The sequence below is a fragment of the Pituophis catenifer genome, unplaced genomic scaffold (genome assembly GCF_029215685.1).
Source record: "Pituophis catenifer annectens isolate HBS135680 unplaced genomic scaffold, rPitCat1.0.hap2 SCAF_1, whole genome shotgun sequence".
NCBI classification, from domain to species: domain Eukaryota; kingdom Metazoa; phylum Chordata; class Lepidosauria; order Squamata; family Colubridae; genus Pituophis; species Pituophis catenifer.
In genome coordinates this window covers 62,512,421-62,573,368 of record NW_027256881.1, presented here as the reverse complement: position 1 = coordinate 62,573,368, position 60,948 = coordinate 62,512,421, and the positions used below count along the sequence as shown (strand labels likewise).

At 39.3% G+C, this 60,948-nt stretch overlaps 3 protein-coding genes across 3 annotated transcripts; 1 reads left to right on the top strand and 2 right to left on the bottom strand.

Moving 5' to 3' along the window:
- Nucleotides 1-219: 219 nt before the first annotated feature.
- On the bottom strand, nucleotides 220-16,673 carry LOC139321531 (sulfotransferase 6B1-like). Its single transcript, XM_070950270.1, has 7 exons — nucleotides 16,361-16,673; nucleotides 10,707-10,825; nucleotides 9,863-9,952; nucleotides 8,507-8,633; nucleotides 4,529-4,623; nucleotides 1,989-2,145; nucleotides 220-433 (listed from the first exon to the last, which is right to left on the bottom strand). Exons 1-7 carry the CDS (start codon nucleotides 16,560-16,562, stop codon nucleotides 303-305), a joined length of 921 nt encoding a protein of 306 aa, XP_070806371.1. The 5' UTR covers nucleotides 16,563-16,673; the 3' UTR covers nucleotides 220-302.
- Nucleotides 16,674-24,437: 7,764 nt separating this feature from the next.
- RNF212 (ring finger protein 212) lies at nucleotides 24,438-35,616 on the bottom strand. Its single transcript, XM_070950260.1, has 10 exons — nucleotides 35,505-35,616; nucleotides 33,133-33,194; nucleotides 32,157-32,231; nucleotides 30,620-30,676; nucleotides 29,817-29,884; nucleotides 29,204-29,249; nucleotides 27,453-27,516; nucleotides 26,212-26,284; nucleotides 25,543-25,742; nucleotides 24,438-24,475 (listed from the first exon to the last, which is right to left on the bottom strand). The coding sequence occupies exons 1-10, from the start codon at nucleotides 35,614-35,616 to the stop codon at nucleotides 24,438-24,440; spliced, it is 795 nt and encodes a 264-aa protein (XP_070806361.1).
- A 417-nt stretch (nucleotides 35,617-36,033) lies between these two features.
- NANP (N-acetylneuraminic acid phosphatase) lies at nucleotides 36,034-39,927 on the top strand. The gene is made up of 3 exons (XM_070950258.1): nucleotides 36,034-36,249; nucleotides 36,919-37,225; nucleotides 38,491-39,927. Exons 2-3 carry the CDS (start codon nucleotides 37,073-37,075, stop codon nucleotides 39,175-39,177), a joined length of 840 nt encoding a protein of 279 aa, XP_070806359.1. The 5' UTR covers nucleotides 36,034-36,249; nucleotides 36,919-37,072; the 3' UTR covers nucleotides 39,178-39,927.
- Nucleotides 39,928-60,948: the final 21,021 nt, after the last annotated feature.

The following is a 60,948-nucleotide window of genomic DNA, read 5'->3' as shown; positions in this document are numbered from 1 at the left end:
AAGTGTTTGTGAATTGCAATGTTGTTTCAAAAGGGATAGAATTGTTGTCTCTTTGAAATATGATGGTTATTAAAAATATGAAAGACAATTTCATAATAACACTTTCATAGCATTTACATGCTAATTCCTAAATCTTGTTTGAAAGTTAAAATTAGATTTAGAATATTTTCTAATCTAAAATTAGAATAAACAAAAAGCAAAACCAAACAGTAAAACATCTTGAAATATATATTATTTTTATTAGTTTATTAATTTAATTTCTTGTTTAGAAAAGCTATGTCTTTATTCCAAAAGTACAAATCTTAAAATTTGCAATATTTGTCATATTTTAGTTTTGCACCCAGTTTAGTCCCAGCTAAACATGCTTCAAATTTTGCATCCATTTCTTTGCTCTGAGCTTCAGTGAACAAAGTTCTCCAATCGCCCACTTCACCTGTACAGAATCAATGAAAAAAGAATTAGTTATGTCTTTATCTATAAAAGTTCAATAGTTTGAAACATCTTTGGAATGTGGAATCATGCATAATTTATATGCTTTTTAATGTATTCATATGCAATTCTACAGCTTTTTTTTTTTTTTTTTTTTTTTTGTATTCTTGAATACAGCTTATCTGTCTGGAACCCGCATTGCATATCGGACATTAATACAATCAAACGAGTCCAGAGATATTTCACAAAAAGAGTCCTCCACTCTTCTGCTCGCAACAAAATACCTTATGCCATCAGACTTGAAATTTTGAGCTTAGACAACTTAGAACTTGCCCTCTTTTGTCTGACCTAAGCATAGTACATAAAATCATCTGCTACAATGTCCTACCAGCCAATGAATATTTCAGCTTCAACCAAAACAATACAAAAGCACACAATAGATACAAACTCATGGTAAACCGATCCAAACCAGACTGCAGAAAATACAACTTCAGTAACAGAGTTGTCAATGCCTGGAATGCAGTACCTGATTCTGTGGTTTTTTTCCCCCAAACTTTAACCTTAGACTGTCTACTGTCTGCCCCATTCCTAAGAGGTCTTTAAGGGGTGTGCTTAAGCGCACCAGCGTGCCTACCATCCAGTAGTGGGTTTCAAATTTTTTTACTACCAGTTCTATGGGTTTGGCTTGTTGGGTGTGGCATGGCTTGGTGGGCGTGGCTTGGTGGGCGTGGCAGGTGAAGGATACTGTAAAATCTCTATTCCCACCCCACTCCAGGGGACGGATACTGTAAAATCTCCATTTTCACCCCACTCCAGGGAAAGATTACTGCAAAATCCCCATTTCCTCCCGATCAGCTGGCAGAGAATAGATGGGGGCGGGGCCAATCAGAATTTTTACTACCGGTTCTCCGAACTACTCAAAATTTCCACTACCAGTTCTCTAGAACTGGTCAGAACCTGCTGAAACCCACCTCTGCTACCGTCCCTGTCCTAATGTTTTCTTTTATTCATATCCTTTTCATGTATTTATAATTATGTTTACACTTGTATCTGTCATAAAATACATGCTTGACGAAAAATACAAAATAAAAATAAATAAATAAATAACACAGAAATAAGCCCTGTTGAATTTAATAGGTATTCCAGATAGTAAAGCTTTGTAGCCTAAAACACTTGGGAATAAACCAAATGAAGTGATAGGGGTAATTAACATCCAAAACATTTGGACAGTGGTAGGTTGCTTCTGTGGTGGCAGGATTCATGACTATATCTGTTTATTTAAAGAATGAAATACACATATTAGATCAGGTTTATATTTTACATGTGATGATAAAAATAAAAAGACATTTCAGTGTCTTTTAAAGGGTTTCTGTTCCTCTATTCTGCAATGCAGCAGAAAGACAAAACTTTGAAATAGACCCTCAAAGTACTGATACTATAGCAAATCATAAACCTTAGTTGTTGCTTTTAATATTAATTATCTCCACTAGAGGACATGTGTGTTCTTTGAAGAAACAACTTCTTAACACAGCAGTCTTGAGACCTAAGGGAAACAATACCTTTTCTGAAAATAACAGAAGCAAAGTGACCAAGAACTTCTGGAGATTTGCTGCTCATTGCTTGAAAGGTAGTCTTATCTGCAACAGACTTAATCATCTCATCAGACAGAGGGAGTTCATAAAAGTCAGCAATTCGTTTGACTCCTTCCAGAAGGTCCTGTAAAATAGGAGAATCAATTATTTCACCTCTAGAACCATTTAAAATAATACAGGTAGTCTTCATTTTACAACAACAATTGGAACCGGCAACTCGGTTTGCTAAGCAATTTGGCTGTTAAGGGAGATATCACATGACTGTGACTTGGGATTTTACTGTTGGCTTCTTCATTGACTGCTTGTTGGAAGAAGCCATGAAGCATATAAGAACTGATAACATAATCATGGGACTTTGTGAAGGTTGTAAATACCCTGCAGTTGCCAAGCGCCTGAATCTCAACGACGTGATCGTGGGGATGCTGTGATGGTCATAAGTATGAGGACCAGTTGTAAAGTTACATTTTCAGCACCGTAATCATTAATAGTTACCAAACGTGACAGTTGTTGAGTGAGGACTACCTCTACACTGTACACTGCTTTGACACCCAAGAATGGGATGAGTTAGAGTTAGTGTTTTCTCAACATTGATAAGCATGAACTTCAACTCCCAGAATTCCCCAACCAGGTTATAGAAAAGTACAGTATTATAGTGCATTAATGTCTTTATTAATGAGAGGAAGTAAATGATGTGCAGAGGTGAAAATTATTATGTTCAAGGTTTCAGGGTTTATAGTACAAAGCTTTAATTTCTGAGGATCACATGTACAACATTGTGCTGTTTATATTAAATATTTACATACATTTTTCATTTTTGCAAATCCAATTATAAATATGTATTTCAGCTTCGCTAGCATTTATAGACCCTGCATTAGGATTGTCCCCAGGGGTGGGTTCTAAATTTTTTTACTACCGGTTCTGTGGGCGTGGCTTATTTTGTGGGTGTGGCTTGGGGGGTCATGTGACTAGGTGGGCGTGGCTAGCTGGTCAGAGTCATTTCTGGAAGGTCCTCGCACTTACGACCTGACTCATTTGTTTGCTTTTAACACTGATCAGCTGTAGGACGGCCCTTTGAAGCCCCGCGGCAAGAGTTTAAACAGTTTTTTTCCCTCTAATCATCAGGTGGGACTCAAGAGGCAGCAATAGATTGGGGGTGGGACCAAATAAAAGGTAAGAATAACATGGGGGGTGGGGGGGGAGAACCAGTTCAGTGACGTCATAGCGTCACCGCTACCGGCTCAGCTGAACCGGGAGGAATCCACCACTGATTGTCCCTAACTGTAGAAAAACCATTTATATTTTCATTTAAAAATATTTAACCCAAATAACCTGGATATCAAGTAGATTAAGTAATGAAAATACACTCTATATTAATTATGAAGCTTTGCAACACAGAAAAGTCAGAGCATAGCACTGAGACCAAACACTAAAGAACAAGGCTAGATTTTTTTACACTGCACTGAAAGTAAGTTTATTTGTGGTTTAGGTATTGAATAATTCTAGCCACTGTGATTCATAAAGCATACTTTATGGATTATCATACTAACCAAGAAACCATGCTTACGCGAAAAGTGACAAAGAATGATATGTCAACTCAACCTAGCTCATTTCCCAGTCATCCTACGACACATAGGATAGAAGAATAAAAGTCTTTCTCACTTGTGCCCTGCACATTGATAGGTCCATGCCATTGACCTAATTGTGTCTCTGATCATACCTGAAGCAGCTTAAAGCTGTTGTCACTGTTCCCTTAAGCAGTCAACATGTTGTGCAGAGTCTGTCTAGACCAGTGGTTCTCAACCTGTGGGTCGGGACCCCTTTGGGGGTCGAATGACCCTTTCACAGGGGTCACCTAAGACCATCGGTAAACACATATTTTCAATGGTTTTAGGAATAATTTTATGGTTGGGGGTCACCACAACATGAGGAACTGTATTAAAGGGTCGCAGCATTAGGAAGGTTGAGAACCACTGGTCTAGACTCTGACACACTTCACCAACCATTCTATTAATGTTACAGGATCAGCCTAGCAACCAATTGGCCACTTCTGGCTGTTGGTGTCCTCCAGGGATATTCTATTTGGGAAGGCAGGAAATTTGGATCTTTTTATCTGGGTTCCCCCATTCATCTATCAGATCTCCAAGCCAATTTCAGTTCATAAATCTGGATCAGCCTGAAAAGCAATCCTGGGAGCTAAAGCAGGAATGTTCACCACTACTCATGATGGTGATGAAAAAATGGTCATGCGTGTATGATGATGTCATTGTACATACTCCATCCTTTCTTGCTTGTATCTTGATACTGGACACAAGTCATAGGATTTGCATCAAGCTATTATAATTCACTTTTTTATCACTAGTACCTTTCTTGCCCCTTCCCACAGATGCCTATCTGCACATATACAAGTTGCCCATATTGGGGAATGCTGGAGAAGGTTTTCTCCATTAGCTACAGGCTACAGAAAAATGAATGTATAATACAAATATTATAATTTCTAAAAGGCTTACTTCTTTCAGTTCTTCATAGGTGATTATCATTACATTTTCTTCATCCATATGTTTGTCCCAAGCAAGAGCATGTTCAAAGTAGGATTTCCACGCAACTGAAATGAAATGAACACAATCTCTTATTTCACCAGCTAATTAAGTTCTCTACACGAGACAAGGAAAATGTAACAATCCCAATCATATCAACTGGATTGGAACCAGGTTTATCATGGTTATTTTAATCTGATGTCATTGAGTCTATTGTAAGTACGAGATATCTGGGTAGGGTCCAATGTAATACTGGCTCCAGGCTGGGGAAACATTTTTATAATATGCAAATAAAATAAGCCAACTGGATTATGTGATGAAATTTAACTAAGTTTGTTCTCATTCCATTAGTGATAAATTATTATAATCCGAATCATAGCTTGTTAGAACAAGTCTGATACTACTTGCAGTGATATCATTCTAGAAAGTCTTCCTTTATTGGATCAGTTTTGTGCTATGTGAGAATTCTTTTATTGCATCAAGGAGAGGGAAAAAAGAATTTCTGATCCTCCAAAAAGTTCTGGAAAACTGTAATAATTTTGTAATGGTCAAGCATATCACATTTTTAGCTAAAAATTAATCTGAAGACTATGTTTAGTAATTCCCTTCATAAGTACGGTAGTTAGAAACATATGGGAAATATCTGTATTTTATTTTAAATTTCATATATTATTTCAATTTGTCTGTAATTCCATTTCTAGACTTGAGCTGCTGAAGTAATAAATGTTGAAGTAATAAATAAAGTACACTCATTTTTAAGTTGGGGGCTTCTTTAACTGCTCTTATTCAGTATTGCCTTCTGATCACAGGAAGAATTAGAAGGGCATCCCAAAATTTGGAGTCACCTCTTTTGTTGTCACCATATTGTTGAAAAAAAATGAGGATGCACTATGTATCATAAGCTGTGCCAAGATGTCTTTTCTACAATATTATTTATATTCGCTTTGTTGCGAAGGTTGTGGAGAGTGTGGTTGCGCGACAGCTCCCACAGTTCCTGGATGAAACCGTCTATCTAGATCCGTGCCAGTCCGGCTTCAGGCCTGGGTACAGCACGGAGACGGCATTGGTCGCATTGGTGGATGATCTCTGGAGGGCTCGGGACAGGGGTTGTTCCTCTGTTCTGGTCCTGTTAGACCTCTCAGCGGCTTTTGATACCATCGACCATGGTATCATGCTGCGCCGGCTGGAGGGACTGGGGGTGGGAGGCACCGTGTTGCGGTGGTTCTCCTCCTATCTCTCTGACCGGTCGCAGTCTGTGTTGGCAGGGGGGCAGAGGTCGACCTCGAGGCGCCTTGCTTGCGGGGTGCCGCAAGGGTCTGTCCTCTCGCCGCTCCTGTTCAACATTTATGTGAAGCCGCTGGGTGAGATCATCCGTGGTTTTGGGGTGCGATGCCATCTGTACGCTGATGACACTCAGCTGTACATTTCCACCCCAGACCACCCCAATGATGCCCTCGAAGTGATGTCCCAGTGTCTGGAGGCCGTGCGGGTCTGGATGGGGAGGAACAGGCTTCGGCTTAACCCTTCCAAGACCGAGTGGCTGTGGATGCCGGCGTCCCGGTATAGCCAGCTGGTGCCATCTCTGGCTATTGGGGGCGAGTCACTGACCCCCACAGAGGGGGCTCGCAACTTGGGCGTCCTCCTGGACACACGGCTGTCTTTAGAAGAGCATATGACGGCTGTGGCCAGGGGGGCTTTTTATCAGGTTCGCCTGATACGCCAGTTGCGCCCCTTTCTGGATCGGGACTCCTTGTGCACAGTCACTCATGCCTTGGTTACGTCACGCCTGGACTACTGTAACGCTCTCTACATGGGGCTCCCCCTGAGGAGCACCCGGAGGCTCCAGCTGGTGCAGAATGCGGCCGCGCGGGTGATTATGGGAGCGACGTGGCGCTCCCACATAACACCTCTCCTGCGCGAGCTGCATTGGCTCCCGGTGGTCTTCCGGGTGCGCTTTAAGGTGTTGGTTCTCATCTTTAAAGCGCTCCATGGCTTAGGGCCAGGGTATTTGCGAGACCGCCTGCTGCTACCGATAACCTCCCACTGGCCAATACGCTCTCACAGAGAGGGCCTCCTCGGGGTGCCGTCGGTCAGGCAATGTCGGCTGGCGGCCCCCAGGGGGCGAGCCTTCTCTGTGGGGGCACCCGCCCTGTGGAATGAGCTGCCTCCTGGAATACGATTGATCCCGGACCTCCGGACCTTCCGTAAAGCCCTGAAGACGTTTTTATTTCATCAAGCCGGCCTAGCCTAAATGGTTTTTAATTGGGATTTTAAATTTTATGGATTTGGGGTTTTAAATTTGGGTAGCCAATGATTTAATTCTTTTAATTATCTTAACTTTTGCATTTGTATGTTTTTTTAATTTTGGCTGTTCACCGCCCTGAGTCCCTTCTGAGAGAAGGGCGGTATACAAATTAAATTAATAAATAAATAAATTAATAAATATACAAATTATCCATTGCAAATATACTCATCCATAGTTTAACTTATGTAACAAGGATTGCTACAGCAAATAGCTTCTGATATAATATATGAATTAAACAAATTACCATTTAAAACTTGCTCATGCATGTAAGTTTTTACTACTGATATTAAAATGTATAGGAAGAACTAGTTTGAAATAAGAAATATGCTAAAAACATAAATAATGGACAGCTTTTTGAAGTTCAAGTTCCAATAAAATACTTCCTTTGTATGCCAGTACGCCAATTCCCTGCATTTATTTTTCTTCAGTATTTCTTCATACAATGAGTTAAAGAAAAAAAAATGTAAGCTTCTATGCCAGCGGTTACCAACTGGTGGTCCATGAGAAAATTTTGGTGGTCCGCAAAAAAAATATTTGCATTTTTTTATATTGCACTAAATCAGGGGTCCTCAAACTACGGCCCCTGGGCTGGATATGTGTAATGAACATGTGTGTTGCTGCAGAGGGCCGCCCCCTTCAGGGTCTTTCTGTGTGGGTTGGAGAGGGGCAGAAATTCCAACCGGGTCTGCTTCAGCCTCCTGGTGCAAGGCTTTGGGTGAAGGCTAGAGGGAAGTGCCGCTGGTGGCATGGACCCGGAGGGCCTTGTTCCAGTGGGATTGCATCATGGCCTGGAACTGGCTGACCATCTCAGCCCGCTGAGCCTCCAGGCGCCGGCCGTTGGCCTTGCACTTTATTTATTTATTTTTATTTTATATCCAATTTATATACCGCCCTTCTCCCTGAGGACTCAGGGCAATGTACAGCTGAATAAAAACATAAATTAGAAACATTAAAATAGTATTAAAAGAATATATATAAATTTGGCCCCGTAATTTAAGAACAATAACAAACCCATTTAAAACATTTAAAAAATTAACTCCTGCAGATCTTCCCTCTGCTTGGAAAGCTTATGCTCGTAGTCCTGAGTGAGGTGCTTCTGCTGAGCCTCCTTCTCTGTCAGATCCAATTTGAACTGAGCCAGCTATTTTGCCAACTCTTTCTCATGGTGGCTGCTTAGCTCCAACAATTGCTTCCTGTTGGGGCCCTATGGAGCCCGGGTGGGGAGGCGGGGAGTGGCTGGCAGGAGAGGGGTGAATAGAGGCCAGTGAGGCACCCCTTAATGTGAGTGACATCGAGTTGGCCACTGAATTGGCCACGGCCACCCGGTCACATGACCACCTAGCCACACCCACCCAGCCAGTCATTAGGCAGATCATATTAGTGGTCTGTGGGATTTAAAATTATGAATTTAGTGGTCCCTGAGGTCCGAAAGTTGGGGACCCCTGTTCTATGCAATCGCTTAGATAGGACCCAATTCCAATTTAATGGGAAACATTTTCAGGCTACCTTATATTTTAATCTTTGATTTTAATTTATTTATGTTTACATTTATGTTTAATGCCTTTTTTTTAAATGTAAGTCGCCCAGAATTATCTTATGGTAAGATGTCAGCCAATAAATTTTATAAACAAACAAAGATAACATACCTTCACCACTCATAAACTTTTGAAAGAAGTCATCCCAGGAACTGGCATTAGGGAGCAAAGGATTTTTGTTGTAAAAATGATAATAGGATGTAGCTGCATCTTTAGGATTTCGAAATACCACCAGCATCTGTTTAAACAGATAGATGATCATTAAATATGACTTAAAATAATTATAAACAGCCAATAGATGTTTGCAGTGTTTATATAATGAAACTAAGACATAAATCAGGGTTGTGGTTTCTATGCCAAAATTTGCATTTGGCCTTTGAATTATGGCATACTGAGAATCACACCCTAAAAAGTTATATATGAGGTCAAGACAAAAACATTTTATTTGCTGTCAATTGTAAATGTAGCTACATGTAAATGTAATCAAATGTTTTTGTCTTGGCATCAATTATTTTATTAAACTTCACAACTTTGTAGCAACATTTTAAGATCTCAGAGCAACAGGGCCTTGGGGCCTCAGGATAGGCAATTTGATGTAAATGCAAATTCAGAGTGGGAGGTTATTATATCATTATATGCAAGATTTCCACTCCTTTACTCCCAGTAAGATTGGAAAGGTATTTCTATATTGCAAGAAAGACAGGAAGGTGGGCAGCATATTGAATGAATGAATGAATGAATGAATGAATGAATGAATGAAGAGAGAGAGAGAGAGAGAGAGAACAATAATATAGGAGACATATGTTGAGTATATGTCTCAATAACATTCTTGGTTGGAGAGTTACTTGGATAACTATTCAGAATTTCAATTACTTTGGATAAATATTGAAGAAAAAGATATGATTATTATTATATACCATGGTTTAATTCATAGATCATAACAGAAACTTTGCTTGTAACTATGTTGAGGATATAAGGTAAAGGTAAAGGTAAAGGTTCCCCTTGCACAAATGTGCTAGTTGTTCCCGACTTTAGGGTGCGGTGCTCATCTCTGTTTCAAAGCCAAAGAGCCAGCACTGTCCAAAGACGTCTCCATGGTCAGGTGGCCGGCATGACTAAACACCAAAGGCACACGGAACGCTGTTACCTTCCCACCAAAGGTGGTCCCTATTTTTCTACTTGCATTTTTTATGTGCTTTCGAACTGTTAGGTTGGCAAAAGATGGGACAAGTAACAGGAGCTTACCCCATTATGTGGCACTAGGAATTCAAACCACTGAACTGTCGACCTTTCGATCGACAAGCTCAGTGTCTTAGCCACTGAGCCACCGCATCCCCTAAATTGAGGATATAAGGGGTCTAATTTTTTGTGACCTTCAGAAATATATAATATTCAGTATCTACATACTGAAATGCAACCAGGCAATTCTGTTGGACAATTGTATTTACAGTGAAACTGATTCCTTACCTTCACTTTGTTCTCCAGAAAGGATTTTGGAATGTTATCGTAGTGGAGATGAGTTATATAATAACGGGGAGATTGTTGCTCTTTCATTTTCTGAAATCAAACCAAAAGATGCTAAAATTCTGCTGATGAATTGTGGTCATAATTGAGGATTAGTTGTTCAGTTTGCTGCAAACCTATCTGCATTAGCAAGTCCACATTAGCCTCTTCATTATGTAGATGGTAATAATAATCATCCAGATCTCCTCTGTCTGTAACCCCAAGTCTGCCCCAAGACTGCCCTCTGCTCTGGAGAGGCAGCTCCACTTACATATTTCTTTTGCACATACAAAGCAATTCCACTAACAAACCAAAACATAAAACCAGACTGGAGATTAGGCTGGTTAGTTAGAAGTACATTCTCTCAAAACCCGTGGAATGGCTAAAAGTAAAATAACTTTGAAAGGCTTTTTTAAAAATTTGCATCTCAGTATCTGTTCTCAGTATCCTGCTCTAGAACAGGCTCATAAATCCAAAGTTTCGAACTCTATCAAAATAATGCAGTAATATATAAGAGCTGTAAGTACTATAGATTATAAAAGTAAAAATAAAACCATTTTCAAGTCTGAATTTACTTCCTGATGACTTATGTGAATGCCTACATGCAGCTTTTTCTGGCCCATGACAATTTGGCATTATCTTATACCAGAATATTTTTTCAAATCCTCAGTGCAGCTTACAAACCAGAATTCTAGGGCCCAATCAGTTAAGCTCAGCTCTGGTGCTGCCATCCCGCTGAAGCAGAGTAAATTATCCAGTATATTTAACCACTTATATTATTCTAGGCAAAGACTGAATTCATACTGACCAGAAATTTTTCTGGGCCTCCAAATTCAAGCATTAAAAGGGGTCTTTGTAGTGGTAACTCCTTATTACTTGAAATTGCAGTTACCATTTCCCTTAGAATTTGAAATACCCAGTTGGTACCTACAAGAGAAAACAGGTAAGCTACATTTAGATTAAAGATTGCATTAACTTTATAACCACGAGCATGAACACAAATGTGTTTTCTTGAACCAAGGAAAATTTCAGCATGCCAAGCACCATTAGACCATGAATGGAAAAAAATCGAGAAAATGTAGACTTCAGCTTGTATGTTTTGTGATGTGTTGACACTGGTTGGATATAATACCAATCTATGATCGCTAGAAAGTGAATAAGTAGAAAGTGAATCTCAGGTTTGCTGTTTCACCTAATCTACAAAGACTACATTTTCTCTGCAAGATCCAGGTGACAAGCAGGCAGTGATCCTGATTTACACAGCCCATTCTATCTAAGGTTCAACCGGCAGCAGTACTAGAGACTGAGTCAGGTGCCCTCTTAGGGTTTGTAGGCATCTGTGCTCTTGTAATTGCTCTGTCCACATAGCCATTTTGCTGCTATTCTATCGTCTCATTGCGTCATTGAGAGTTGGGCAGCATACAAGTTTAATAAAATTATTATTATTATGGTTGTCTGCACTGTCAGCCAGATGTTTAGGCTGGATTTGGCATTTGTATTCACCTATTGCCTTGATGGTGAACCTATGGCATGTGTGCCAGAGGTGGCACGCAGAGTCCTCTCTGTGGGCATGTGCACCGGCCAGCTGATCTTTGCACATGCTGGAGCCTCGGAAACCCAAAGACCAGCTGGCTGGCGCACATGCGCGTGCCGGAAACCAGAAGACCAGGCACAGCTGGTCTTTGAGTTTCTGGGGTTCCAGAGCATGCGTGTGCATGCACATTCTGGTTTGGGCACTCGTTGCCAAAAAGGCTCGCCATCACTGACCTATTGAATTCTTCCCAAGGTGACATCACCATCAGTATGTCCCGGTGCATTCAATATCTTCCTTACCTCTTTATGAAATGTCATCTTTACTCTTTTCTTCCTTCCCCTGTCTCTTTTCCATAGGTCCTTTAAGGTTCAGAGGTGGGAGAGCACCTCTGCTGATTCCTTTTTTAAGTATATGGTGCTGAATTTGGGAAAACCTCAAGTCACCAACTGGGATAAAATGTTCAAACAGCCTCAGTGCAAGATTGCAATAGAGTTGCAGATCATATTAAAAGATGTGTCAAAGGACCAGGGGTGAAATGCTTCCGGTTCGGACCAGCTCGGGCGAGTAGGTAGTGATGGCAGCGGGCAGTTCAGAGAACCGGTAGCAAAAATCCCTGCCCCCGCCCCCCGTGCCCAGCTGAGCTGCGCGATCATCAGCGCCTTTTTTTCCTTTTAAATGGCTCTGACGAGTTGCTAATCAGGCAACTCAGCTTGGATCGTCAGAGCCATGTAAAAAAAAAGTTTATTTTTTTTCTCCCCCCCCCCCACAGCCTCCAGCTTGCTTACCTTAGCTGCTGGTCGCAACGCTGTAATACCTGCAATCTATTGCATCAGCAAGCAACTGAATCTCCCTGCCTGCAATCAAGCTCATCGGTGAGCAGCTCTATCTGCAACTTTTAAGACTTGTGGACTTCAAATCCCAGGAAAGCTGGCTGAGGAATTCTGGGAGTTGAAGTCCACAAGCCTTAAAGTTGCCAAGGTTGGAAACCCCTGTTCTATTAGGTAAGTTTTTTTCCCCTTTGGGAGTTTTAAAAAAAATAGTTAATTGGGATTTTTTTTAGTTGTTCTTTTTTTAGTCCTAGCCATTTAAGGTTTAGGAAGTTTTAAATTTAGCTGCTTTTATATAAAAATAAAAATAAAATAATATAATATAATATTTGTGCAGCTTTCTGAGATTTAGTGTGTTTCTGTAGTGTTTCATTCTTAACTACACAAACACACAAAATCTCACAAAGCTGTATGTGGAATTTTGTGTGTATAAAGTGTAAAAGTTGTTTTTTTGGGCTTTTTGTGGCTGTGTGAGGTTCTTGCTTGTTGCAGGGACCATTTTGGGTCTAGCACAGCTGCTTTTACATTGTGGGTGAGCCTGTTGTGTTGTGTTGTGTTGTGTTGTGTGTGTGTAAAGTGTGAAAGTTGCTTTTTGGGGCTTTTGGGGGCTGTGTGAGGTTCTTGCTTGTTGCAGGGACCATTTTGGGTCTAGCACAGCTGCTTTTACATTGTGGGTGAGCCAGTTGTGTTGTGTTGTGTTTTGTAGGTTAAAAAAGGGCAAAGAAGTGACATTGACTTGGCCACGCCCACCAGTCACCTTATCACCAAGCCCCGCCCACTAATTAAGCCCCACCCACAGAACCGGTAGCAAAAAAAATTAGATTTCACCCCTGCAAAGGAGGTTATCTATAATAGCCTCTCCACACTATTTCTTCCACTTCCCAATCCATCAGTAACAACAGCAGCCTGAAGACAATCCACAACCATCCTTAAAACTGCCAACTTTAAAATGCTGAGAACAAAAGTAAAGAACCATTGCTTTAACTTGAGCTGCCACAAGTCTGCAGTAATAAAAATCCTTTTTACTTCATCCAAAAGAAAAACTGAATTGTTTGCATACAGGCCATCAAAGTGCCATCTTTTCTCTTCAAAGAAGAGAAAGGCAAAAATTCCTATAAATGTCAAAGTATTTCCTTGTATCACAAAGTACAACATGATTGAGTCTTAAAACAGCAATAAGGCGATTACAAAACAATGTACATTCAAATCCATCAAATTTAAATCACATTCTGCAAGAAAGGTGGAAGAAAAGAAAACAATTCTTCACTTTAACGTTTAAACACTATTAAGAGAAGAACCTCCCAGTGTAAAGATCTGCTCCAAAGACATGTTCCATCATAGAAAAGATTCTATCTGTACCTTTTGCCCTCCATAGCAGATGCAAAATTGGGGACAATTAGAGAAGGAACCTAACAGTAGTAGAGTGGATGAACAAGTACTCCTGAAATTGCTGCATTCAAAAATCCCACAATTTTGGAAAAGAAGTTTAGGAATCTTTAGGAAGAGCATGAAGCCAGAGCGAGAACATACTAATTCAGTACTCCTCCATAGTGCTTGCAGAATGTTATCTAGTAACTGCATTTTGCCATCTTTGGAAGTTGTTTATCATTCACAGTGGTAGTTCCACTTTGTTGGACTGTGGCCAATGACCAAAGTCTGAATTACTGTGGCCAGGCTGTCCCTGTTTTGCACTATTCATAGTGACAGGGACAACTAAGAATACTTTGGCTTCCTAGAGTGCCAGTGGCAAGGAGCAATTAAGGAGTACTCTCAGTATGAATTCCTGCCTTTTCAAGGCACATGCATCTCAACTCAACATAAGTCATTCATCCAGTTCCAGGAGTTAGGGCCCAACACGTACAAGCCTGTGTTATTTTTCCTTTATTTTCTACACTGTCTTCTTGCATATGACTCTTGGCTCCTTCATTACAATCTCATTGCAATCTCAGCAGGCTCAAGGTTGACTCAGCCTTCCATCCTTTCAAGGTAGATAAAATGAGGACCCGGATTGTGGGGGCAATAAGCTGACTTTGTATAAAAAAGAACACCGCTTAGGGGGGCCCGAAAGCCCTACTAAGCAGGTATATACAAAAGTATGAAGGCTATTGTTTAACACATTATAAGCCCTGAGTCTCCGGAGAAGGGCGGCATATAAATAAAACAAACAAATAAACAAACAAACAAACAAATAAATAAATAACCAACCAACCAACCAACCAACCAACAGAAAAATGTCCTTTCTTGATATAACAAGGCTAGGAATATTTGTTCAATTATTTCCTGTTAAATAATCTTTTTCTAAAAATTAAATTTTGCATTCAGTTAGGTGTAGTTAAAATGTCTAGCTTCAAACCAAATATATTTTTAAAAGGTTTGGGGCAGTGGTGAAATCCTCCGTGGTTTGTCACCAGTTCGCTGCCCACGCATGCGTGGTGTGTGCCAAACACACACACTGTGTGTGCGCATGCACTGTCCACCAAATGCACTCTGCATGTGCGTGCGCAACGTCCACCAAACATCCGCTTCGCATGGAAAAAGGACACTTAAAAAGGTAAGTAGAACAGTGAGGGGGGGAACAGCTGTGCCACACTATTTAGATTAGATAGAAAACAAAATTTCCGGCTTTCTAACTAATATAAATCATGCGGCACAGCTGAACATCGGAAATACCGGTTTGGACCAACCGGTAGCATTTTTTTACGACCAGTTTGCCGAACCGATAGATTTTATCACTACTGGTTCGCTCGAACCGGTGCAAACTGATAGGATTTCATCACTGGGTTAGAGCCAGCCTGTCTGAAGCCATTCTTAAAAATATATATATAATAAAAATCTGTGTACACATAGTCCTAACTAACAATTACAACTGAGACCAGAATTTCTGTTGCCAAACAAGGTGATTGTTAACAGAATAACAGAGTTGGAAGGGGCCTTGGAGGTCTTTTAGTCCAACCCCGTTAAGTGAGATATGTGATTTTACAACCGTTTTTTGCCAGTTATTAAGTGAATTACACTAGTTAAAATATACTGCAGTGTATATAACATGGTTGATGAGGGAATCCAACTTCCCCCACTGACTTTGCATGTCACAAATTGCAATCACATGATCCCAGAATGTTGCAATTGTAATTACATGCATATTGCCAAGCATCAGAACTTTGATAATGTGACGGGGGATGCTGTAAAGGTCATACGTATGAGGACCAGTTGTAAGTCACTATTTTCTGTTCTGTTATAACTGTGAACAGTTAGTAATGAATGTTTGCAAATCAAGGACTGCCTCTATTCTTAGCCAAAAATATATATCAAATGATCAGCTAACAGGGTAAGACATCTCACCATAGGATCTAAATCTTTAAAATGCCTTCCTCAAGCCTAATTACATTACTTTTGAGGAATGCATACAAAAAATAAAAGTATTTTATTTCTAACAGAATATAACAGGCAGTTTATGCAAATTATTGATGACTTCTAGGATCATAAAAAGCTGAGCAGTTTCACTTGGTGCCCAGCCATTGTCCAGCCTTCCCCAAACACATCCCTTCTAGATTGTTTTTGGGGTTGACAAATGCTATCCTCCCACCATATAGCTGAGAGTGATGACAACTGAAACTCAAGGTATTTTCAGGATGTCATTTTGTAATATATTGCAAATAAACTTGAGATAAACTTGTAAGAGCCTTGGTGGCGCAGCAGACTAAAGCACTGTTAAGTAACACCAGCTGCCTGCAATTACTGCAAGTTCAAATCTCACCAGGCTCAAGGTTGACTCAGCCTTCCATCCTTTCAAGGTAGGTAAAATGAGGACCTGGTTTGTGGGGGCGTTGAGCTTACTTTGTATAAAAAAGAACACCGCTTAGGGGGCCCCCGAAAGCCCTACTAAGCAGGTATATACAAAAGTATGAAGGCTATTGCTTAACGCATTGTAAGCCACCCTGAGTCTCCGAAAAAGGGCAGCATATAAATCGAACCAATAAATAAATAAATGATAAATTATCCCAGAGGCAGCAAAATGAAAAAGTGACGAAAAAGCCACAGTATAATGTTCCTCTTTCCTTTGCAAAAAAAAAAGAAAAAAAAGAAAGAAGAGTAGATACTCACCACATTTGGGATAAGCAATTACCAGCATATCATCCTTTCTTGCTTCAAAAGTTTCCAGTGCTTCAAAAGTTTCTGCACTACAAAGGCGGTTAGGATACAAAACTCCTTTGAAAGTAAAAAAAAGCTCTTCGTTCTGGTTGTCTTTATTCTCATCAAATATCTTATTCATTTGTTTCACAACACTGTCATTTTCTTCAGCCATTGTTTCCTCTTGTTGGCAGCCTCAGCCTCTGCCTTGCCATGAACCCTTTCAAAAGGCAGCTCTAGTTTTATGCAGTCAGATTCTTAGAGACCTCCTTTCTCTTGCTCAATAAAGAAAAAAGTGCCGAGGCAGAGTCATGAATCACTAGTCTTCGCACGCTACATCCTGGTGTGGGCTGATTACATAACAGCTTTGGGAGTACAAATTACTTAACCTGTGGTAGAAGAGCAGAACTTTCTTCCAAGAAGAAAACAAATCATTTGGTGCCAGAATGCAAAGTAAACAGCCTCAAACTGTATCGATTGGTTAAAATAAAAGGTTTCTTCTTTCATTAATGGGAGGACTATATGGAACATTTGTTTTATGTCAACTCAGTAACATGAATGTTAAAATTCCGGATCTGCTTTTGAAATTGAGTACATAACACAAAATGAAAAACACAGTGAGTTTAGACTGATGAGGGGGTGTGTGTATAGATGAGTTTGTAGCACCAACCTCTACATGTTTATTTGATGGTAAACCAGTGTTCAGTGAACTTTGTGCCCCATAATTTAGCAGACCGGTATTTTCCTGAAAATATATGCATTTGGGTGGGGGGACCAAGCCTAATTATGTTGAGCTGAAGTCAAAGATATACTGTAATGAGGGTGAAGGTTCATTTTCCGAGCTTGTGGGTTGGTTTCCGAACGTTTCATCACCAGGCTAGGTAACATCTTCAAAGGAGTTTAGGGGAGTGAACTGAAAATGTTACTTAGCTTGGTGACAAAACATTAGAAATCAACCCACAAGCTTGGAGAATGAACCTTCACTGGGGTGAAATCCAGCAGGTTCTGACAGGTTCTGGAGAACCGGTAGCGGAAATTTTGAGTAGTTTGGAGAGCCGGCATATACCACCTCTGGCTGGCCCCAGAGTGGGGTGGGAATGGAGATTTTGCAATATCCTTCTCCTGGAGTGGAGTGGGAATGAAGATTTTGCAGTATCCTTCCCCTGCCACACCCAAGTCACACCCACCAAGCCATACCCACAGAACTGGTAGTAAAAATTTTTGGATTTCACCACTGACCTTCATCCTCATCCTACACCCAAGCTATGGATATTTGCCACTAATATTGTAATATCTCTGAAATACATTTTAAAAAACCACCTTATTTAGAATTACAGCTACAGTATGAATGTCAATAATATCACCCAACCATATAATCTTTTTTTAAAAAAAAAAAACTATAAATATTGTCTCAGAATTTGCATCTGTGAATAAGAATTAGAGCTATAGTTGCACAGTCAGGTAGTGCGCGTCTTAAAGACTGGTCACTTAGCAACATTCAAAGTTACAGAGGATCTCCCCCAAATCTACTTAATGATCTGGTTCCAAAATTACAGCCGCTGCAATGCTCCCATGGTTGTTTGTCCTTTCCAACCACAGGGATACTGTCAGACTCCCCTCCCATCTCTATCCCATCACCCCCACCAGATCGCCAACAGCCTCAGGCCTGCTTCCTACCTCACCAGGCCCTGCACCCTCCTCCTCACATACCTTTCAAAGATCTCCAGAGCTCGGCTTAAGGAAGCAAAATGGATTGCTTTGTGATGCAGCTGCGTGGTACAATTCTGGAAGCAGCCGCCATATTCTGAGCGGCTACTTTGAATTGTTGTCACTTGGAAAATGATGACTGCTTCTGGAATCACACTGCATGGCCAAGCAAATAAGCAATCCATTCTGCTTCCCTAATGTAGTCTCAGCAATGCTACGGAAAGTTCTGGAGATCTTCAAAAGACAAGTGTGTGATGGGTGATGTAGGGTGGGGAGGAAGCCCAATCTCTTTGGGGAACCAGTGGGGGAGAAAAAGGCCCCAAAACTGTGGAGACCCCTGAAGTGGAGCATGGGGTGTCTTAGGGATGGGGGACAACTTAGAAGGCATGGGGCAGGCAGGCCTGGGGCTGCGCTAGGTCTTCCAGGGTTTCCTGCACTCATGTAGCATCCTGTGCTCTGCTTAATGAGGCATGTAATTGTTCCACGACCACATCAGACACAGCAGGGAGTGGGATTCATTAAGCTAGGCCCTCTCATTTAATGGCTGTCACCACTTGCAACCATAATGGGCAAGCTCAGTGGAGCTTCTTTCCAGGTAATTTGTTTTTAAAAAGTGGTAGCAATATAAATCTAGAATAAAACTTATCTCTGACAACAGTTGCAAACTAATGTGAGTGCTTTGTCTTATAGTTGCTGATTTGGATTGTATTTCCCATTTTCTTTATATTGCATCATTCAGATTAACAGTAAATGTCGTAGAGATTCAATCTTAGTTCTGATGCAAATTGCACTCAGCCTAAGGCAGGTCAAAGAAACACTTTAATCACGGCCTAATATTCCTCAACCAGCTATTTAGAAATATTATTTATTTATTAATTTATTAATTTAATTTGTATACCACCCTTCTCCCAGAAGGGACTCAGGGCGGTGAACAGCCAAAATTAAAAAACATACAAATGCAAAAGTTAAGATAATTAAAAGAATTAAATCACTGGCTACCCAATTTAAAACCCCAAATCCATAAAATTTAAAATCCCAATTAAAACCATTTAGGCTAGGCCAGCTTGATGAAATAAAAACGTCTTCAGGGCTTTACGGAAGGGAGGAAGAAGGTCCAGCAACAGCAGTCCCGATGATAGTTTGCGTGCTACAAAACAGCAAAGGCAAGCATCCGTGGGAGTCTCTCTGTAACGACGTCTGGAGTCCTTATCTGCATTCTTCTCCCATCTGCGGCGTTGCACCAAGCTTCCTGCAGGAGCTGTGCATTTAGGCCTAGAAGACTAGGCCCGAGTAGCAAGCAATATGTAATGACTGAAAAGTTAGAGCATAATTACACCATCATGAAATAATTTCTCCACTGTACAAATTGAAGTATATAAGAAATATTTGGAGTAACTATGTTATCAGTATTTTATCATTTTCTGTTACCTTCTTTTTATAGCTATGAAAATAAATGAATTCTTTCAAGCACCAGCCAGACAGCAAAACGAAACACTGTTGCTGTTGTTTTGACAGAGTCACTCATATACATTGATGCTGATGAAGGCCTCCATCTCAATTGCATTGAAAAGGACCGAGTAAAATAATAGCTTGCATATGATTTTTAAGAAAATGAAAATAGTGGGATAACAAGAGTTTCATCTTTATCCCAATTCTAAGTGACTTTCTTCTGAATTACATAAACCTTACTGGCCTCAAGGAACTTTATTCCCAGGCAGGAACTGTAATCATCTTACATATAAACTGTTGCTTCTCAAAGAAATTAAAATATACTGTATGTCACTCTTAGCAAGAGGGGAAGTCCCTTATATCCCTCCCCTCAATCTGTTCTAAAGGTCAGCAAAGCTTGTTTTAACTAGTAGTCTTTTATCATTAAATCACACTTGTATGTTCAGTTCTCTTTAGAACTATTGAGTACAGAAAAAACCTTTAATGAGGAATGCAAGCCTCTTTCAGGGAAAATAAATTACTATAATGGGAATGGCAAAACATAGGAGAAAAGAGACTCAAGGTAACTTTGCCTTGATTCTGTTTGGTATAAGGGGAGACAGAGGAAATGGAGAAAATTAGGGCATTAAGACAATTTGGCAGTAACATGTTTTTAACAGAAGTCAAAGCCTGACATTCAAGGTTTCCTAAAAAACCTTAGTAGAAGATGAATTAATATGTTTTATATTAAATAGATGTTTGTATCAGTAGGTTCATTTCTTTCTAAATTCTGTATTCATTAGGAAGAAAATTCAAATAAACATCAAGATTACATTTACTTCATAAATTTGTTTAATAAAAGACACGCTTTGGCAAATCATGGCAGAATTGAAACCCAAGTAAATACAAGCAGCAATCTGTGTGTCTTGCCTTTAGAAATCATGCCGATTTTGAATATTGCCTCATAACATATCAATCTGATTTCTGAATTTGAAGTGAGGGAGAAACTATAAGATTGCGCTGTATCTATGATAGATTGTGGGAAAGCAGGTAATGAAGTTTTGAAGATTTATCTCAGTAGAGGCATCTCAATCCAATTACTAAGAGATATGAGAAAAACCATTTCAAAGAGACGTTTTGCCTGAATAGCTTTCTCTAAGGATGAACACTTCCTCTTAAATTTTTCAAGATCTCGTATTTTCCCCAGACTAACATTAAAATTACCTTCCTGAAATCCAGTTGTTCTTGTTTCCTTGATCTTATCAGCCACATGGGAGTGACGGTAAAGTACCAGCAGGTTCATCTTTTCATTTCCCCTTTGAAGTCAATGGAAATACTACACTTTTCTTCAAATGATAAAGGAATTCAGACATGATAGTATTTGTGTCATGTATATTTTATGTGCCTCTTGTTTCTCTTAGAAATTACTCCCAATAGTTTGATGCTTTTGGTCTGCCCCTCTTTCCACACCCTAAAAAACCACTGAACTAAAACAGGGGATATCATATCCCAGTCCATCTCCAGCCAGGGAAACTCATGAAGTGATGTTGGACCAATTGTTTCCCCCCCCCACCCCACACACACACCAATCTTTCCCACATAGTTGTTGTGATAACATAAAAAGAGTCATCTCAAATTCCCAGAGGGAAAAAGGGATATAAATCATTATTCATCATCAAAAAATTCTGATATTATTGCAATATGGACTGCGGCTGACCACCTGAGAAATACATTGTAAGGCTCCACCCTATAAAATACATAATTAGTAATAAAACCAATTGAACTTGATGGGATTTACATTCAGTAACAATAACAGGATTATGCTGCAAAATTACAGAATTCTATTAAATTAATAAGACTCTTTTGGGTGTTAATTAGTCAGGGCAAAGAAATGCATTATCAAACTAGTAAAACATCTTAAAATTCCAGAAAAATTGTTTTAATTTTCAACTGTCATTCTCAAACCACCAAGGAGCTTTCAAATAATATAGAATTTATAGTAGATTATGGAAGTAATTGGAGGAAGTTAGGCAATCTTTACATCAGCTTAGCTGATGTAAATCAGAAAATCAGGGAGTGAATAAGCAACTTCACTTTGCCCCACTTTGGCTCTCCAGTGTAAGAAGAGGGGAGAGAAAAACTTTGCCAGGCTTTCAAGAATATTATTTTGAAATTATTATAACCATAAATTATGGTTATTTATCTAAAATTATAGAGTTTCACTCATTCTCACAGGGTCTATTCACCACAGGGTCTACCTTGAAAGGTTGACAAGATGAATGAACATCGGGTTATAAAAAGATTCCTTAAAAAGACAATATTCCTCTAAAACTGCTAAGATTATCCATTTCATCCATCTTATTTTTATGATAAATCCATTTTAGTATTTATTTACGTAACTTTTTTTGTCTTCTTTTAATATTTTGTCAGCATTCGAGTAGAAAGGTGGAAGATCAACAAAAAGCACGCACTTTTATTTTTATTTTAATTATCACATAGGGCTACAGGCTTGTCCAATCCAAAGAAACTCTGAATGATGTACAATTCCCACTGAGATAAAAGCAAAAGACAATATACAGTCATGCAAACAAATTAATAAAATTGCCTATATAAAACCTAGGCATTAAAATATCATCAAAAAACATAACAAATAACTTCCAATCGCTTGAGGGGAAAAACAATTATTCAGACCTCAGGGTCTGTTTAAATAATCAGGTTTTAATTGACGTCCTAAATGCTAAAAAGACGGGACCATTGAACATTTGGGTAATGGTATTCCAGAGAAGAGGGGCAGTGATAAAAAGGCATTTTTCACTGCCCCTTCTTAATCAAGGGGACATGAAGAAAGCTCATTTCTTTGATGTATGGGCAGATATTCAGGGAAAGTGGTCCCAGATATCCAGACCCTGAAACATGAAGGGCTTTAAAAGGGACAAGCAGCACATTGAACTATACCCAGAAGCCAATGCAGGTCCTGTTTTAACACACACACCCTTTCTGTTCTTGCAGAGAAAGTAAGATTGAAGATAAGGTAACTTTACAACTCTGTGTACTTTTCCATTTCCATTGCACATTTATTACCACTTAACGGTGAATGAGCAAACAGATTGGTTTTGTTCCTGCGTATCTGCAGATGATAACATGCGTGTTTTGACCTTAACAAACATTCTTTGGGCTGTGAATTTATATCCTGTCACACCATCAGAGCAGGTGAGAGTGTCTTGCATATTTCATTAATATAGAGAAATACGCATTTGCAATGGAGAGTCATTTTGGTATAGTGGTTAAGGCACCAGGCTAGTACCAGGAGACCATGAATTCTAGTTCTGCATTAGGCATGAAGCCAGCTCAGTGATCTTGGGCCATTCATTCTCTCAGCTTAGGAAGAAGACAAGAGCCAACTAGTTTGAGCATTTGGCAAGAGAAAATCTTGCCAAATACTCAACTAGTCTAGGCAGTCATCAGATTCAAAAGCGGGCTGATTCAAAAGCGGACACATACATACACACACACACACACACGCACTTGTGATGAATGTTTTAACTGCATGACTCAGCTGCCTGATGCAGTGCTTTCCAATATTATTCATTTTACAAGCAAGATTTAAGTGAAAATTCAAATTCAAGAGCATAAAATGCTCTTGACAAATTCTATCTATTCCATGGACAGGACAAGGTAGATTTGAGCACTATGGCTTCTACCATCTACAAGCCTTTCCACTAACAGGCAATACCCACCTCCTTCACATCATCAGGAAGCCATTTTACATTTAACTGAAAAATAGTGCCTGACATTTTCTTGAATAGAAAAAAAAACCTCACAAAATATGAAATACATGAACCTGACAATGCTTACTTGATGTAGCTTAGTTGTAGATGCTTTTATTCTAATAGTTTATAATCAATTGATAATTCTGCGACATAAGTGGTAAATGACACAGAATATACTGTAATTCAGCCAGTGAACAAGGAGTAAGTGAACTGCAGTCTAAATATAATTCCATTAAATTCCAGCACTTGAAGTGCTGATTTAACTTCTGCTTGCAATCAAAGCTGCAAACCTTTTTGAGCAAATTGCACAACTCAGTACAAAACTTTTATGGACTTTGGCCTTTTTCATATTACTCTTTGAGACTAAACAAACTGCATCTCTCTGTTAATGAATTGCATTTCTGTTAAATGATAAACGAATTGAATTTCTCTGTTCTAATGGGTAGATGGAGCTGCTTTACTACACTGGTGAAGAGGTGAAGTTTTCAAAGGTTAATTGAACGCATCTGTGAAAAAAAGTTGAATTCAAGAGCAGATGTGTCAAAGAGTAGAATTTAAAACAGAATGTCTTTTTCACCTTCCCAATACTGGTAAATTAGCACATTTTGCTTGATATTTTTTAATCTGTCCCAAAAGGGCAGAGTCAAAAAATTGGATCTCTGAAGTTGGATAGCACCAAATTGTAGGCCTGTTGAGGCAGCTTGAATTTGACTAAGCAAGATGCTTTGCATTGTGAAAAGATGCAATTTGTTTCAGAAGGTATTTCGGGTTGCCTCAAATCCTTCAAAGATAGTTGACTTGGGCTTAAATAGAAGCCAGAAACACTGGACAGTAGAAGGCAATCCAAACAGGCAAAATGAAACAATATAATCACTTTTGGTGACTTGTAGAGGGTGCCATATTGCTTCACAAAGCAGTTCTGTATGACGTGTTGATCAATGTGAAGTCACAAAGAATTCATAGTTATGGGAGGGAAGATCACCCAGGGAAAAAAGTATAATAAATAGAAACAACAAAAAAGGTTTATCTCAAACAGTGTTTAATCAAACCAGATTAAGTATTACAATCGTAATGTACATTTCTATAAAAAAAAATATATATAGAATAGATGAGTTCTTCAGGTCAAATGGAGGTTGCAGATAATTTTATTTTTGTAATGAGTGTCCGGGAACATTAGTAGATCCTATAAAAGGGAAATTAAAACTAGAATCTTTATTTCTCAAATGAAATATTGAATTGTTAATTGTAATCAAACTGCCTTGATACAGTAATGACAAAAATCAAATAAAAATGGCAGGCATTTAACTACAAATGCTTAAAGAACCACATTTATCATAAAACCATTTAATTTATAAAGCATATGTAAAGTATTATAGCAGGAGCATAGTTTAGCTATAATAAAATATCTGTTTCTATTTATTAGTCAGGTACAAAATAATTTGTGTATTTCTGTGAACCAGACTCTATGACAACCATATAGTTCTAAGATCTTACATAATGTAATTATTTCCGTTTATATGAATAATTGATTTATAGAACAATCATAACTGTTGAATGAAGGTAAATATATGTGTCACAGGATAATGTTGCAGGATCCAATCTAGTCGGTCACTGGGACCAGAGGTTTGTTTTTCCAAGCTTTCAGACTGATGGTGCTGGTGCCCATCCTCAGGGAATTTCTCAATCTCCAGGAACAAACCTCTGGTCCGGTGACCAACTCGGTTTGGATCCTGCAATCATAGCTGTAAATCTTTACTATATGGCAGCTTTGATTTTTTTTTTTTAACTTGGGTACATAACAATAAATATTACTTAGCATCTTGGCTGGTAAAGCAAAGCCATGTCTGCCTAAATATAAGACAGGTTAGCTGCAGAAGCAGTAGATGATTCAAGTTTGCATCTACAGAAGGAAGACAAACAAACATCGTTGGCAGAATGGGTATCCCCTATGTCCTCTCCTCCCAATCTGTTCCAAAAAATTAGAACACCTTTCAAAGTAGATTTGGAGGAAGTGTAATGGTTGCCGAATGGGGATGAAAAGAGGAAAACAATATCTCACTGGACAAACAAGGGCCATATATATAATATGATGCTGCTGAAGCCCAGAGAAATATCCAGTATGTTTAAACAAAGACATAATCATTTGTTAATATCAGAGACTATTACCACTGTCCCAAAGATTAAATTTTATACAAAACAATGAGTTAATGTAGCTAGGATTATTTCTACTTCTTTATAGAATTCACTTACCTAAATGCTGCCTCTGTAAAAGGTTAACAAGAGTGATTGGGTGTTTGATCCCAGATGAGAGCGAAGATGCACTGGTGGACTGATAATGCTGAGTAGATTTCTGTCCAAAAGTACTTGGGATATGATTTCTACAGTTTTGTGATGATGCAAATGGCGATATGTAAGAATTTCCACCGTTGAGCATTTTTAATGGAGATGATCTAGTAATAAAATTACCAAGAACACTGCATAACAGTGAAAGCAGAATATACATTTTGACTAAAATAGCGGTGAACTTGTTCCATTATTTCAAACTGAATAACTGAAAAATGTCATTATTCAGTGGGAACAGTCCTGTTAGAGGATATAGTGATTCTAAAACATTGTTTCTTCTAAGCAGCAGACTTACTGCTATAAATTCAAATAAGCCAAAAGAAAGATGCTAATAGTCGAAGGAAAGATTCTATTTAATTCAGTAACGGTATTTAATTCAGTAATTATAAAAGAAAAATACAGGTAGAACTTGTTTTCATAAAACTCATTGCCTAAAATTTCACAGTATACTAGTTGTGTCAAAAAATCTTAATAAACCAAAGTTAAACCATCTGCTCTGGGCAGCAGAAATAAGCATTAAACACAAAAATGAGAAAAAATACCCTTTTTTGAATCCCACTGCAAAGTTTATTTTACCTTATAGATCCTGCTGGGTTTCTCTGAAATGATGTCATTCCAGATAACTGAGAACTTCTGCATGTAACACTACCTATAAATAATATTCCAGATTAAATTACGTTATACTTTATATAATCCATTATCTGAAAATACATTTCCAGAAATACATTGCACACTTCACAAATTATTTGGAATAGGGGCTTCAGATCTCATTTAGCACAGACCTTCCCATAATCATTAAAGGTTCCCATTCTTTTTTGGGCTTCTATGTTTTATGGGCTCCAATAAGGACTTTTCAATACAAGATGTATGTATTCATTTAATAGATTTATACTGCCGGCCAACTCAAATAGTGTGATTTTGGGCAGCATACAATAGACAAACAAATAATAAATCAAAACTCCTTCTCATAACATTAAAACTTACCCAATATATAAAATATAAAATGGTGACCAAACACAATAATGAAAATACATTATTATGCATATACATAATACGTAGTCCTGGGTTTATGACAGCAATTGGAATTGGAATGGCAATGTGACATGGCTATAAAGTGCAACATCAAAAATCATGTTGCTTAGCGTCAGCAGTTCCGGTAGTCCCAAATGCCATTGTTTAAATGAGGACTACACAGATCATTAAGTAAGGACCTCACATGACCACAATTTCCAACTTACTGCTAGCTTCGCTATTGACTTAGCTTGTGGGAACCAGGAAGAGAATATCAGAAACTGTAATATGCAAATTGCAAATGCAGAAAACAACTTATATCTGCTCTTTAACTTCTCTATCACAATTAAGGTTCTTTTTTAGGGCCAGATTCAATAACCTGGCCCTGGGACTCCTATATGGGAACTTAAATGAAGTTCCTAGGGCTATTAAGATTTAGGTTTATATAGTCAAATTATTTTATTGTAACTTGAATATTTGCTTCCCCCTTTAGACTGGGACACAAATTTTATCCAACAATTTGGATAAATAATAATAGTGTGCCGTTATAGCACTTATATCATTCTATTTAGTCACTGTTATATAACTTTTTATTCTATTTTCATTCTATTTATCGTATTTGTACACTTGATCTTAGCTGTACTTTTTCTTTTTTTTAACCCCGATCATTAAACAAAATTAGAAATATCCATCCATCCTTCACCAAATTACATGGAGCAGACAGAATATGCAACATATAGAAAAAAACAACTGTTATGAAATGCTAAACCCAAACATATCAACAAATAAACAATATTTACTCTTACCCATATGTCCATTCTGCGGTGGACTTATCAGTGATATTCTTGTTGGACCAGCTACTGTTTCAGTCTATGTATAATTCAGAAATATTTACAATATAATAAACTAAAAATATAGAGTAATAATAAGTAATTATTTCATTTTATTAAGTATTTCTTGCTTTCTTGCTACTGAACTTAGGACTTTTAAATTTATCAGAAATGTACTGCTTTTTTAAGAAAAAAGGTTAGGTTGTATTACTTAAAAGAAATTTTGGTTCAGCCTATGATAAATCACAAGAACAGAGCTGGATTTTTAATGGGCTCAACAATAAATTATTTCCTCCCTCTGCTATAAATATCTTCTAACAAGAATCTGTAACAGTCAAAGTCTAAACATTTGGTATGCAGCTTATGTTTCCTAGTTGGTGGACTACAGGCAACAAAATATAGGCTTGCAAGGTACTTTCCCTATATTGCTAAAGCATAAAACTGTATGTGAAAGCTTCAATTGACTAAAGCCTTGATAGGTGGAAGAATTAATATCACTGGACCCATCTGAAGATGTCCTTGACATATGGAAGATTACAACTTAGAAAGTAAGAGGAGCAAGGGGGAGAAGTCAATGCATGTGCGCTTTTGTATACAAGTAGTCCTTGACCTACGACCACAATCAAGCCCAAATTTTTTGTTGCTAAGTGAGAGAGTTGATAAGTCAGTTGTCTCATTTTACGACCTCTCTTGCTGTTAAATGCATCTTAACGGTTGTTAAGTGAATCTGGCTTCCCCATTGACTTTGCTTGTCAGAAGGTCACAAAAAGGGATCACATGACTGTCATAAATATGACTCAGTTGCCAAGTGTCTGAATGTTGATCATGTGAACATGGTGATGCCGCAATGGTGGTGAGAGTGAAAAACGGTCATAGGTCACTTTTTTCATTGCTTTTATAACTTTGAATGGTCACTAAATGAACTGTTGTAAGACGAGGACTACCTGTACAGACAATGAGGGGAAGACTGAAAAAATCATGATCGGTTGGAGTAGATGAGAGGCTAAAAAATTTAATAGCCTCATCTGAACTATTTTGGATGCAATAAACATGCCCATTATTCCAGAGAGATACCCAAGCAAAACCTGGATCCTTTGCATCCAGTCTGCTAAATAAGGGTCAGTTAAATAAACGTTAATTACACTTTTTCTCCTTCTTATCTCAAGCCTCTGTTTCTTTTGCTTACCCTTACAATGTTTCTGTATTTTGCACAGTACCGTTTACCCCCAAACAAGGTAGCATGATATATATATATAGTATATTCATGTCAAAGTCTATCAGCTGAAACTTTTCCAGTTTGCAGACAAAAGCAGGAAACCATTACTTGCAAGTTTCTTTCCATGAAATCATTTCATGTAGCATAGGCAATTTTTAAAAACTAAATATAAGTGAACAGATCAGAATGAACCATACATTCATTTCAATTGCAGCACTCTGTTACCAAATACTAGTTTTCTAGGTAAATTCAAGCAACCGATTATAGAAAAAAAGAAAATGCAATAGCTATCAATTTTATAGTCACATCTTATACTTCATATGTAATTTGAGCATCATTGCTTTTCAAACAATTAGCGATCACCTCAGCGTGTATGCCTTTAAGAAGTAAAAATAGGAAGTATCCTAAATAACAGATAACCTTTTCCACAAAGCTGATCTAACATTTAACAGTAGAATGATAACTGGAACTATTTGTATCTTGGTATATAAAGAAGGAAGAAAAAACTTACTTTCCTTACTGAAGGTGGCACTTCTACCTCCTTTGATGAATTCCGACTGATAAAAGATGTTGAATATTTAAATAATTGAATAAAGTAAAAAAATATTACGCTTGGGTCAAATATTTAAGTTTTTTTTTTTAAGTTTATATGTTATAAACATTATATACACAAACACATACATACCAATTTTAAATTTCAAATAATGGAATAATTGAAGCATAATATAAGGCAATATGCTATTTTCCTTAATCACGATGGGTTTCAGCATTGTTAAACTCATTTAGGATAAACTAGGTAATTATTTATTTCTTTGTCACCAATAATATAGTTTTTCTTAAGGCAGCTTGAAGTATTAAAACATATAAAGGCAGACAATTTATAAAAATATAATTAAGTTTAAATGGTACTGCGTCCTTTAGATATATATGACACACTACCAAATACAACACCTGAAAAGTATATTCCACTGAGTTTAGGGGAATCTATTCTAATGTCCACATGTATGTTTTCAAGTAAAAGTTCATGGAAAGTAAATTATTCTAATGGATTATGCTTATTTGAAAATACAAAATATCTTTGAAATTATTCAAAATTCAATGATGTTAATAATTAAAATACTCACTGTTGCAATTGTTGTATATGCTGAATTTGTTGTGATGCTCTCTTAAGATATGCTTCCAGTTTTGCAATCTGAATGGAATAATCTATTTCAGTAATTTAAATTCTGTATTATTTCTTGTCATTCATTTCTTGTCGTTTAATGGTCAACAGTTGTTTAATGGAAATATTCCAGACTAAGAGATCAGTACTCAGTCAAAATATTTTAACTGCTAGATGAGGTACCAAAAAGCTTAGTACAGTACATTATTTGATCCAATACATTTTATTTATACATATCACATCAGGAATATACCCTAGAAAGAGTGCAGAGAAGAGCAACAAAGATGATTAGGGGACTGGAGGCTAAAACATATGAAGAATGGTTGCAGGAACTAGGTATGTCTAGTTTAATGAAAAGAAGGACTAGGGGAGACATGATAGCAGTGTTCCAATATCTCAGGGGCTGCCACAAAGAAGAGGGAGTCAAGCTATTCTCCAAAGCACCCGAGGGTAGGACAAGAAGCAATGGATGGAAACTAATCAAGGAGAGAAGCAATTTAGAACTAAGGAGAAATTTCCTGACAGTTGGAACAATTGATCAGTGGAACAACTTGCCTGCAGAAGTTGTGAATGTTCCAACACTGGAAATTTTTAAGATGTTGGATAACCATTTGTCTGAAGTGGTGTAGGGATCCCTGCCTAGGCAGGGGTTGGACTAGAAGACCTCCAAGGTCCCTTCCAACTCTGTTATTCTATTCTATTCTAATGTGACGTTATCAAGATTCAGTATACTACAGTATTCAATTCAACATGAATCCAAAGTACCTTTTCTCTGTAATGTGTTAATAGACGTCTTCTGTGTTTTTCCTGAAACTGGGCAATCTAACAATTAAGAAAGCATAGGAACAATTATTGGTATTGTTAAACAGTGTTATAATATTTATACGAAAGCAATACAAATCTAACAGAAATTAAATACCTAAGTCTATATTTAACTCCTAAGCACCATATTGATGTGGGGAGTGCAGCAAACATTAAAGATTCTTTTTTCTTCAAACTTTCAGAAATGTTTCATCCTAAACTGCATACCGTATGCAAACATAATACTGTACTTTACCAACATGAATGTAATGAACTGATCATCTGAAGATAAAATGGATACTCAAAAGTACACATTATGCTAAGGTATTATGTTATTGCATAAACCATAATATTTCTAATTCATATATGCTAAGCCATAATATACTGAACAAGTTACATGTTAAACTAAAACTACATTAAGGCTTAGTATAAAATGTGAGTTTAACCAGAGTGCAAACATTCCTAAAAACATGAAATGCCATAAAAGTTTGGTGTGAGTGCTTTATTTCCCATGAAAAAAGAAAAAACCCTCAAGGCTCCTTAAGTAATTTCTGAAGGAATGTGGCTCTGCACTGTTTCTTCCCTCCACTCCCTTTGATGGGGAACTTCTTAATCTGTAGACACATTTCAACATGAATAATAATGAATCCTGTTTTTTTTATTACTACAATATAATCCTTATATGCCAAATGATGTTGATTTAGCAAGGGATTTATCATTTTATTTTTTAAAAAACTATTTCTTCTTTTTAAGGCCACAGCATTTAAATTTAAATTTCCCACAGCAAGCATGGGAAATAATGTTCAACTAATTTTCCTTACCACTGGGCACAGCTAGACCATATTTCAGCTTGGATCACCTAATTCCCTGATTTTCTCAAAACCTTTACTTGTAGCATTATCCAATTTTTGCTGAAGGAATTTTGACTGCTAAGAGTGACTGCAGCCAGGAAATTCTTACTACGTATAATTTCATACTTTGTGAGATATTGTGTATTTAATAGTACAATTTTATAGTTTTATTTCATTTAAACATTACACAGGATGGATAAAACATGCCTAGATTTCCATTTATGTACTCTTTCAATACTACATGTCAAAATTATATTTTATCTTCTATTAGTGTTACATGAAAGGTAACACTAATCATAACTATTTGATGCAACTTAATCTTATTACAAACCAACACTAAATCCAATTTCTTGCTGGGAGTCAGTTTGGTGATGAAGATTATAATGTAGCACCATAGTACTGAAACCATGAGAACTCATAGTGAACTCATAGAGAATCACAGAATATTTTAATTTTTTTAGGGAAACCTATCACACATGAATTAAACTCTGTGAGTTCATTGTGGTATCCCAGCTTGGGAACCACAAGGTATTGTGGAAAAAGTTATTGAGAAATTAAGGACACCATGAACTAGTAAAGTTTGGGAATTTCTGTTCTAGCATATAGTATTCATAGTGAAAAATATTCAAAATAATTCACAGATCACTCACTTGTGTGATTTCTTTGGAATATTTTCTGCATAACCCATCTAATCCCATAAAGAGTGACTGGATATCTGAATTCACCTGTACCAAATAAATAAATACATACAACTTAAGTATTTAAATGTTAAAAAATAAGCAACTCTGCTCAGTAATACAAGTACTGATTTCTTTAGAGATATATTTATGAAGCTACTGAAAGGTTATTTATAGGTCTAGTATGCAGCATCACACAAAAAGAAAACATTCCAAGTGCTATCATAGCATCACACTATGTTAGGGTTAGGGTCAGGGTGCCAAAGGAGACTACCAAAAGTATCACTATAAACGAAACTATATTCCACCAGCGTATATTTACATACTTGGCTACAGCTCCATGATCATAAGAATACACTTATTTAAAATGCTGTACCACTGGCATCAATATTTAATCTGTTTTCCTTCTAGGATCTCAAAGTCATGTGCATAGCATTCCTCCTCCAAATCATGAAGATCAAAACTATAAATGTAATGAAATGTAAATGTTGTTATATTTCATTACATTATGTTATAATAGAAACCTGCAAGTCTGATGGTATTTTTCTTCCCTTCCCTCTTGTAGCCCAATTGGTCAGGGAGGAGTCAACCTGATTCTCTTCTTAATACTTCTTCCCAGAATTTAAGGAATGCTTCTGTCCTTTTTGTTTACATAAAGATTTCTGGATACTTGCTTCAAGGCTACCTCCCTGGCTGTCTACCCCATGTAAAGTAGTTTGGCCTGAGGGAGAGTGACAGGATCCAAATCATTCAATAAGCTTCTATAATTGAAAGTGGTCTTGAACTTGGGTTTCCCTATCCTAGTACAACACTTTAATCATTATTGCATATTACATTGTATGTATTTCTGTAATGTCTGTGAAAATATGTATTTTACTTTATACATTATAATACTTAATGATTTTGCAATTACTGAATGAAATGTAGCTATTTGTAACTTTTTCTATACCTTTTTTGAAAGGACTATTGTACGACACGGAACTCTGCAAATCATACATTCATCTTTTTTACCTATAAAATCAACATAAATGCATGCTGTACTATATATTATTTTACTGACAAATAAATTGTAAGATCTAATAAATTGCATTCTATATTGTGTCATTCATAATTATGACAGCATATCCATTGTTTTTTTAAATATAATTGCAATATAGATGTTTACACAAGGCCTTAATACTTGTAGGAAAATTTATTAAACAAAGTATTTGGATTTGCCCAGAAATGGGACTCTCCCAGTAATGCAAGGACTATTTCAACTATCTTATTAGGTGTGTACCTCAAGGTTGAACTGTAGACTTCTTGGTGCTTTCTGAGCTAGTTTTTTTGTTTGCAGATTTTTGATTACCCAACTAGGAAACATTAATGTGAATTGCATTGATGATGCTATCTAGTTGGGTAATGAAACATTACCCAACTAGATGAAACATCAGACAGCAATTAAGAACTCCATGTTTCAATTAGATAGCTTTTCTAAAATAATTTTCACCCATTGTTTCTACCCATCCTATCCATGCTCCAGATCTCATCTTTAAACCAGTGTCATCTGATGAGACCCAGGTACTCTGTCACAATAGATCCCGTACAGTATGCAACAATTTAGCCTTGGCAATCTGAGTTGCTCTAATCCTGCTGATCTTCAAGTCTGTGAAAACCTAGTTCATTCCCCAGGTATTGGGTTAGAAAACACATTTGTGAATATTTTATTAATATGTTGGATGATTTAAAAAGAAACATGACCAAATGTGAAGCTGTTGGCTTTTATTTATGGGACTTTATACTATTTCACTCACAATGAATTCTTAAGGTTATAGTTGAAAAATACCCAAGGTAAAAATCAGTAATATAAAAACAATGTAAGTCATTTCATTATATTATTATTACAGTAATAAGACAATGTCAGCCTCATTCACTGTTCATTCACAGCACTCTTATCACTTCTTAATGGTATAGCTTTGGACGGACCTTGAGAAAAACACTGGGTTAGCAAGATTCTGGAATATTGAAAGAGCAAATTGGGTCATTGTTGCCACCCAGGACAAACTGTTCTATAGAGGGAATACTCCATGAAATGGCCCTTTTTGTCACTTTTCTGTATGTGGGGAGCCTCAGCAGTCATCTTATCTGCACCAAATGGACCAATCTCCTTGGAATGGGCAGTCTTGAAAATATCTGGATCTCAACCCACTTTTATATTTATATATAAAAACATTTGAGTTTATTCTGTACATTATTATTCTTGGTGCCAACTATTAACAGGTAAGGTAGTAGTTGCAGCATTATCAGAGAATTTTAAATTAAAATGTGAACCTGGTATCTGGAGAAAACATTTTTTTAAGAGAAAAAAGATAGGAAGTTCCCTTTCATTGCAGTAAACATGGAGTAAAGATTTATTTCCCAAGGTAAATGGATGGCCGCTTCTCACTAGCAGCATCACTTTTAGGGTGATGAAAAAGACAATATTCTAAACAATAAATACCAAAATAAGAAATCTGGAACCCCTTCTACTAGCAGATGAGCAAAAGCATGAAATTGATGTGGAACTTGGCAGCAGTGTTTTTTCCAAGTCTCTATCTGCCTCAGAATTTCTGGTCTGCAGGGATTTTGCTTAGGCTGAAATTGGGTTTTTTAGTCCTTTTTTGCCTCTTTGTATCAATATTCTTTATTCAAACATAAGAAGTCTATGATTTGGATGAGGGGATTCAACTTTCATTCCCAATCTTAAAATTTCAGGACTATGTCCTTTGGTGACTTACACTATTGAGAAGATCTGAATAAGGGCAAGAGAACGTCCTAAGTGCTAACTAATCTTCTGTCTTTTATAAATCACTATTCTTGGTTTTGAACTATTGATTACTAGGAATCAATATCAACACTAGATGTAATCTAACTTTTCTTTTTAAAAATTAATATGCACCTAACCTTAGATATCCTAATATGTATGCGTTTAAAACATTTATGAAGCTGCCCATCTTATACCCATCTCTGATGGCTCTCCATCAAAAAATTTTAAAAAATATCATTAACAAAATAAAAAATCATATTAAAGCTATAAATATGTTTGAATAGTAATTTGAAGATCGCCACCCGTGTTATTGCCAGAAATGCCCTCAAGACAACTTAATGACTTGTGATAAGTCAGTGTAGCTTAATCAAGCAGTTTAATAAACCGCAGTTAACCAGGTTCAACCCAAGCAATCATACCATGGCTTAACGCCTTAACCCAATGTGTGAACCCAGCCAATGGGAAGAGCAGACTCCAGTGAATATCACTTGGCTATCAACAGGCTACCAGGTCCTGCCACCCCTGGGGCAGGTTACCTTTCTGGAGACACTGCCCACAGATAACATGGCCACAGTTGGTCAGGCTGAAATTTAGAGCGGCTCCTTGGGGCTTCTGGAAACATACATTGCAGTGTATCATACAAGCCATTATCAGACCATATATATTATATATTTCTCTTCTTCTCTTGCTCTAGCTACAATCAGGCACCTGGGCCCCAGGAATATACTTATGCTGCCGCCCCTTTGGACTCAAGTGGCCACCAGCCACTGATCCGCAGCGCAAAAGACAGCGCACTCGCCCTGCGAACGAAAGAAACAGTGAACCTGAGGGAGGCTGAGGCCGCGTTCGTCAGTGCCGCGCATGCGCTCTTCTCCTCCACCTAGCGGGGGGGGGGAATCTGGGCAGGGAGAATGCCGATTCGAATTCACGTTCTGTTTAGCCTCTTCCCCCCCCTCCTCTTCCCCCCCCTCCCGGTCTCTAGCGAGAAAAGTACGTACGGTACGTAAAAAGCGGAGCGTGCCAATCTCTTTTGCTGATCTTTTTAGTTCCGGGATGAGGATTTGACAACGTTGAACACAGTATATAGAGTGGCAGCTATCCGTAGAAACGAATGGAAAAGGTGTAAGGCTTTGGTTGTTTTAACGAAACGGCGATAAATGCGGCACAGACGAGCTCGGTGATTCCGCAGACTTTAATTTATTTACTTATTTAATTTTAATTTATTTATTTATTTTTTAGGCAATAGAAAGTCCGAAGAACGTGGCTGGCCGATGTTTTCTGGTGAGATATTTTTTTTCAGCTTCCCATTTGAATCATGAATCCCGGTGGCCTTCCATCCACGTATTAACCAGGACGGACCCTGCTTAATTCTTCAATGGCAATTAATAGGAGGTTCATATCGGCAAAGAACACTCTGTTGGGCCCCTTTGTCTTGCGTTAGCAAACTACTGAAAACTCCAAGCATCGACATGTTCATATGAACATCCTTATGTTCATGAGCCTGGTGGTGCAGTGGACTAAACTACTGTTAAAGTAGTATTTAGCTGCCAGCTGCCTGCAATTACTGCAAGTTCAAATCTCACCAGGCTCAAGGTTGACTCAGCCTTCCATCCTTCCGTGGTAGGTAAAAATGAGGACCCGGTTTGTGGGGGCAATAAGCTGACTTTGTATAAAATAGAACACCACTTGGGGGGGGGGGCAAAAGCCCTACTAAGCAGGTATATACAAAAGTATGAAGGCTATTGCTTAAAAGCATTGTAAGCCACCCTGAGTCTCCGGAGAAGGGCGGCATATCAATCAAACTAATAAATAAATAAATAATGAAACCAGAACTCAAAAAGGAGCAAGTCCTGAATATGTGAATGATGAATAAGGTGTGGGAGAGAGGACCAGAAAGCGATGTGTCAAAGGCAAAAACTAAATACGAGCTTTCTCTATTGGTTTTCACAGGCGTCCCCAAATCGGGGGGGGGGAGGGAAGCAACCTGACATACATTTGCACGAATGAGTGTGCAAATCTAATGCGCACGAACAGCGGAACACGCCACGGCAACAGCCACTAAGGTCCGGTTGAATTCGGATGTCTACGCCAACCAAGCAAGCAAATGAGCCAATCAGCTTCAGAGTTTACAGATCGGGATCTGGCGGGCGCCGGACAAAGCTGCCACTATGGGCTGCACGGGATCAAAGCCCTTTTCTTTGACTTGGACAACACCTTGATCGACACCGCCTCTGCAAGCAGGAGAGCCATTGCAGAGGTACTTGCCATTCGCACGTCTTCCTTCCTCACTTAAACAAGAAAGGGAAGTACATAAGTAGAGGTTGGAAGAGGCTGATTAGCAGACGGGTTCACCCTGCGTTGATTTTAGCTCTTGAAAGCCTTTTGAATTTAAATTGGGGCTCCCCATCTCATTCTGGTGCATCAGTAGAACAAAAGGGTAATAATAGTCATATATTGCAGGAAGTGTTCCACATGCTTTGCTATCTTTCAGAAAGAGGATCTGCTGTAGTTCAAACTGCTGTTGATCAGGGTCTTTTCATGGTCAAGTTAATTTCCCATGCAGGAAAAATTGAACATTTTCAATAGCACCAGCTAGAGAAAGCCACTTGACATGTGTGAGCTTAGCCATTAAAAAAAACAAAAACTTCTCTGTGCTCAGGTGTCTACAGTGGGAGGGGAAGCTCTTTACAATATATAACGCCTCCAAGTTAATACTGTACCTGACTGGGAGACTTAGATCAACTTAAACCTGCTGCTTCATGGAACCCACACACATACAGTTGGTAACATTTCTAAAGCATGTTTTCCACATTTCCACAATATGTGTATGGGAGGGGTGTTATGTAACTTTAGCATTCTTCTGGAGGAAGAATCTTAAAGGATCTTAAAGCAGAGCTCTCTGCCTCTGCGTCTGTCTCTGTCTCTGTCTCTGTCTCTGTCTCTGTCTCTCTCTCTCTCTCTCTCTCTTCCCTTCCTCCTCCCTCCCTCCCATCCCACATGCCATTTTCTACACGTGGGGTATGTTTATGTGAAAATTATGGGAGAAAATACAATTAGAATTCTAATTGTTTATTAGCTTTACTGACATTTTTCCAAAACATGTTTGTACAGGTTTTCTTCTGGATAGAATTATTGTATATTGTTTAAAATGTTATACATTCATACAAATATACAAAACCACAACATTTTATTTTCCCCTATTTTTTCTGCAATTCATTGCTAAACAATCTGTCAAAGAGAAAATGGTGAATACTGACATTTGACTCTACAGCAATGCCTCCCAACCTTAGCAACGTCTAGCTGGGAATTCTATAAACTGAACTCCACATGCATAAGAAACAGTCAAGCCTCGGGAACACTGCTCTAACTTTATTAAATTACAATTTCCAAACTTCCTAGCCAGCATGCATGTATGTTGGCTAGGAATTCTGGAAGCTAGATTCCAGCATTTCTGGAAGGCATCAAATTGGAGAAGTAACTATCAGCCAATCTAACATTGTTCTGATTTCTCTGTTTTCATAGGTAATCAGAATTTTACAATATGAGTATCACTACACTGAAAGAGAAGCTGATATGGTGTGTGATAAGTTCCAAGCCAGGCTGTCCAAAGAATGCTTTGATCCATCTGAAATATCTATTACTAATCTAAGGATCCAACATTGGGAAGGAGCTATACAAGAAGTAAAGGGAGGAACAGCCAATCAGAAGTTGGCTGGAGAATGTTATTTTCTTTGGAAAACCACCCGCCTGAAGCACTTGACTTTGACAGAGGAAACACGCAAGATCCTCAGGGACCTCAAAAAAGTTGTCCCTTTGCTTTTGCTAACAAATGGAGACACTGAGACACAAAGAGAAAAGATCGAAGCTTGTGCCTGTCAGGAATTCTTTGATGCAATTGTTGTAGGAGGAGAGCAGAAAGAAGAGAAGCCATCGCCATCCATTTTCCTTCACTGTTGTGAACTTCTAGGAGTCCAGCCGGAGGACTGTGTGATGATTGGAGACTCTTTAGACACAGACATCCAAGGAGGATTGAATGCAGGTTTAAAGGCAACCATTTGGATAAATAAAACTGGAATAGTTCCCACAGAAACATCTCCTGTTCCTCATTATACTATTTCTTCTCTTCTTGACCTTCCTGGACTTTTAGTAAAACAACATTTTGAAATGAGTCAGATGTCAGATAATGTACATGACAGTCTCACCAAGTAATTTAAGAGTTTAGCCTCTTCGGTTTACAGTTAAAGGACATTTCTATCTATGAGGTTTACATGGATTTACTTAAAGTGCTCTGTTCTATCTTTTTTTAAAAAAATACATCCTGTGCCATGTTGAACATATTTGAGTCTTTTACATGCTGTTCATGTTATGTCAAAGTGTGGACTATACAGAGGACTGTAAAGAAGTGGCCATTTTTGCTGCTCCAAATCTTGCAAACTCACTAAATTCTCACAAGAGTCCAGCAATATCATTTTATTTGTTATGGGAGGGAATCAGGATATCTAAGACAAGAAATTAGTAACTGAAACTGAGTTGTAGTTTCTGTCTTAAAATAACACCCCACTCAACCAGCTTCTGTAATGATATCAGAAATAAATATATTTCTTGGTTACTGCTATTCAAAGAAAGCAAATGAGCGGACAATTCATCATTGCATCCCCCCCCCCCCATGGTAAGCCACATTAAAGTACAGTTAGGCTGTGAGTCTCAATACTGTTGGACAGTGTTTCTCAACCTTGGCAATTTTCATATACATGGACTTCAACTCCCAGAATTCCTCAGCTAGCAAGGTGATCCAGGGTGATATCTGAAAGTTGCCAAGGATGAGAAACACTGCTGTAGGATGAAACCAGTCATGTAGTGCCTCCTGGTGGTCAGTATAACATGTTGCAAATGTGAAAAATAGAGGCTATATTGTAAAGTATATTCAGTTCAAAAAAAATCAGTATAACTGTCTCAAAGTTCAGGGTGTATATTTTTTTCTGAAAGTATACGACATTATCTTTACTGTAATTTTAGACATAGTTTTTAGATTCTTTGGAATCAATGCAGAATTAAACGCTACACTGCAAATGTGTCTTTTTCAGTTTTGTTCTTGCAATGTAATTGCATGGGTTAGTATTTGAAGATGAGAATCAACTGAGAGGATGGGAAAACACTTAAATCTCATTCTTAATCAATGGTTTCTCCCTTGTTAAAGTCTTATATTTATTTTATCTTACCTGACAAATACAGTTAAGATAATACACATACTCCCCTCAAAAGACAAAAAATATCAATGCTGTTTAGATTGATAAACTTCAATGAAGGCTACAGATTATTAGTATCTTTTGAGCGGGAGAAATTTAGACACAAAACAAGTATAAAGTATGCTGTTGAAGAATCAAATTTATTGTTTTAAAAAAATCTGAACATGTAGAATTGATACCTTAGCATCTAAATTCTTGTAATTCTAAAATCTTATAAACATATACCAGTACTGATTTTAATGCCAGTATTTTACCACTGTATAGTACTGATATTTTTTATGTATAGTATAATTTGCCAAAGGTTTTTCACATTATTCTTTGAATATCAGGTCATTCTAAATATTGTAATAGCTATAGAGTTGCTACTGTGGCCATTTTCACTTTTTTTTTTTTTTTTTTTGCTTTCATTTATATGCCGCCCCTCTCCGGAGACTCAGGGCGGCTTACAATGCATTAAGCAATAGCCTTCATACTCTTGTATATTTATACAAAGTCAGCTTATTGCCCCCACAATCTGGGTCCTCATTTTACCTACTTTAGAAAGGATGGAAGGCTGAGTCAACCTTGAGCCTGGTGAGATTTGAACTTGCAGTAATTGCAAGCATCAGATGTTAATAACAGTGCTTTAGTCCACTGTACTACAGGCTCTTGACTTAACATTTTACATACACATGACTATCTAGCTGGCACATCTGCACATCACCCATATCAGTAAACAAATACACAAATGACACATACAAATATTTCAAACAGAAACATATTGGTTACAGATACTTACATAAAGAAACCTCCATCCAACCTGTCTGTTACTTAACTAACTGTACTGCAGAGTTAGGCAACAGGATTGGGTCCAGAAGTGCCAGTCGCTCGCTGTTCTGCAGAGTCACTGTTTGTGGAACTGAACTGTATAAGCAAATTGTGATTCACTCAAGCAGGCAAATAACCTCAAAACTGAGGCTCAAAATCTAAAAGACACTCCAGTAAGATATTAGAAAAAGATATAATAGCCTTTTAACAATATCCAAATACTCCATTTATCTGACCAAAGAGTAAAGCTGGACCTTCCACTTGTTCAGAAAAAAGAGCAGCAGAGGGCTGCTTTTGTTCAATAGGCATAACCCAGCCCCATATTTCTGCTATAGGTGCTATTGGATCCATAGGTAGCAAGGAGATCAGTCAATGAACAGACTTGTGGAAAATAATAGAGTTCTCCAATTCTGATGTCCTAATCCACAGGCTCTCCTTCATGGATTACTGCCTTGTCATGGCAAAGGGGTTTGAATAGCTCAATGAAGCTATGAGCTATGCCGTGCAGGGCCACCCAAGACAGACAGGTCATAGCAGAGAGCTCTGACAAAACGTGATCCACTGGAGAAGGAAATGGCAACCCACTCCAGAATCTTTGCCATGAAAACCCTATGGACAGTACCAAAAGGCAAAAAGATAATGATGCTGGATGATGAGCCCCTTTGGTCAGAAGGTGTCCAATATGCTATTGGGGAAGAGCAGAGGGATAGTACTAGTAGTGGCTAATGGGTTTTATTTTTATGTTATTTAAAAGAAAGTTTAATGCTATTTTCAAAACTAAAAAGGCAAAGTAGTTTACAATCCAGCAATTTTAAGCAATAACAAAACTTCAGATTATTCTATTCCAAAAAGCCTTTGGTAGAGTTGTTGCACAGAAAAAGTCCAAGGAATCAGGCACATTACAACCACTCCTCGTTTAGCAATTATTATTATTTTTTAATTTGATTTATATGCCGCCTTTCTCCGGAGACTCAGGGCGGCTTACAATGTGCTAAGCAATAGCCTTCATCATTTTGTATATTTATACAAAGTCAGCTTATTGCCCCCACAACTGGGTCCTCAATTTACCTACCTTAGAAAGGATGGAAGGCTGAGTCAACCTTGAGCCTGGCGAGATTCGAACCTGCAGTAATTGCAGGCAGCTGGTTTTATTTATTTATTTATTTATTTATTTATTTATTTATTTATTTATTTATTTATTTATTTATTTATTCAATTTATATACCGCCCTTCTCCTAGTGGACTCAGGGCGGTGCACAGCCAAAAGTAAAATACATAACAATACAAAATTTAAAATTAATTAAAAGAATTATATACTTTGGCCCGAATTAAAACAGTGTGAATTAAAACCCATTAACAAATTAAAACTAAACAATTAATAACCATTAAAAACTAAAAAAGTGGGGTGGGGTTCACGCCAGCCCTGCTTGCTGGAAAAGAAGAGTTTTCAGGGCTCGGCGAAAGACCCGAAGATCCGATATCCTTCTTATCTCCGGGGGCAGATCGTTCCAGAGGGCGGGGGCTGCCACAGAGAAGGCCCTCCCCCTGGGGGTCGCCAGCCGACATTGCCTGGCCGACGGCACCCTGAGGAGTCCCTCTCTGTGGGAGCGTACTGGACGGTGGGAGGCTATCGGCGGCAGAAGGCGGTCCCGCAAGTACCCAGGTCCTATGCCATGGAGCGCTTTAAAGGTGGTAACCAACACCTTGAAGCGCACCCGGAAGACCACTGGAAGCCAATGCAGCTCACGCAGGAGAGGTGTCACATGGGAGCGACCCCTCGCTCCCATAATCCCCCGCGCGGCCGCATTCTGCACCAGTTGGAGCCTCCGGGTACTCCTCAAGGGGAGCCCCATGTAGAGAGCATTACAGTAGTCCAGGTGGGAAGTGACGAGTGCCTGAGTGACTGTGCGTAAGGAATCCCGATCCAGAAAGGGACGCAACTGGCGAATCAGGCGGACCTGATAAAAAGCCCCCCTGGCCACGGCCGTCATATGCTCTTCTAAAGACAGCCGTGCATCCAGGAGGACGCCCAAGTTGCGAGCCCTATCCGTGGGGGCCAATAACTCGCCCCCAATAGCCAGCGATGGTACCAGCTGGCTATATCGGGACGCCGGAAGCCACAGCCACTTGGTCTTGGAAGGGTTGAGTCGGAGCCTGTTACTCCCCATCCAGATCTGCACGGCCTCCAGGCACTGGGACATCACTTCAAGGGCATCGTTGGGATGGCCCGGGGTGGAGATGTACAGCTGAGTATCATCAGCGTACTGATGGAACTCCACCCCAAAGCCACGGATGATCTCACCCAGCGGCTTCACATAAATGTTGAACAGAAGGGGCGAGAGGACCGACCCCTGAGGCACCCCACAATCAAGGCGCCTCGGGGTCGACCTCTGCCCCCCTGCCAACACCGACTGCGACCGGTCAGAGAGATAGGAGGAGAACCACTGCAAAACAGTGCCCCCCACTCCCAACCCCTCCAACCGGCGCAGCAGGATACCATGGTCGATGGTATCAAAAGCCGCTGAGAGATCTAACAGGACCAGGACAGAGGAACAACCCCTATCCCGAGCCCTCCAGAGATCATCCACCAACGCGACCAATGCCGTTTCTGTGCTGTGCCCAGGCCTGAAGCCGGACTGGAGCGGATCCAGATAGACAGCTTCATCCAGGTACCCAGGAAGCTGTTGCACCACCACACTCTCAACAACCTTCGCCAAGAAGGGAAGGTTGGAGACCGGATGATAGTTAGCCAAAACAGCCGGATCCAGAGCAGGCTTCTTGAGGAGGGGCCTCACCACCGCCTCTTTCAAGGCGGACGGCAAGACACCCTCGCTCAAGGAAGCGTTGATAATACCCTGGAGCCAGCCTCGCGTAACCTCCCGGGAGGCCAGCACCAACCAGGAGGGACACGGGTCCAATAAACATGTGGTCGCGTTCAGCCGCCCCAGTATCCTGTCCATGTCCTCGGGAGCAACAGGGTCGAACTCCTCCCAGATGGCAGTCTCAAGACCAACACCCATCATCCCGCCTGTACCTACCCAGTCAGAGACCAAGCCTTCCCGAATCTGAGTGATTTTATCGTGCAGATACTGGACAAAATCCTCGGCACGACCCTGCAAGGGATCCTCCCGCGCTCCCAGATGAAGGAGGGAACGGGTCACCCTAAACAGGGCGGCCGGGCGATTATCTGCCGATGCGATAAGAGCGGAAAAATAGTTACATTTTGCCACTTTTATCGCCACTAGGTAAGTCTTAATATGAGATCTTACCAGTGTTCGGTCGGATTCGGAGCGACTAGATCTCCAACTGCTCTCTAGGCGTCTTTTCTGGCGCTTCATCCCCCTCAGCTCCTCGGAGAACCAAGGAGCCAGGTAGACTCGGTGACAGGTCAGAGGCCGCACAGGCACGACTCGGTCCAAAGCATCAGCGGCCGCCCTATCCCAGGCGGCCACCAGATCCTCAGCCGAGCCATGAGTCAGAGTCTCAGGAAATGGCCCAAGCTCCGTCTGGAACCTATCAGGATCCATCAGGCGCCTGGGGCGGAACCATCTGGTCTGTTCCGCCTCCCTGCGGCGGGGTGTGGCGGTTAGAAAGTCAAGCCTAAGAAGGGAATGATCCGACCATGACAAGGGCTTAATCACTATCTCCCCTATCTCGAGATCATTCTTCCACTGCCCAGAGACAAAAATCAGATCCAGAGTGTGTCCTCCTATGTGCGTGGGTCCACAAATTAATTGGGTCAGGTCCATGGCCGTCATGGAAGCCATGAACTCCCGAGCCGCCTCAGACGCTTCACCGACAGACGGCAGATTAAAGTCCCCCATGACCATAAGCCTGGGGGTCTCCACCGCCACCTCGGCAATCACGTTGAGGAGCTCGGGCAGGGCCGCCGACACGTGGCAGGGAGCCAGGTACGTAATCAGCAAGCCCATCTGCCTCCCTTGTCCCCACTTCACAAAGAGGGACTCACATCCGGCTATCTGAGGTACAGTGGCCTCCCTTGGGGCGAGACCTTCCTTTACTAGAACCGCCACCCCCCCCACCCCTCCCCTGGGACCTCGGCTGATGGAATGCATAGAAACCTGGAGGGCACATCTCAACGAGGGGGACCCCCCCTCCTGGCCCAACCAGGTCTCCGTAATCCCTACCAGGTCCGCACCCCCCTCCTGAACCAGATCACAAATGAGGGGGGCTTTATTTACCACAGACCTGGCATTGCACAACATCAACCGAAGGCCCAGGGCCTGAGGATCTGAACAACCCGGGATGCGAGACGAGCATTGAGGACCGGAGCACGCAAACGCTCGCAGATAGCGAGTGCATCCTCCCCTAACACGATATGGCCCCCTGCTCCCACCATATCTGCCCCTCCCACCCACGATGTCGATGGCAACGCCCTCCCCAATATTGGAACTAGCTCCCCCCGCTCCCCCCAACCCCTGTGGGTTACCCCCCGAACCCACCCTAATCACCCGCCCGGGTCCCCTTAAAATTTTCGCTAAAAATTTTGTTAAAAAACCTCTCAATCTATGTCCCTTAAAACCCTTAAAACCCTTAAAATCCTTGTGCCACCTCTCGGGGTTCCAAGACCCGTCCTTAAGGTAAGTTTTTTCAAGGCCCACTGGCCACACCCAAGAATGGGGGGAATTTCTCAAGGCGACCAAGTCTTAATAATAGGGTGCTTTAGACCACTGTACTACCAAGGCTCTTGACTTAACATTTTACATATACATGACTATCTAGCTGGCACATCTGCACATCACCCATTGCCTCGGATGATGACCATTTACAAATACAACAATAAAAAAAATCATTTTCAGGCCAATGTGTGCATTTAGGACCAATTTTTGTGTGCCTGACTACAAAAGCCTTCAGCGTGAAACTGATTAAAGTCTGGTCAGTTTCAGACAGCAGCAGGAACCAACTGGTGGTTCTAATCAACTAATTCAAGTTATAGGGATGAGCTTGTTAACTTGCACTTTTTAGGGACATTCTGTGAGAAAAACAGCTCAGGAAGAGATTACTTATATAAGCAATCTCTCTGCCCTGTGACGGGGGTCAAAGGAAAACATGGGTCAGGCTCAGTATACTATAGAACTTTACTTGAATTAGATGGTATAACCAGTGATGTTCACTTACTGACCATTTTGATGGAACCAATTGCAGTCACTAAACATGGAGAGGCTTGAATTCTACATACCTCTTCCTGTGAGTAGATGTAGTTTTCCCAACCTGCTGCTCTTTCTCTGCCTGTGCCTACTTTTAACAGTGGCATTAACTTTTACGCTTAGTAAGAAATACACTTTCTTAACTCCATCAACATTGCTCCCAAAAAAGTATTAAGACTGCAGTTCAGCATGAATTCTATTGACTTTTGCTGGCAACATAACGTAATTCTGCCCAACTGTTCTGCTAGATTTCCTATGATAAAGCTGATGAAATGTGGTTGCCTCTAGCCTGAAAAATGTCTAGGGATCTGTATGCATGGAGGGCTGTTATGTCTCTGTGTGTAGGTTGGCTTAACTTCAAAGTTATTCATCATCTAGCATGATATAGCAGATGGTAGAACCAAGGGGCCCCTAGGCAGTAGTAGCTATGCTAATATTTAAAATACTAAAATTTAAAACTAACAATTTATTTTTATAGCTGAGATCCTGATCCACAGTAATATTAGAGAAATAAGTTTAAACCTAAAAATACAAACAATCAGCATAGAGATGGAAGGGACTTTGGAGGTCTTCTAGTCCGACCCCCTTGTCAAGCAGGAGACCTTATACCATTTCAGACAAGTGGCTGTCCAGTCTCTTCTTAAAAACCTCCAGTGATGAAGCCCCCACAACATCTGAAGGCAATCTGCTCCACTGGTTAATTGTTCTCACTGTTAGGAGATTTCTCCTTAGTTCCAGGTTGCTTCTCTCCTTGATCAGTTTCCATCCATTGTTTCTTGTCCTGCCCTCTGGTGCTTCAGAAAATAAGTTGACTCCTCTTCTTTGTAGCAACCCCTCAAATACTGCAATACTGTTATCATGTCCCCCCTAGTCCTTCTTTTCTCTAGACTAGCCAAACCGAAATCTGTTCTTTATATGTTTTAGTTTTCAGGCCGTTAATCATCTTAGTTGCTCTTCTCTGCACTTTTTTCAAAGTCTCAACATCTTTTCTGTAATGTGGTGACCAAAACTGGATTCAGTATTCCAGGTGTAGTCCAAGGGTGAAATGCTCCTGGATTGGACTGGATCGGCTGATCCGGTAGTGATTTTTCCCTGTGGTTCAGCGATCCGGTAACAATCGCCAACCGGGTGTCATTACTTCCTGGTTTTAACCAGGAAGTAATGTTTTTTTACCTTCTGTGCATGCGCAGGTTTTGCGGATGCACAGAAGGTGTATACACACACAGGGTGCTTGCACTTCCAAACCAGTAAGGAAGGTAAGTACATTTCACCCCTGGTGTAGTCTTACTAAGGTTTTATAAACCAGTACTAATACTTCATGTGATTTTGATTCTATATCTCTGTTTATACAACCAAAGTTTGTATTAGCTTTTTTGGATGCTGCCTCCACTGTATAGTATATATTATATACCATAATATACAGTGTTATATAATGTAACACTGCATATTATTATTATTATTATTATTATTATTATTATTATTATTATTATTATTATTTTATTTCTATACCGCCCTTCTCTTGCGGGACTCAGGGCGGTGTACAGCCAGGATAAAACATTGCATATAAAATTTAAAAACAGTTTAAAAACAATTATTAAATTGTTAAATTAAAAAACAATTATTAAAAAACAAAAACAATTATATTATGTATATTATGTTTGATCAATGTGTGGATAGCACAGAATTCTCTAAAATTGTCTGATTCTGAACTGAGCAAGCATATAGACTGCATGCGGGGGGGGAGGGAAAATAGAAACTTGATGCGGTAAATCTTTCTTAATTCACATGCCAAAATTAATCCAACTACATTTGGTGCAGAATATTTACCTAATATTGTATTTCAGTGGTATTCAACTACTTATTTTACAATTCTTATGTACTCCTTTTCAAGCTTTGGGATTCTTGGAAAGCAGAGAGAGATCTAAGATGAAGATGTAGGTGGAAAGAACTGAACATAACTGTAACTATTGCTAAAATTCTGGATGACCACTAGAGCAGGGCTCTCCAACTCCTGGGCTGTGGCTTAGTACAAGGCTGTGCAAGGGCAGACGAATGTGCACAGTTCCATGTTTGTGAGTGGCAGGTGTTCACATTTGCGCAGGAAACTTCATTAGTATGAGTAACGGGCATGCGCACCTGGTGCTCATGTAAATGGAGCTCTGTGGGTGCGTGTGCCCCAGGGGTGGGTTCTACTTACCTTTACTACCGGTTCGCAGTGGGAGCGCATGCACAGATCACCCATGATGATGATGTAGCGGGTGGGTGGAGCCTCCCACCGGTTTTATTACCGGTTCTATAAAACTGGACTGAACCGGGAGCAACCCATCACTGGTGTGCCCACTGCTTGCATGGAATACCATCCTCTTCCCCTGCCCCCGACGATCTGCAAAGCTGGAAAGGTTGGAGACCCCTGCACTAGAGGATATCAGGAATTTTTTTAACTTGCACATTTAACTATGTGTCCAACACATTTGTCCTTTCTCTCTAGACAGGAAACGCCTAATCCCAAGAACAAGAATCTTATATCTCTCCTTAAAAGTACAGTATTTATCAGAAGGAAGGTTACAGTTACAGCACATGAATTCCAGCAAATACTCTGCTTTTCAATAAGAAACCTATAGTTATGGCAGCAAAACTGTTCACTTGGTAAGTATGGGGGGGGTACTGTTTTGTGACAGTATAGCAGTCCTCGTCTGTTAATTGTTTTGATAAATTACTGTTCTTTTTATCCATGAGAAATCAGACTAGGCAAGATATAAACTATTGCAAGGGAAAAGAAGGTGCAGAAAATTGCTAACTAGGAACTTGAAAATAAACATGTCCAGTGTTAATACAAAGAAAAATCATCCCGATATTCTCAAATTTTTATTTTTTCATTGGTAATCAATATAGATTTAGTTATGAAGCCTATTATGTGCATTGCAATGGACATAATTTACAGCAGATGGCGTGGACACATTTCCCTATACTTCTTGTGCTTAATTCCAATGGAAAGGGAGTTGTTGGTTATGTATTCAGGAGCTGTAAGGAAATATGATTGGAAGCAATAAACAGGAGACAAACTGTAGGGCGTATGCTTTGCCTTCGTAGAAATGACATGTGATTATTTCATAGTCACTTGCATCCATTCCAGTTCCTTTACTCGTCCTACAAAGCTTCGTCTTATTACCGCTGCTTGGTTGAGTTTTGAGTTGTGGCCTAGCACAGACCCCATTCTTCTAACTTGTTCTAAGTTTTTGCCCAACTTATGTGCAGTATCTTGGCAGAAAATGAGTTATTAGGATTCTGGTTAATATCTCTTTGTACAATAAGATTGTTCCAATGATCTCAAAATAATCAAGTCCAATTTCTCTTGGACTGCTCAGATACTGTAGCTCCTTGGTTATGCTGGCTGACAACTGTAGAAGACTTGTTATTTTCCCCAGGATCTCAGAAGTTCTTCATACTATGAGCCTTAGCATCTTTTTGACTTTCCAGCTCGGAAAGTCAAAGATTAAGTGAATCTTTTCTCATCTCATAAGAATAGTATTTTCAAATGCTACTAGATACTTCCTGCTTTTTACTTGCTCTCTGCTGAGAAAGATGGTGCAAGAGTTTGGAGTTAAGTGATATGATGTTATCCTGTTACACTTTTCCTTAGCTTCAAGCCTCAGAAATTTATTATTTGCAGAAAGCAAAAGCACCCAAATTTTGTATCTTAAACAGTATCACAAGTTTATGGAATAGGTTTTCTTGCATTACAGTCCATTAAATCCAATTCATGGAGTATTATCCTGAGAAAGTCAAATATGTATGAATCTTCATACATATACACCAGGGGTGAAATCCAGCAGGTTCTAACAGGTTCTGGAGAACCGGTAGCGGAAATTTTGAGTAGTTCAGAGAACCAGCAAATGCCATCTCTGGCTGGCCCCAGAGTGGGGTGGGAATGGAGATTTTGCAGTATCCTTCCCCTGCCACGCCCACCAAGCCACGCCCACAGAACTGGTAGGGAAAAATTTTGGATTTCACCCCTGATACACACTACATTCTCACAGATTATGTTCTCACTCCCACAAATTACCAATAAAGGAGAATATTTGTAGCTCAGGGTTGAAATGAGGGATCCTTGGTGATCTCTGAGCTTGCTTGTTTTCTTGCAGATGTTTCATTACCCAACTTAGGTAACATCATCAGTGCTAGTAAAGAGTGCTGTTGGCTGTCAGTTTATATTCCGGTGTCTTGCCTGTCAGTATTGGTGGGGGTGGTCTTAGAACTTTCTTCGAACTTGAACTTCAGACTAACAATCAAGTAAATACTACCCCAATCAAGAAGCTGCCAAAGAATGTGAAGGATGTGTGTTTGTGTTTTATTTTTATAGTTATAATGTACACTGAAGATGGCATTTAATTTCGTTGTACAAGGTGCAATGACAATAAACTAAACTAAACTAAACTAAACTAAGAGCCAACAGTAAACAGCCCAACCAAAGAATCTCTAAGACCATCTCCACCAACACTGACAGGCAAGACACCAGACTATAAACTGTCAGCAAACAGCACTTCTTACTAACACTGATGATGTTACCTAGTTTGGGTAATGAAATCTCTGCAAGAAAACAAGTTTAGAGAGTACCAAGAACTCTTCTTCCCACAAATCACATTATTGGAATAAAATGAGATTGGATCTTCAATAACTCACACTGAGATATCAGAGAAAAAATAGAATATAAATGCAATATTAGCATTAATACATCAATAGGATTCATAACCTGATTTCAAACATCCAGCTCTCCGTTTAACTAAAATGTGTACTTCTAATTTGTCCTTAATTTTAATTTATAATTTCCAGCTTATACCATTAGTACTATACAACTACTCTCACTGTTCAAGTTCCCTCACTGCATATTGTAAGATCTCATATAAACAATGAGTTTGAAGATCTGTGTGGTTTAACTTTGGCAGCCCTTCTTAAAGTCACCAAGATTGAGAAACACTACTGAAGGCTGTGTAATTTGGTAGCACTTTTTAAAGATTATAGACAGATAGATGATAGATAGATAGATAGATAGATAGATAGATAGATAGATAGATAGATATAGATATTATTTATTTTATTTATTTTATTATTAAAATTTATATGCCGCCCTTCTCCCGAAGGACTTGGGGCGACTCACATAAATAAAAAACAATAACAATAAAATCTAAAACCAATCTAAAATTAAAATCCCCAAATTTAAAACCTCGTAGAATGATCAGGGAGTCTGCTGGAACAGCCATGTCTTCAGGCCAGCGCGGAAAGATAGATAGATAGATAGATAGATAGATAGATAGATAGATAGATAGATAGGTAGACAGACAGATAGATAAAATAGGTAGGTAGGTAGGTAGGTAGACATGTAGACAGACAGACAGACATGTAGGTAGGTAGGTAGGTAGACATGTAGGTAGGTAGATAAGATAGATATGTAGACAGACAGACAGACAGACAGACAGACAGACAGACAGACAGATAGATAGATAGATGGATGGATGATAGTTTTGTTTTGTTTGATACTGTGCCACAATGTCCTTTAATCTTTCAGTCTCAAGAACAACCACACCTATTTTGACAGACTGGGCTTCCCTAACAAAACAGAAAAGATATTATGTTACTAAGGGTTGTTAATTTCTGGGCTATCAAATGAAGGATGCAGTTAACATACTTTTAATTTTACAGGTAAGAGGTGAGATTCCCAAATGCCAATGGGATTTTAAAGTCTATTTATTTTACATTTTCTATTTTATCTAGACAAGAGAAAAGTTTTGCCCTTTCCGTTTATACTAATCATCCCTACTGACACTTAGTTTCTCTTCCTGGGTGCTTTCTGATGTCTCCAACTAATATTTTTGTTTGTTTCTAAAATGGACATAAGGATAAACTAGAGCAGTGTTTCTTAGAAACGTTAAGATGCTGACTGTAGAATTCTGGGAGTTGAAGTCCACACACCTTAAAGTTGCCATGTTTGAGAAACACTGAACTTGAACCTTGCAAAAAAAATTATTCTATATTTTTTTCTATTAGTTCGCATACAGCAAATTGGAATTTGAGACATATTTTAAAGGATTCAGGCTGCATTTGGGAATGCATGTCTTTCATCAGTTCCCATGGGGGTTGCAGTTTTCCCACCGGGGTGGGTTCTACTTACCTTTACTACTGATTCACAGCGGGGCCGCGCGCTCTTCTGTGCATGTGCAGAAGCGTTTTGGTGACGTTGGGGTCGGTGGGTGGAGCCTCCCGCCGGTTTTACTACCAGTTCTATAAAACCAGTGCAAACCGGGGGCAACCCACCACTGCTTCCCACATATCCATGGTATTCCTGGAAAGAGGTTCTTCCGTAGACCCTTTTCAGACAGAATTCAGAATTATGGGCAGCTTAGGATGCTTCAGCTGATGGGGAAATGTGCAAGAGAAATGGCTGCCCTTCACCAGCACAGTCACCTCAAAGAATAATTTCAAAAACATCTGAAGAATTTGTGAAGCATCCTGAGACTGGTAAAAAAAACAACAACATCATCCAACAACACCTGAGAAGCCTCTTCTACTGGGGAAGAAAACATTTTGCAAAAATTACTAGGCAGATTTTAGCAGAATAACAACAACAAACTAATGGAAAAACGCTCATGACTTGCAGGCTGGGTGAATATCGAATAAAGGTATGTGGCTGGAAAAACCTCTCTGGGTGCGGTTCTGTTCTGTTGTGTTGTTTGGCTTTTTATTTTATTGATTTCACAGGTTTTGAAATCAATGCAAATGCTAGCCAGAAACATCTGAAATTAGTCAAACGCAGCACCTTTCTCAAAAATAGTGCTGGAAAAGCACCTGAGCAATTGAAAGTATTTACTTGCCGTTGACAACTGTGTCATGCTCGTGTTGGGGGCCCAACATTGCATTGCATGACATGGCAATGTGACATTGCAAAAATGTTATTAAAAGTCATGGGACTGAAGGACACTGCAAACAACTGTAAATGTGGGCTGGTTGCCAACCACCTGACATGTGGTCATGTGCCCCCTGGGGATGATGGCCAATGTAATTTCAGAACTGGGTTGTAAGTATCCCTGGGGAGGTCTATTGTAGCTTTGAACAGTCACTAAACAATGAGTTGTAAGTTGAGAACTACCTGTAAGGCTTTCTCTTATATTACCTTTCTTTGCTTATTTCTTTACTTTACTCTCTGAGCCAGTTTTGGGTCTAGTCCTTCCTTAGGCACAAAGTCAGCTGGGGGTGGCTGACCTTGGGCCCGTCACACTCTCTCAGCCCTGGAAAGCAGGCAAGAACAAACCACGTTTGAAAAACCTTGGCAAGAAAACTACTACTCTTATTATACAATTATAATAATTGTAGGTCTGAATACACTCCCTCCTTCTTTTTATTTTAATGAGAACTAGGGAGTGTTAAATATGCAAATAGGGAGTGAAGCCGGGAGCAAAAGCTTCACTCAGGTCCGGTTTCAGCAGAGACATTAGCATACCTGCTGCTTATCGGTCCATTCAAGCGGCGGGAAAATAAACCGATGTCAGTGGCCGGGCTGCCTGACAGATCCCTTTAAAAGAGGGCGCTGTCGGCCAGCCGACTGAGAAGTTTTTCCTAAGCCACAAATAAAGAGTTGAAATCACTAGCTGGAGTCCTGCCTCTTCATTCAACCACCACTTAACAAGGAGGGTCTTATCTAAGTCGTTTTCTCAGGTTACAATATTGCTCCAAAGACATTGGAGGGGGAGGTAATCTTGGTATTCTGCAAAAACCAGAAGAACACTAGATAAAATTGCAAGTGGGGATGTATTTGAATATTAGTAGCTTGGGTTGATAGTTGGTATGTTGGTCTGAGCTCCTAGCTTGGCAATTTGGTTGCAAAAGTTTCGTCACCATTCAAGGAGACACCATCAGTGCGCTTTGAATTGTCTTGCAAGTGTCACATATCTCTTTACTGCCACCTAGTGGTCATGCAGATTGTTGCTCTTCAGACTTAATAGCCTTCCATTCAGACCAAGGCCCCCAGCTCCCATCTTGAAAAGAGATTGAGCCATCTCATCCACAAGAATTGCTGACACAGCTGCAAAGAGGTGGAGGAGTGGTAAACTTAAAGAGCGCCATGAGCATAGTAGAATACAAGAGAATAATGATCTATTTGGGAGTAGGTTATTGCTTTCGGCAGCTAGTTGTGTTCAACATCAGCTGTATTGGGCAGTGGCCAAGAGCCTCCAATAATTGATTTCTGCTTGAAAGCACCCAAACACTGGGATAACTTTGATGTCTGCCTATTCTTGTACCAGCTGTGTCTTGCCTTCAAGCTCTGGCTGACTACCTAAAACTCTGGAACAACACCTTACTGTTCTCTCCTTTGAAACTTGACTGCTAGTATAGAACAATACTAGAATGATATATGCAGTCCGCCTTCCTCTGGGTTTTGCGGAAGAGAGATATATAGATGTTACATTATGTCATGGCCCAATATATAATGTTTTTTATGACGTCTGTCCCCTAACTCATGGGGGGAGTGTCTTTATTTTTGCACAATGTGTGTAGAAAGTTTAGCTATGTACGTCTGATGACTCTATCTGTCTTGAGCCTACACCTGATGGTGGCCATGCCTTTGCCTAACAATTCTACTGTAAATATCTTTTACAGTATAGATAGTCTTCAACTAATGACCAACATTTCCATTGCTAAGCAAGATAGTTAAGTAAGTTTAGCCGCATTTTATGAGCTTTCTTGCCATAGTTGTTAAACGAATCACTGCAATTCTTAAGCAAATCATGTAATCATTAAGCAAATCTAGCATCCCACATTGACATTGCTTGTCCCAAACTGCCCGGGAAGGATAACGAATGGTGATCATATGACCCTGGGACACTGCAACTGACATAAATATATGCCAGTTTGCCAAGCGTCCATCCAAATTTGGATCATGTGACCATGGAGATGTTGCAATGGTTGAAAGTGTGAAAAAATGGTTGTAAGGCACTTTTTGGTGCCATTGTAACTTTGAATGGTCAATAAATGAATGGTTGTAAATTGAGGATTAATGTAGTGGCCCTAAATTGTTTTATTCTTCTGCAAATTCTACAAGGAAAGATGGTCCCTTGTTATACAAAAGTCCTTCTAATGCAGTGTTTCTCAACCTTGGAAGCTTGAAGATGGCATTGCTGGCTGGAGGTTCTGGGAATTGAAGTCCACCCATCTTCAAGCTACCAAGGTTGACAAACACTGTTCTAATGTATGAAAGATACCAGAAAGGGAGTCCAAAACCGAGGAAAAAGAGTGTTAGCAAAAGAGGACATGTTAGAACTTGTGGACCAATTTAAAGCAAATAAATCATCAACTCCTCATAGGAGCAACTGAAACATCTCCAAAAATACACATGTGAAATCCTTATTCTTTTAGCAGATATTTAGAATGCAGGACTAAGATCAGTGTCAGAGAAATTTTTTAGCACATTCCTAAAAAAATTTAGGAAATTACAAAATTGAATTAATAGCAGAATGGGTAAAATTAAATCAATTTAAAATATATCTTTCAGGTACAAAGCCATTAAATAACACTCTATAGTGGGTTGAAAGTTTCAGCCAGCATATGGCTAGTGTAGAATGCAGTAGACATTCTTTCCTGGACTATCATGGCATTTTTAACCAAGTCCGGTGGTTTCCAAGGAGGAGGGATAAGATAGCAAGGAGCACAGAAGGATGCAAAGCTTTTTAAAAATGTGCATCATGATGTCATACATATACAGGTAGTCCTCAACTTACGATCACAATGGAGCCCAACATTTATGTTGTTAAGTGAGAAATTTGTTAAGGGAGTTTTGTCCCCTTTTACAACTTTTCGTGCTACATTTGCTAAGTGAATCATTGAAGTTGTTAAATTAATAAAACGATCGTTAAGTGAATCTGACTTCCCCATTGACTTTGCATGTCAGATGGTCGCAAAAGGGGATCACATGACCCCGGGACATTGCAACCGTCATAAATGTGACCCAGTTGTCAAGCACCCAAATGTAAATCACGTGACCATGGTGTGCCATGGTCATAAGTGTGAAAAATGGTCATACGTCACTTTTTTCAGTGCTGTTATAACTTCGAACGGTCACTAAATGAAATGTAAGTCGAGGACTACCTGTATACAAAAGAGGCAAACCTTGCAGTATGATGGCACAATGTTGCTTTTGCGATTTTGTTGAATGCAGCAGGATCCCTCTGGCCACAGGGACATCCATTATGTGCTGCAGTGAAGGCCAGTCTATCCAAGGTAAGGGCCCCTCTAATGGATTGATACCAGTCTTAACAGTGCTAGACCAGAAGGCTCAATGATCTGAGCACACGGAAACTTTCTACATTTCCCATATTCTTAGATCACAAATCATTTCAGACTTCCCAGAAACTGACGGCATGTTCAAAGCAAACAGTAATGACAGAGACATGCTGTTGCTGGAATTATTTGCCAATATCCCATGCATGCAAGATCATAATAATAGGTTTTCGATTTACCAGTCCACTGTGTTGACACAAGGGAACAAAACAAGAAACCTACTTCCACTCTGCCAAACCACAAACCTTGGCAGTCTACAGCCCTAGAGATAACAAAAGTATATTAAAACAAAAAAAAAGTTGGCAGTTTTCCTGGCCTACTACACCTTAAGTTTATCAAATCAGTCACGCTATGTTGACTTTCTATCTAACATGGCATCATCTTTCAGAATATGGACCCCCTTACATTGGAGTCCCTTAAAGTTGATGATATAGAAACCACAGGATACATACACAAGTGGCAAAAGATGTTTGTGTCAATATATATTTTGTAATATTCTGACAAGGTACGGCATATTAAAATTTCTGGATACTGTGTTTAACTGGGACCTCAAGCACAGAAAAATCTAGTCACATATTGGTAACTTCCATTTCAGTTCTGTCCTTTGTACTCAACTTAAGTATGATTTATGTCTAAATCTGTTCTAAAACTTCTAAGGTATCTTTAGACGTTCAAGTTATTCCATTTGATATTGGAAAATGTGAACACCACACTGGATGATGACAGAATTAGGAAAATTTGGGATTGTGCAGAATTGGACAGATTAACTTTAAAAATTAAAGATAAAGAAGACTCGAAATATTACAGGACATGGAATAAATTTTATGAATAGATAGAGACAAGAGGCAGAAATGAGAGGGAAGTTTATGAACGTCAGTACAACAAAGATGTCAGTACAACAAAGATGTAAAACTATGGATATAATATGGAGAAATTTGTAAATAAGCTAATGTAAGTAGAAACTTAGTTGAAGTTTTATTTTCTTTTGGTGGGTTTTTTTTTTTTTTTTTGGTTGTATTGTTGCAATCACTGTTAACATAGTACCGTTATAGTTATCAGCATGTATGCTATTTATCATTTATCTCTCTCTGGTTATTTTATTTATTTATTTATTTATTTTATTGAATTTGTATACCGCCCTACTCCCGAAGGACTCAGGGCGGTGAACAGGGCGGTGAACAGGGTGGTAATACTTTATTTGTATTGTTATCCTGCATGGCACTGTCTTTTCAATAAAATAAAATTTTAAAAAGTTATTCCATTTGAGGGTTGTCATTGGGATTTGTTTGTTTGTTTGTTTGTTTGTTTGTTTGTTTGTTTATCAAGCAGCCACCTTCGTTGGGATTTATTTATTTAATTTATTTATTTATCAAGCACCTGCCTTGAAATAGTAGATCCTCAGAAAGAGATTCTAAATTGAAGTTACAAGAGGGACAGAGAGTAACTGATGCCTTGCTCTTGAATATTAGGAGGTGGGACAAGAAAGAGTACATAGCCATATCAAATGTTTCAAAGGCTAGAGGTGGAGTAGGGAGTTTCTCTTGCAGTGGTTTCAACTAACAGGAACTCAGCTGGCAAAAAATTGGCCGAACAATTGAATGCTGCTGACATTGTGGGATCACCAAGGTTTGGAGCTACAAATTGGCCCAGAACCTCATTTACTGCCCCTGTCCTCCAAGATTCCAAGATGGAACACAATGGAATGAAAAATACAGCATCCTTGCGTCTTGATTAAAATCGTCCAATCCAAGTGTTAAAAACAAAGCAGATAACAAAACAAGCAGTTATAATCTAATCAGCATAATCCTCATAGGATTATGTATCAGGCCAGTAGGACTAGGAATTTCATGTGGAGCTCCAAGAAAGGAAACAATTCTGGAAAGACAAGAAACAACTGAGATCTAGGACAGTCTTTTTGAATTGTGAAATAGTTGTGCATTGTTGAGCCAAATTTGTCCACTAGTTTAGGAAGCTAAGCAAAGGGAGTTTACATTTAAAATGTAAACATAACGAATGAAATTCTCTAAAGACTTTCTGGTTATTTGGTGTGCTGGGAAGGAGAAATTATAACATTTATAACTATATACAGCAGGTAGCAACTGCCAGCTAAAAGCCTATGGAAGTTCTCAGTCATCCAGGTCATGGTGTCCCAAAGGTGCTTTTTCAGGAGGAAACTAGACTTTGTTTTTTCTTTTGAAGATGTTTCACTTCTCATCCAAGAAGCTTCTTCAGCTCTAACTGGATGATCCTTCCACCTCTCCTACGCGAGCTGCACTGGCTTCCAGTGATCCCCCGGGTGCGATTCAAGGTATTGGTGACCACCTTTAGAGCACTCCATGGCTTAGGACCTGGATACCTACGAGATCGCCTTCTGCTACCGAGAGCCTCCCACCGGCCAGTACGCTCCCACAGAGAGGGGCTCCTCGGGGTGCCGTCAGTCAAACAATGTCAACTGGCGGCCCCCAGGGGGAGAGCTTTTTCTGTGGGAGCACCTGCCCTCTGGAACGAGCTCCCCCCAGAGATACGGAGGATTTACGTACTTTCCGCCGGGTCCGCAAGACTTTTTTATTTCAACAAGCTGGGCTGGCCTAACTTCTCCAACAGCCTAATTTTAATTTTAATTTTAAATGGGGTATTTTAATTGTTGGGCCAAAATTGTTTAATATGTTTTTAAATTGCTCTTAAATTTTTTGTATTCTATGTTTTTTACCTTTGCCTGTTCACCGCCCTGAGTCCTTCAGGAGAAGGGCGATATATAAATTTAAATATAAATAAATATAAAATAAATAAATTCCCTGCCATCCAATCAGAGCTGAAGAAGCTTCTTGGATGAGAAGTGAAACATCTTCAAAAGAAAAAACAAGAAAGTCCAGTTGGCTCCTGAAAAAGCATCTTTGGGACAATTGCCAGCTAAATTCAGCTTACCTTGAAAGCTAAGCAGAATGGGACCTGACTAATATTTGAAATACTCTACCCGAGGATTCCAAGCTGGCAGACTAATTGGAAGATTTCCCCCAACACAAATCCAAGAATGTAGCATATATTTCTTCCTTCCTTCTTCTGATGTGAAGGACATACCAACTATTTCATATGGAACAGTCAAAATTCAGCTCAGCTATTCTACAAAAGAAGCCCAAAACCTGAGGTATTAAATATTTGTTAGGCTAAGACTCAAGCACAACTTTTTGGAATGCAGCTGGGCCAATATAGGTAATTTATTCCATTAGAAAATGTTCAACCCCAGTTACTGAGGACTATTTTCCAGATGGTCCACCAATGAAATGTTGGCTTGGTCTATTTAAAATAGAAGCATCTGCCTCATGCTATTTTCGCTCTTACTAACTCAAGCTGTGGTGGTTTTTTTTCCCCTTCAGTTGACTAGCTCTGCTAAAATTGATTAATATTTTATTCTTATTTCGGGCTGGATGCTTTATAGGAAACTAGAATCTTTATGTTTCTCATTGGCTGCCATTCTGCCATGAGAACGAACATAGCACCCTCAAATGGCACATTTTGGATTTGGAGCTTCAGATGAATTGGTGACCTAAAACATTTTTCAGTAGTCTTTCTCTCCTTTCCAATCAGCATATCTCAATCAAATAATAAAATCAGGAGAGCTTTCTTTTTGGTTAGATTTAACTCCTCCATATATAGTGATTTACCTCATCAACTCTAAATTGGGTAATCTGGGGGTTCTCTAAGACTCATAACTCCAGTTTGAGGAGCAGGTAGCAGCCTTGGCCAGGAAGTCCCTTATATAATTACATCCTGTTCAAAAATTGCACATTCCTAGCTCAGGAGGCATTATTCATGCAATTGGATTACTGCAACATGCTTACATGGGGCTGCCCTTGAAGAACATTTAGAAGCTTCAGTTGGTTCAGAAAGCAGCAGCATCTGCAATATTGGAGCACCATGATAACCCATATAATACTGCTTGAACTGTCTACATCTCCAATAGGTTTCTGAGTGCAATTCAAGTTGCTGGTTCACCTTTAAAGCTCTACACAGCACGAACCAGGTTCCTTGCAGAACTGCCTATCCTCAGTGGTTTCTGACAGAGTGGGCGTGTTCTGGTTCTCATTGGTAAAGCAGTATCACCTGGTGGCCTCCAGGCAGCGTGACTTCTCCAACATGATACATGTCTTGTGGAACAGCCTTGTTCTGAAAAAGCTGAGGAGACCTAGCTCCTTCCCCAGAATTGGGGCTGAGGGTTCTGATGGAGCTCTGGCATGATTATTTATATTTAATAATTCTTAGGGACCTTGACCCAGACTATATGCACTTACCATGGTGGTTGATAGCTTTCCAATCGTTAAGCATGTTGTTGAAAATCGAGAGTGGACATCTCTTCCCAGTAGTATTAATCTGAATTTGAAAGGAGATCGTTCTTTTTCAACTCTGGATAAAATTAACTGAAATGGTAGCTCTAC

Bases quoted from the DNA above. Each gene is read 5' to 3' on its own strand.
- RNF212 (XM_070950260.1), bottom strand. From the start codon at position 35,616: ATGGCTTGTATGATACACTGCAATGTATGTTTCCAGAAGCCCCAAGGA. The intron at 33,195-35,504 runs GTAACCTGCCCC...TTGATTTTATAG, and splicing joins TGGGCAGTGTCTCCAGAAAG to GTAAAAAAGATGAATGTATG. The intron at 27,517-29,203 runs GTAAGTTTTTTC...AATTATACATAG, and splicing joins TGCCACCTTCAGTAAGGAAA to ACTGAAACAGTAGCTGGTCC.
- LOC139321531 (XM_070950270.1), bottom strand. From the start codon at position 16,562: ATGGCTGAAGAAAATGACAGTGTTGTGAAACAAATGAATAAGATATTT. The intron at 10,826-16,360 runs GTGAGTATCTAC...TTTCTCTTGTAG, and splicing joins AATTGCTTATCCCAAATGTG to GTACCAACTGGGTATTTCAA. The intron at 4,624-8,506 runs GTATGTTATCTT...ATTTCATTTCAG, and splicing joins AAAGTTTATGAGTGGTGAAG to TTGCGTGGAAATCCTACTTT.
- NANP (XM_070950258.1), top strand. From the start codon at position 37,073: ATGAGCCAATCAGCTTCAGAGTTTACAGATCGGGATCTGGCGGGCGCC. The intron at 37,226-38,490 runs GTACTTGCCATT...CTGTTTTCATAG, and splicing joins GCAGGAGAGCCATTGCAGAG to GTAATCAGAATTTTACAATA.